A 72,089-nucleotide genomic window follows, 5' to 3' on the forward strand; every position below is an offset into this window, starting at 1 on the left:
CGACCCGACAATGGCCGAATGCAGCGACGTGGACAGGCGGATCGGAGAAATAAACGGGATTCTGTTCATAGCGGGGAGTAGCATACTCCACATCATACTCGTGGGCATGTACGTCTACCCTCTCATACGACATGTGATCAACATAAAACTACCTAAGTAGAGGCAGCAAGTAAGCGACCAAGGTCGTAAGCCCCCGCGGTCCAGCAAAGGACAGAGCGGTCTCCTACAAGTAGTTGTGAAATGCGTTATCCTGTCCTTCCTGTGCGTGATAACTGACGGGATTTCGATTCATCTCATTCATTACGTCACCGACGCAACGAAAGTGCGCGATTTTAGTTACAATATGAATGCGATATTCAACACCGTAGCGATCGTGTTGAGTCTCAAGGATTGGCGGGACATGTTATGTCCGTGTGGGGCCGTTTTCGTCAGAGAAGCAAAACAAGATGGGGTTCGTATCGCCAGTGTACCGAAATCAGCAACTACAAGTATGTAAATCGATGTGATGTAGTGACGCGGCGTCTTATCAAAAATGTCCCAAAAAAAGCCCGGCGAAAGACCTTGTTACGTCTGGGGTTGATATTATATACCAGGCTTTGGATTGATGCGCAACATATTGTCGTCTCGATAACATCCTCTTCCTCATTGTACTACATTGTGTTCTGTGTATATCGCATTGTACATTGTGTTGTATTCAATTATCGTATTGTAAGTTAACCCGCACGTAGTTTTCCAGCCGAAAAAAATTATATCATGCCCAGCAAATTCTACCTGGAAACACTATCAACAGGCCGAACAATTTTTTATTTGATTTTGATTTGATTCTGACATGAGAACGGAAAAAGTAGTGTATAGTATAGTATAAGCCCACAATCTGCTCGCAATTAATCATTTCCTACAGCATCTTTCGTACTTATTCTTGACATGTATTATTGTTGTGGCATTGCTCGATTGCGAACTTTGAATAGATATGACTGATATTACAGGGCGGGCACGATTAATTTGTACAGCGCTACGTATTCTGCAGATATGCAAATTTATTGTGTATTCATTGTATCTTATTCAATACAACGGCTTAGCACCGTGTAACACCACTTATAGTGGATATTTGGAGGCGATTCCAAGGTGTGTCTGTGATTCTGCTTCACGCGAGAGCAGGTACTATAATAGAGAAATTATTGCCGTGTCGTGCATACATGTTATGCTGGGCTATACGACGTCAACTGTACACATGTTGAATCGTAAATGTAAGTACTAGATGTAGATCAATATCATGACAAATGGAATCTCACAGCTGAGACAGAACTGATATTTTCAGGCCACCTAAAGAGGGGATGTTTTACATGCAAGTAAAACGAAAGTAGAATCCATGTTGGTTTCAACGAGAGAACAGATCATCGATAACTATAGCCTCTGGATAATGAGAGAATGTGGAGGAGAAGGACTTAACTGCGAGCTCTTACTTGACTACTTCACGATTTCTGCGTATCTCAATGGTATGTGTAGCGGTCGCTGCAACGACTTGTTGCAAGACACGCTGGTATAATGCTTGATTGGAGTCGACGCTACAGCTACAGTTCCCGTTGTACGCACTAGTCACTGACTATTGACCGCTCTGAGTATACTCTTGCAATCCTGATCACACACGCAGATCCAAGGAGCTTTCTTTACTAGCACAGAACAGCCAAATAGTAGTAATTAGTGGTCAGAAACTTGTAGATTTACCAGGTTCAATGATACTGCGGTTCAATAAGAAATAGAAATAATAAATGAAGCGAAATGGAGCCAATTGTCTATCTTACGACTGAAGCGCGAGCGTGCCGACTTCAATATGCGGGCTCTGAGAACACGTGCGTCGCAGACTGCTTGTGGCGACACGCTTGAGACTACTTCGAGAGTGACCTATTTACGCTTTCGCGCACAACGGAATTGGGGCAGCCATTTACAGTATGAACACTGCCACCAAATCGACTTTGACCCGCGGTATCAACTATAATTGTTCCGAACATCGACTTTAACTGGACCACGCTTTCTTTCTTCCCTAAACAATCGCCCATCCTCACTGGAATGCAGACGGAACAGTGTAGACTGAACCCCCATTTGTACAGCATGTGACTCCACGAAAAGGGATCGTCTGAAAGATGTTACCTACCAGATCCGATCGAGCATTCTGTTTCATCATGCAGACGATCCACACGACCAAAGCACATTTAGCTCAATCCGTGTATAGATACCAGGTTCTCTTATTTTCCAACACGCTACCATACAAAGTCTCTGCAGTCTACTCTACATGGTTCAATTACTCATTGACGTACCTCTGTTGTCCAATAGGTTCATATAGTTCAGGGATATGTAGAACTAGTTCTAGATATCCCTGATATAGTTTCAGCAATGTACAGTGTACAGTACACACATAAATGGGCTTCAGTTACCGTAAAGTATCCATCCATTCATCTATATATGAACACATACAACGTAGATATCAAGTCCAGAGTGTGCCTCGGCACGTTTCCCATTCAGATGTAATATACAGGATATGTCTGACTCCATTTAGACTGCGCCGATATCAGATCTGCGACATATTTGGGCCTATTAAGTCAGTGGATAACAGTTCCGGAGCATGATTGGTTACACAAAGTGCTGCGGTACCAGCTCCGGATCATTCCGACATTCGTTGCTAATGTTAATGTTTGCTGTATGTATGAGTAGTATTTCAATGTCAATGTCATGATATAGTTTTCACATGTCTCGTGTTCTAATTTTTCTTAAGCCTGGTATTCCCTTGCTTGTATATTTGAGCAGTATTTGACACAGACAGTCACGACGCATCGTTACATCTGTGAGTATGCAATACTGACATGGATCACGGATTCAGTGACCAATGCTCAAATAGTTCATATCTCATTTCGAAATGCTGCTTCATATGAGAGCAGGTAAATGGTCCCTTGCAGCTCGAAAATACCTCATTTATGTTTAAAAATTACTAGAAAGCCTTTATAGCTTGCAAAACAGTGAATTTACCAATCGCGAAGCTGAACAAATACATGCATTGTGCGTTACTTAAAGGAAGTTCCATCGTCGCGCTATATTAGAAACTTCATTTATGTCAGACCGGAAGCATGTGTAAGATGTTTCTAAACAACTACAAAATCCTTTATAGCTTGACAAACGCAAAATTTGCCAATCGCAGAGCTGATCCAACACATTCATTGATCGTAGCTTAGTTAAGTTGGCTATATCAGCATTTGCATTTATGTCAGTCGGAAGACGGTTTAAAATGCGCACATCTATTTGCATAATTGCACATTCAGTCACATTTAAAGGGATATCTTCTCTGTCCTCCAGCACTTGCCAATGGAAACGTTCACGACGCATATGAGAATCAGGAAGTCTAGGATAACTCAAAAGCAGTACAGAAGGGTTCCCAACCTGCGATCGTTCGCCTTTTCTCTTGGGTCACAGTTACGACAATTAAATACAAATGACTTTTACGAGTATACCAATTTAACGGATACTATACAGGGCCCATTTCAGAACAATTTTAGTTCCTTTTTCAAAATATAGGAAAACTAATTTCAAGGATTGCGAAGCCGGCAAACAAGGTATCAGTCGAAGCTTGATTTCAAAGCACTACGTAGCGTGTGAATGGTGTCTAGAAACTACACTGAAGATTGAGCGAGAAAGAACTGAAGCGAAATAACTAAAATACAACTAATAGTAGAGCCAGATTTAAGGAGTGCTCCGGCAACTGACAGCGACAAACAAACCAAATTTTCGCCAATATGCAACAGCAACCACCACACTGATGCTGCCTTGTGCATGTGCATGAATTGAATAAATGAGCATTTGAATCAACAGCGTGCTAACATGATTGCTATCACCACGAAATAGTCGCGAGCTTCCCACATAGGTCATGAGTAGGTATGGACGAAGATGTTTACCTTTTTTAGTAACCATCATCCCACATTTAGAGGAGGGTCGCGGAACATTTTCAAATAGAAATTTGTGTTGGAGCAATAAGAAGGTTGGTAACCCTTGCAGGAGAGTGAGTCATGTTTATGCCTTTTTTATGAGATACTAGGCCTATAACATTTTACGTGGAATTTTATGTTACATTCGTAACTGGAAGATCAACAAGCTGACCGAATATGGAGAATGCTACCGCAAACGCAAGTGACCACTCTTCGTCGCGGACAAATACGACAATGCCTAGCGCGACTTTCTACGACCATTTCAACCCCGGAACACCTTCCGATCGCGCTATGGACGCATTGCTGATCGTCGCAGTAGTCCTGTCATTCTACCTCTTCGTGAGTTTGTTGTGTTACGAATGGTCCTTCCGGCGTTCCGAAAAGGCCACGGCTCGAAAATCAAGAATAGGAGAATGGTTGAGAATTCTGTGCATTCTCAGTGCGTGGTTCTGTTTGATGCGGTCAACTAATGACATAGCCTACTACAAAGCGCAAAAAATGAGCAGTGTTCCGTGTACTTTCTTGAAGAATTTGGGAGGTGAGTGTTGGGATATTGTATTACTATTCTCATACAGTGTAGAAAATTGGCAAGGCGCGTGTCATCGGCACATTGCCGCTACCTCTCTTTTCGTTTGCGTTGTCTTAGTTCAGGTATCGGTACATCACGTTGCTATTTCCGTTCCGATTTCAAATTAATTTGCCTTGCCTTGTTTAACTTACAAAATCCATAGCGAAGTTTTTGGTGCTTGGTCATTGGGATGGCATCATGGACTCTCCCTCTCAATTCACATTGTGCAGTTGCGCAATGTCGATGTGTTAGGCCTACCTAGGTTTGCATTAAAAACAAATTTCAATTTAAAACTAACATGTTTAAAACATGGCGCTTGTTTAAAGCATGTTTTTATTGTTTTTGTTTTGTTTTTTAAGCCACGACATCACGAATATTCAGTTGTGAAATCTCGGTGTTTTGACATTGACCATTGAAAATATAGGGTAAATATGACTCCTTCGGTGAAAAGGCCTTCCGACCACTGCCCTATATAGACCAAAACTATCTTTAACCAGGACTACATCGTTATGCAGCAATTTTACGGTCGGCGTTCTTCATCATCAGAACACCCATTCCGCACCGATGATATATATCTACATGCTTTGACTGTTGAACCGACGACGAGTTCGAGGGTTCCTGCTACCCCACATCGGATACATCGAATATATTGGGTGTAAATCGTCCGTAGGCTCATGCTACATGTTTTTCGGAAGTATTTACACAATTATGGCATAATTAGACAATGTCTGAAAAAAAACACAAATTGTTTTTTAAAAAAGGCATTTGTTTAAAACACTGTTTAAAACATGTTTTAAAACAAATTGTTTCAAAACACCGTTCGTTCTAACCTGAGGCTTACCATGTATCCTCTTTTGGGTGGATTTATCCGAGGACGCTAAATTGCCGAAATATACTCTTTTTTCGAGTTAGTTGCATTTACGCTTAACAAGACTTTGATGCCATACGTTGTATTAATTTCTAAAATCTTACACCAGCCATCTGAAACATGCTGAATTGCTGCTTTAAGAATGTTTTTTCCAGAATTTTCCCTACGAACTCCACCTTTTTGATTGGTATTGGAAACGTTGCTCGACATTCTTTATCATATCTTGATATTTTTACATGTGAGGTCTGGCGCTAGTTCAAACTCTACATACCTATTGGTCGGATCAGTTTCGATTATCCTAACGGTTGTTTATAATTTGATGATATTTCCTGCTCACAAATTCATCGATCATTTCCTAACGAACCATTATTGCTGCCTTTGCAAAGCGCACAATACAGTGTAGTCGTAAGTAGGAGACACTAAGATGAAGGAAAACTTTCAGTGGCATCAATTGTACCGAATCAATTACTTTATTTTGAAATCATTCGATTTTCACACAACCGTAGATTATAATTGGTATTAAATGATTTTGTCCGACTACAACTGTTTGGCACAAGCTAGCAATCACTGCGATAATAGTATGTGGGAGACTTTGGGCTCAACACTATACCCCCAAACTTTAAGCACGCGTCTGGTAGCCAACATAAAATGATGCCTGCGTGAGCACTTTATAGTTGAAGTATTGCCTATCTGGAATGCGAAACGACATTTTTTCTTATTAATTATTTCTATACTCGAATCTATCTAGGTAGATATGTTCTGTGATGCCTAGTATGCCTACAGCATGTACTGTAATTTTGCAGCTTGCTGGTTGATTGGAAAGGATACGGCTGTGTATCTATTTCTGTGGCTTCGCCATCGAGCACTGTATCAAAATCCAAGACTGCGACTTCCGGTTAATAAGTTTATAAAGATAGTGAGCTGGTTCGCTGTGGGTCTTATTGCCGTGCTCTGCGTGTCGATGAATGGTAGGTGTTCGGGGAATTTTAGACACAACGTATCATCTTTCGGGATTAATGATCACACGATCATCCTCGTTGACTCAATGTGGGTTATAAGAAAGGTTGGCGCCAACATACATCGTAAATATCAACCAGTAGGCTTACTGGAGGATCGTCCCGCTTCGTCTGAAATTACTACGCGATATTCCTTTCTTTCAATCTAATAGCACTAAATTAGTAACTGAAATTTATGATGGTTACATATGACTCATCATGTACCTATAGCCGCCTAGCCCTAGCGGAAATGGATTTTCGGCACTCGTTCATATCAAATCGAAGACGCGGATTTTCGAGACACAATCACGTATTTAAGAAATGCCGCTACACTGCTAGAGAAATCGCTTTCAAATAAAGTCTACCCAATTTCTAAATAAATAGTATGATGTTATTTTGAAGAAAAGACATTTTGCTGCTGTTTATCATTAGCCTACACGATAATTGAGCTAGATTTGCTCTAACATTTTGGGGGTCCGCGGGGGTCCGTGACTTTTCAAAAGGGGTCCGCGAAGATAAAAAGGTTGAGAACCACCGCTTTAGCCATAGCCAGCTGTCTGCACATGCACAATTACACATACACAGACATTGTACCCACTGTTGTACAGTTTGTGATTCTTTTGACTTCACATTTCGAATTTAATCCACCGTATTATTGATGTTAAGGCTACCGACGTAACTCTGTCGAAAAGCTTTGACTGGATAAATTAACAATGAGAAGTTGTTGTTATGCCAACGCGAAAGTCGCGTAACACTTCGAGATCACCCGCACACCATTTTGTCCACAGCCCACATACTGACCTTAAGCATTTGGCACGGGGCATCTAATAACTAGGGCTCAGTTGATCGTAGTACTCTAAACTAAAGCGAGTATTAATCGTAATGATTTGTATCGAGTATAGTGAGAGTTGTTCTTTGAGTACTGGAATTGTAACCGAAAATTATAGTTTCGATACTATTGTCCCATCGGCTCTGATGCTGATACACTGGAACTTTCCACATTGATGCTATAGTGACGGCATAATGAGTAATGCTTGATCCTAATTCTCGATTCATAATTGAATCATTCGGGTACTAGAATTTTCCCTGCCCAGCTTATAGATAGCGCCAGGCAATTGCTGATATCTGCAGTTTCCGCCTTCAAATGTGGTTAATTATCCGCACCAAATCATCGCATACATCTTGAAATGAGCATTATATTTTGGAATTTGAGTTGAAACTGTCTTTGTGACACTTTAATTGTTATGAATGGATTAATATCCTGTTTTATCTCATCCCTCGTGTGCAGTAATCATTCTGGGATGGCGGCGCTACATATACAACCCGACCAAGGCTAAATGCAGCTCCGTGAACAAGCTGGCCGGCAAAGTAAACGGGAATCTGTTCGTGGCGGGAAGCACCACACTCCACATCATACTAGTGGGCCTGTACGTCTACCCTCTCATACGACACGTGATCAAGACAAAACTACCTCAACAGAAACAGGAAGCAAGCAATCAAGATGGTAAGCCTCCGCAGTTCAGCAAAACACAGGACAGTCTCATACAAGTGGTCGTGAAATGCGTTGTTCTGTCCTTCCTGTGCGTGCTAACTGACGGGATTTCGATTCATCTCACTTCTCACATCATCGACGCAACGAAAGCGCGCCATTTTAGCTACAACATCAACGCGATATTTAACACCGTAGCGATCGTGTTGAGTCTCAAGGATTGGCGGGATATGTTGTGTCCGTGCCGGACCGTTTTCACCAAAGACGCAAAACAAGATGGGGATCCTATGGCCAGTGTACCGAAATCAGCAACTACAAGTATGTAAATCGATGTGATGTAGTGACGCGGCGTCTTATCAAAAAAGGATCCTAAAAACCTCAGCGAAAGACGCGTACCAATATCAGAATACCAGTAACGCTGTAACGCTGGGGTTGATACTATATACCAAGCTTTGGATCGATGCATAATTTCGTCTCGATATCTTCCTCTTTCAGCTAATTACATCATATTGTGTTATGTGTATCGCATTGTACATTGTGCTGTATTATTGGATGCAGTGTTGCCATGACTCAAGTCACTTTGTAAAATTGACTTGACTTGACTCGACACTTCAGAAATGTGGATTAACTTGTGACTCGGAGCAAACTTTACGAGTCAATTTCAATTCATTAGGTATAAATGGTGTCGATTAAATCACCTTATCTTATGTATTGTATATAGCGGTTGTTCGCGATACGCCGGTGTCACTTGTGAGAGCAACTAGTCATTCACTGATTGTACGTTTCACTGATCCTCCAATGATACATCACAAGTAAATGACCGCAAACGAAACGATCGCATGCAGCTTACGTTGTCATAGTAGCAATAGATTATTCTAGCAGAAACGCACCTTTGTTTCTTAGACGGCTCAGTGGCTACATTGCGCAGTGCTAACCTTTACCAACGCTCTGTATGATTTAAATCGAACGAATATATAGTTCATGCGCTTATATACTCATGGATGTGTAGCAGGGTATAGTATTGTTCCACAGCGCCGCGCCTTCTTCTTGTCACATTTTATTGTTGTGATACTGCTCGATTGACCACTGTGATTCTAATAGAATTCTCGGGAATTATATATGTTCAGGTGAAACACAAAAAACAGCAAGGGCATCATGATATTTTTCAGTTTAGAATTTTTACCAGAATCCCGAAAACCACTTGCCAGATTTTACAATAGTTTTTTTGTGACAGGTTATAGGGATATCTGATCAAGAATGCGACTGAATCAGTAGACAGAGGTACCAAACTATAAAACAAATTTACAATAAAAATGGTTTGAAATATCTCAGGAATACGAACAGACCGGAATCACAACCAATACGATGAAATATCACGTTGTTAAATACATAGATATACTTGTATTTTCGACAAAATCGACACATATATAATTAAAGAATTACCCATGTTGGGACCCTGAAGGAAGATATTCAACCCCATCAGTAGACGTAAGTACCCCTAATAAAGAATAATTGACGATCATTAAGCTTCGGAATCACGAAGGAACAAAACAGAATCCAATCGAATTCGGTGGAATATCGCGTCGTTCAATCCATAGATACACTTGAATTTCTGACAAAATCGGCACACATATAATTGAAGAATTACCCATGTTGGGACCCTAAAGGAAGATATTCACCCCCATGAGTGGACGTCAGTACCCCTAATAAAAAATTATTTACGATCATCAAGCTTCGGAATGACGAAGGAACAGAACAGAATCCGAATGAATTCGGTGGAACATCGTCTCGTTCAATACATAAACACACTTGAAATCCCTACGAAATCGATACATATATAATTGAAGAATTACCCATGCTGGGACCCTAAAGGAAGATATTCACCCCCATGAGTGGACGTAAGTACCCCTAATAAAGTATTATTCACGAGTATTCTGGTTCGTAATAACTCAGGAACAGAACAGAATACGAATGAATTCGATTGAATAACACATCCTTCAATGCATAGATACCCTTGAATTTCCGACAAACTCGATACATATATAATTGAAGAATTACCCACGTTGGGACCCTAAAGGAAGATATTCACCCCCTTGAGTGGACGTAAGTACCCCTAATAAAGAATTATTCACGAGTATTCGGGTTCGGAATAACTCAGGAACAGAACAGAATCCGAATGAATTCGGTGGAATAACGCGTCCTTCAATACATAGACACATTTGAATTTCCGACGAAGTCGATACATATATAATTGAAGAATTACCCATGTTGGGACCCTGAAGGAAGATATTCAACCCCATCAGTAGACGTAAGTACCCCTAATAAAGAATACTTGACGATCATTAAGCTTCGGAATCACGAAGTAACAAAACAGAATCCAATCGAATTCGGTGGAATATCGCGTCGTTCAATCCATAGATACACTTGAATTTCTGACAAAATCGGCACACATATAATTGAAGAATTACCCATGTTGGGACCCTAAAGGAAGATATTCACCCCCATGAGTGGACGTCAGTACCCCTAATAAAGAATTATTCACGAGTATTCGGGTTCGGAATAACTCAGGAACAGAACAGAATCCGAATGAATTCGGTGGAATAACGCGTCCTTCAATACATAGACACATTTGAATTTCCGACGAAGTCGATACATATATAATTGAAGAATTACCCATGCTGGGACCCTAAAGGAAGATATTCAACCCAATCAGTGGACGTAAGTACCCCTAATAAAAAATTATTCACGAGTATTCGGGTTCGGAATAACTCAGGAACAGAACAGAATCCGAATGAATTCGGTGGAATAACGCGTCCTTCAATACATAGACACATTTGAATTTCCGACGAAGTCGATACATATATAATTGAAGAATTACCCATGCTGGGACCCTAAAGGAAGATATTCAACCCCATCAGTGGACGTAAGTACCCCTAATAAAAAATTATTTACGATCATCAAGCTTCGGAATGACGAAGGAACAGAACAGAATCCGAATGAATTCGGTGGAACATCGTCTCGTTCAATACATAAACACACTTGAAATCCCTACGAAATCGATACATATATAATTGAAGAATTACCCATGCTGGGACCCTAAAGGAAGATATTCACCCCCATGAGTGGACGTAAGTACCCCTAATAAAAAATTATTTACGATCATCAAGCTTCGGAATGACGAAGGAACAGAACAGAATCCGAATGAATTCGGTGGAACATCGTCTCGTTCAATACATAAACACACTTGAAATCCCTACGAAATCGATACATATATAATTGAAGAATTACCCATGCTGGGACCCTAAAGGAAGATATTCACCCCCATGAGTGGACGTAAGTACCCCTAATAAAGTATTATTCACGAGTATTCTGGTTCGTAATAACTCAGGAACAGAACAGAATACGAATGAATTCGATTGAATAACACATCCTTCAATGCATAGATACCCTTGAATTTCCGACAAACTCGATACATATATAATTGAAGAATTACCCATGCTGGGACCCTAAAGGAAGATATTCACCCCCTTGAGTGGACGTAAGTACCCCTAATAAAGAATTATTCACGAGTATTCGGGTTCGGAATAACTCAGGAACAGAACAGAATCCGAATGAATTCGGTGGAATAACGCGTCCTTCAATACATAGACAAATTTGAATTTCCGACGAAGTCGATACATATATAATTGAAGAATTACCCATGCTGGGACCCTAAAGGAAGATATTCAACCCCATCAGTGGACGTAAGTACCCCTAATAAAGAATTATTGACGATCAATAAGCTTCGGAATGCCGAAAGAACAGAACAGAATCCGAATGAATTCGGTGGAATATCACCTCGTTCAATACATAAACACACTTGAAATCCCTACGAAATCGATACATATATAATTGAAGAATTACCCATGCTGGGACCCTAAAGGAAGATATTCACCCCCATGAGTGGACGTAAGTACCCCTAATAAAGTATTATTCACGAGTATTCTGGTTCGTAATAACTCAGGAACAGAACAGAATATGAATGAATTCGATTGAATAACACATCCTTCAATGCATAGATACCCTTGAATTTCCGACAAACTCGATTCATATATAATTGAAGAATTACCCACGTTGGGACCCTAAAGGAAGATATTCACCCCCTTGAGTGGACGTAAGTACCCCTAATAAAGAATTATTCACGAGTATTCGGGTTCGGAATAACTCAGGAACAGAACAGAATCCAAATGAATTCGGTGGAATATCGCCTCGTTCAATGCATAGACACATTTGAATTTCCGACGAAGTCGGTACATATATTATTGAAATATTACCCATACTGGGACCCTAAAGGAAGATGTTCAACCACATCAGTGGACGTAAGTACCCCTAATAAAGAATTATTGACGATCAATAAGCTTCGGAATAACGAAGGAACAGAACAGAATCCGAATGAATTCGGTGGAATATCGCCTCGTTCAATACATAGACACATTTGAATTTCCGACGAAGTCGATACAGATATAATCGAAATATTACCCATACTGGGACCCTAAAGGAAGATGTTCAACCCCATCAGTGGACGTAAGTACCTCTAATAAAGAATTATTCACGAGTATTTGGGTTCGGAATAACTCAGGAACAGAACAGAATCCGAATGAATTCGGTGGAATAACGCGTCCTTCAATACATAGACACATTTGAATTTCCGACGAAGTCGATACATATATAATTGAAGAATTACCCATGCTGGGACCCTAAAGGAAGATATTCAACCCCATCAGTGGACGTAAGTACCCCCAATAAAAAATTATTTACGATCATCAAGCTTCGGAATGACGAAGGAACAGAACAGAATCCGAATGAATTCGGTGGAATATCGCCTCGTTCAATACATAGACACATTTGAATTTCCGACGAAGTCGATACAGATATAATCGAAATATTACCCATACTGGGACCCTAAAGGAAGATGTTCAACCCCATCAGTGGCAGAGGTGGTCAGTAACGAAGTACTTCTACTTTTTCGAAGTACTCAAGTAGTTTTCCTCTACTTCTGGTACTTACTCAAGTAGATCCGAATTCTGCTACTTCTACTTCTACTTCGTAATATTGTGTGATCTACTTACTTACTTCTCGCTATTTTCAGTATGTCAAGTAGAAGTAGTTTAATCCTCCAAACGGGAAGATAGCTTGAGGAATTTCGGGGCTGTTTTCACGGAGCATCAACATTTAATTTTCATCAAATTTGAGTAAAGCCCAGAATTTTCGTCGCGCTTCGCGCGCAGTGGTTACGGAGGGTCCAGTATGATTTCACTATAGTATCGGTGAATATAATTTAGCTAACGGGTTGGCGTGGTTCCGTTCACACCGCATTGTCGCTCTTCGCCATATCAAATATTTCATCACAGTATGTAATATTATGGCTCAATATAACGGTTTAAACTGATGTTTCGCAATCTAGCATCTACTTATCATATCGTAATCTAGCAGGCCATGGCGTGTCCTAATCTGGAAAAGTGGACTCTGACTTTTTTTAGTTTTAGAGCTGTTTTAGCATACCAAACTTCGAAACGTTATGGATTAAAGACATAAAATACATGCTCCACTTTTAGAAGTAGTATTTATATTTCACTTTCAATTCCCAGTATCATATACTTTGAGTGTGGTAATGCCTTTAATTTCCGGAAATAAAGATACACAGTATGGCATTTTCACGATCCACCATATTTTTTATTAATGTTTACTGATCGCGCAAAGTGTTTACACCAGTGATTCCCAACCGCGGCCCCCAAAACATATTAAGAAATCGAGTTATGACAAAAAATAAAATTTATAAAATGCACTTGCTTGGCTTGGAGTCTGGAGTTTTTAATTAGGATTTAGGATTGCAGGACAGTCGTGAGTAGACTGCTAACGTTACGTCATTGCTGTTTCAATGCAATGTACCCTAACTTTCCAGTTGAACGAGCAGTAGCTATAGATATAGGTATAGACAGGACCATAACTGTGGCACGACAAACCCCCCAATGATGGGGGAGGGGGCGAGCTCGAAGCGGGGCCAAAATTATTTCGTGAATTAGCATAAATTATATAGTATTTTTTGAAAATTTATGCATCTTTTCCAAGATTTTTTCGCTCTAGGCGTGATTTCATGCTGCCAAATATCTTGATTTTGGGGTACTCATCCCCCAAGAAAAAATAGATTTATCGAAATGGGCATATTGGCGTTGGCCATTACCGCGCCACGACGCACCAAGACATAGCAAGTTTTAGGCGATGTAACATGCGACTCCAAGAACTGTATCAGAACGATCGGCAGCGAGAAAACCCTTATGCTGACCGAAACTTCGTTATATATACAAAATACTAGGCTTACCATATTTTGGAAATCAAAAAAGAGGACAATTTTTCAGAAATTTGCAACTTGCAAAACCGGAGTGAAATTCTCAAAAACCGGTTAATTTCTCCCACTTTGTGATCGGATGACTAAAAAAAAAAGGTCATCACTTCTACTCAGAGCTCAAAATAACGTTTTTTACTCCACATTGCCAGGTGGATGACTAAAAAAAAAGGTCATCTTTTCGCTCAGAGCTAAAATCACCGTTTTTCACTCCGAAATACCCGCCGGAGCTTCACTTCTGTGCTAATATGCGGCATATCACTCGCAATTTGCTCTAAATCTGCCTAAATTTTCAAAAAAGAAGACAAAATCTCAAAAAAGAGGACAAAAGGGCGTCCTCCGAGGACACTTTCAAAAAAGTCAAAAAAGAGGACAAATCCTCTTAAAAGAAGACGTATGGTAAGCCTACAAAATACCGTCTTGGCAATCTGAACCTCACAAGACAAATATCATCCCGCAGGAAAAAATTATATTCCAGTGAAGAAATACCAATCTGAAATCGTGTGCGTCTTTTAATTTAGTAGCCTACGTTTGGGCAATTCTATATTTTTTGATATAGCCGGCAGGAGGTCCCGAAATAATATCATATTACGGAGTCATACCAATACGGAGCCCTACAGTTTCCAAGAAACCTCACTCAGCTCTATTGGTAAATATGATTACGTGACCAGCGACGACAAGAAATTAATGACAATATGTACGCAATTCTCGATCATATTGACCGATTTCATCATGAATAATCATAAATTTTCGCGCTTCGCACTGGCTCACTTAACAATACAACTCATTTCGTGGCAAAAGCGAACAAGGTGATAGGGGTAGGTTTATCACCCTATGGGAGCCCAAGATCCAAGATTTTTTGTGGGGGGCTGGGGCTGACGAAATGCTGTTTCGTTCCTGCCAATGGGTATACGCCCGAAGATGTTTAATTATTATTGAGGATCCTACCTTTTCAAATACACCTCCCTCGGCTCTACCTGTAAAACTGATTACGTGAGCAGAGAGAGGATAAAAATTGATAGCAGCATATATGCAATTCCCGATCATATTGACCAATTCAATCATGAATTACAGAAAATTTTCGTGCTTCGCGCGTTTAGGCGATAAAAGCTGACTCACTATAAACTGCCCCGAAAGCAGCATATTTGGTAGTCCTATACCTCACGACCGAAGCGTCCGAATGATTTGATTGGTCCGGTCTTTACCGAAAGCTAGTGTCGCACTGATTCCAAAAATACGAATTGAAATCTCGCCAGGACAATAAAACCACTCCGAAATAGCCACCAAAGGTCGATTGTCTGAACAATGGGAGCGCAACAACACGATGACCATAACAATGGCCAATGTCGTCGAGCAATTGATCGGAACAATGCCAATTTTCATATTTTGATGACTATTTTGGGTCCTTTTCATTGCCCTGGTATTCGTGCGGCCCCGACACCGAAAAAGGTTGGGAACCACTGGTTTACACCGTATCCTATGCAACTTCTCCGTATTGATCTTCGACTAAACTACTGGTTTTATAATATGGGGGCGGGCACCATACCATGGTATTTTCTAAAACGTGCTGTTCGCATTTCCATATCAATACTACCATTTTACATCCCATGATGCGGACAAATGCTTCTATTGTCGAAAATTGGATACCTCCTGGTATGCATCAATATGCATCAAACTCTGCACCTTTCGGTTAGCTCAATTTGCACCTTTTAACAATCCATGTGAGCGAATTACGATCGTTTTCACAACTACTTACTTACTTGAGTAGATTTAAAGTCAGTCAATTCTACTTCTACTTCAAGTAGTTTTAGGTTGCTTATGAAAAAAGTACTTCTACTCGTACTTGAGTAGATTTTTTCGTCGCTACTTCTACTTCTACTTGAGTAGCTTTCTTGACTACTTTGACCACCTCTGATCAGTGGACGTAAGTACCCCTAATGAAGAATTATTGATGATCAATAAGCTTCGGAATAACTCAGGAACAGAACAGAATCCGAATGAATTCGGTGGAATAAAGTAAATGTTTCGCGTTTTGTTTAGGTACAATATCCAGTTTTCTGCAGTGATTGTTTAAATTTTCTGCCCTATATATACGGTAGCGAGGAGCATTTTCTCATTTTTTGCCGGAGCCGGATCAGTACTTTTTCTGACACTGCCGGAGTTGGATCCGAGATTGTTCAGTACTCTTTACTAAGAATATGACAGCCTTACCCTCTTCCGACCTCGAATCTATAGTTCAAGTGAAACGTTCACGCAAATAAACCATATGCTTAGTTCAAGTTGACATAATTACTTCAGATAAGGGTTGGGTTTGATCTTTGAGTTTAACTTTTCCTGTTTGCATTGTCTCAATCAATATTCAATGCCATCATGTGAGTAGATAATTGTTATCGGAGTTTTTCGAACCGGATCGTGGTCATTTCTAAAATCTGGCCTAGAAGTCGGACCATATCTTTGAATTACACGCTCGGAGTAGGAGCATGCAATTTGTCGATTCGCTCCGCACTAATATACGGCCTCTTCTGCAGGACGATAGAACTCCGTGTCGTAGATATGAGAGAGCATGTTGGCTACTTTGTTTCTCATATTTTACGAATTTGCGATATATTTATTGTGATAATAAAGTAATAGATTGACTGAATTATTTAAATTGAACTGTTTCAACTACATATATTATAAATATATATGTTTATTCACTCAGATATCAGATTGTTGTGGTTATCACCCATCAGCAACCGAGTGGAAGCTGTTGTCGGTAAAGTATATGTAACAAGACGGAGCTTGTGCTTGCTGTCGGGTCAAGGGTGCCTAGATGATCAGGTTCGTCAGACAATACAACTTATGACTTGCTCAGTTTAATATTCAATGGATATTGTTTACGCAGATTATGGATGCTGCGATGGAGGGATTGTGCATAAAGGTAATTTCGTTGATTTTATTACATATATATTTCTTATAAATATGCTATAACTTGTAACATTCTGTTAATGGTAGGCCGGAAAAAGCGACAGCTGTGTTTCGTGTCACTACTCGACGGAATGGTGGTACAACGGTTCCTACTGTAACTTAAATTTCAGAATGCTGGTACGAAACTAATAAATTATTTACTTGTGGTCAGCATCTGTAGTAACCAACTAATCTTAAACTTTCAGGTGGAAAGGTCATCCACACAATCCATAGTGACGTCACTGAATGTCGGCAATCACTGGATTTTCATGGTCAGTCTCATGTATAATGAAACTTAAACCGATTGTCCTCCTCAAACCCGTTGCACGCGGCTTAACGGTTGGTTCACTTTCCCTCAATCGTCCCGATTTATTTCAGGCTAGTGACATTAACTCTCGAACCCTCCTACTTTACGACCCACTCGGAAATGAGGAGCGCTACGCTCAGCAATTGGAATTACATTGGAAGTGAGATTTTGCAATTATACTCTACAAGTAGCAGAGTCAACGACATAAAGTATCAACCCGGTCTCATAAATTTAGTGGTTTTTGGAGTCATCACAAAGAGGAGTTCGCAACCCCCAGATGGACTACAAAGTCTTGCTCTCATGATACGCAAGAAGATGGCTTCAACTGTGGTGTTCTCGTGCTGGAGGTAGGCCTTGCAATCATATATATTCGAAATTTATCATTCATACTATTTATCGGATCAAACGTGAATTGCATATTGCTTATTATATTGCAACAAAAATTTTACTTCATGCTGGCTTATCAAATCGTATCCCCGAATACTAAACCAACTGCAATCAGGAAATGAGCTAGCCCAAGATCGATCTCAGAGTATGGAGAGAAATGCTCCAGCCACGTCATCTGCCTTCTATAAGTCACACCGAGCAATGGGTATATTAGCGGTATTTCATACACTATGGTCTGAAAGTGAAATCTCCTATTATATTTATACATCATCGTCAAATAGAAAAATCTTTAATCGAGACGATGGTTCCCATAACACTATACGTGGTTAGGCTATGTGCTTGATTGTATATATTATTTTATTGAACAGTTTGCAAAGAATGTATTGGGCAATGGCGGCTTCAATTTTTCGGCAAAAACTGAAGATTGCAGAAGATATCGAGAAGAAATCGGAAACATGTTGCTCGAGCTAACTGGTATGCTGAAACCTCGTATTAAAATTTGTTTCATCAGAAATATGACCAAATGTTTATTTTTCAACCATACAGATGAGACAAACCTTCTCAGAAATCGATGAAGGTAGGTACTACTATTACCACATGGTTTTCTGTGGCTCAGGGATTCCTGATCTGGAATCTATATGGACCCTTAGGATGTCCGCGAAGCTGTATTACGGATTTATCGATACGACGAGTCCGCTTCCGAATGAGCTGTGGAGGCAACATACACCTTCAATAAATAGACACATATCCGTGATCCAGATGGTGTCAAGGCGTTACAGGTTTATTGTGATACCGCTTCCCCCTAATATCTTACGTAAAAATATTACACTACTTGACTTACTCCATGACACGATCTTCTAACAACAGGTATGGCCGTATCGGGAAATTCGGAATTAAACTCTACCTGCCATCTACGCATCACCACCGATTGCAAACGCTACCATGTCATGTATATGCAAGACGATCCTTTGCTTGTGCGAATGCTATGAATTTATCATTATTGTTATTGCTTTTACAGTGTGTTTACTACTTTGAACATTTCTTTGATAAAACGTGATTATAATCCATTTTCATTTGTTTTATTCGATTCTGTTCTGTTCCTGAGTTATTCCGAACCCGAATACTCGTGAATAATTCTTTATTAGGGGTATTACGTCCACTGATGGGGTTGAACATCTTCCTTTAGGGTCCCAGCATGGGTAATTCTTCAATTATTTATGTATCGACTTCATCGGAAATTCAAATGTGTCTATGTATTGAACGAGGCGATATTCCACCGAATTCATTTGGATTCTGTTCTGTTCCTAAGTTATTCCGAACCCGAATACTCGTGAATAATTCATTATTAGGGGTACTTACGTCCACTGATGGGGTTGAATATCTTCCTTTAGGGTCCCAGTATGGGTAATATTTCGATTATATCTGTATCGACTTCGTCGGAAATTCAAATGTGTCTATGTATTGAACGAGGCGATATTCCACCGAATTCATTCGGATTCTGTTCTGTTCCTTCGTCATTCCAAAGCTTATTGATCGTCAATAATTCTTTATTAGGAGTACTTACGTCCACTGATGGGGTTGAACATCTTCCTTTAGGGTCCCAGTATGGGTAATATTTCAATAATATATGTACCGACTTCGTCGGAAATTCAAATGTGTCTATGCATTGAACGAGGCGATATTCCACCGAATTCATTTGGATTCTGTTCTGTTCCTGAGTTATTCCGAACCCGAATACTCGTGAATAATTCTTTATTAGGGGTACTTACGTCCACTCAAGGGGGTGAATATCTTCCTTTAGGGTCCCAGCATGGGTAATTCTTCAATTATATCTGTATCGACTTCGTCGGAAATTCAAATGTGTCTATGTTTTGAACGAGGCAATATTCCACCGAATTCATTCGGATTCTGTTCTGTTCCTTCGTCATTCCGAAGCTTATTGATCGTCAATAATTCTTCATTAGGGGTACTTACGTCCACTGATGGGGTTGAACATCTTCCTTTAGGGTCCCAGTATGGGTAATATTTCAATTATATATGTATCGACTTCGTCGGAAATTCAAATGTGTTTATGTATTGAACGAGGTGATATTCCACCGAATTCATTCGGATTCTGTTCTGTTCCTTCGTCATTCCGAAGCTTGATGATCGCAAATAATTTTTTATTAGGGGTACTTACGTCCACTAATGGGGGTGAATATCTTCCTTTACGGTCCCAACATGGGTAATTCTTCAATTATATGTGTGCCGATTTTGTCAGAAATTCAAGTGTATCTATGGATTGAACGACGCGATATTCCACCGAATTCGATTGGATTCTGTTTTGTTACTTCGTGATTCCGAAGCTTAATGATCGTCAATTATTCTTTATTAGGGGTACTTACGTCTACTGATGGGGTTGAACATCTTCCTTTAGGGTCCCAGTATGGGTAATATTTCAATAATATATGTACCGACTTCGTCGGAAATTCAAATGTGTCTATGCATTGAACGAGGCGATATTCCACCGAATTCATTTGGATTCTGTTCTGTTCCTGAGTTATTCCGAACCCGAATACTCGTGAATAATTCTTTATTAGGGGTACTTACGTCCACTCAAGGGGGTGAATATCTTCCTTTAGGGTCCCAGCATGGGTAATTCTTCAATTATATCTGTATCGACTTCGTCGGAAATTCAAATGTGTCTATGTTTTGAACGAGGCAATATTCCACCGAATTCATTCGGATTCTGTTCTGTTCCTTCGTCATTCCGAAGCTTATTGATCGTCAATAATTCTTCATTAGGGGTACTTACGTCCACTGATGGGGTTGAACATCTTCCTTTAGGGTCCCAGTATGGGTAATATTTCAATTATATATGTATCGACTTCGTCGGAAATTCAAATGTGTTTATGTATTGAACGAGGTGATATTCCACCGAATTCATTCGGATTCTGTTCTGTTCCTTCGTCATTCCGAAGCTTGATGATCGCAAATAATTTTTTATTAGGGGTACTTACGTCCACTAATGGGGGTGAATATCTTCCTTTACGGTCCCAACATGGGTAATTCTTCAATTATATGTGTGCCGATTTTGTCAGAAATTCAAGTGTATCTATGGATTGAACGACGCGATATTCCACCGAATTCGATTGGATTCTGTTTTGTTACTTCGTGATTCCGAAGCTTAATGATCGTCAATTATTCTTTATTAGGGGTACTTACGTCTACTGATGGGGTTGAATATCTTCCTTTAGGGTCCCAGCATGGGTAATTCTTCAATTATATATGTATCGACTTCGTCGGAAATTCAAATGTGTCTATGTATTGAAGGACGCGTTATTCCACCGAATTCATTCGGATTCTGTTCTGTTCCTGAGTTATTCCGAACCCGAATACTCGTGAATAATTTTTTATTAGAGGTACTTACGTCCACTGATGGGGTTGAATATCTTCCTTTAGAGTCCCAGCATGGGTAATTCTTCAATTATATATGTATCGACTTCGTCGGAAATTCAAATGTGTCTATGTATTGAAGGACGCGTTATTCCACCGAATTCATTCGGATTCTGTTCTGTTCCTGAGTTATTCCGAACCCGAATACTCGTGAATAATTTTTTATTAGAGGTACTTACGTCCACTGATGGGGTTGAATATCTTCCTTTAGGGTCCCAGCATGGGTAATTCTTCAATTATATATGTATCGACTTCGTCGGAAATTCAAATGTGTCTATGTATTGAAGGACGCGTTATTCCACCGAATTCATTCGGATTCTGTTCTGTTCCTGAGTTATTCCGAACCCGAATACTCGTGAATAATTTTTTATTAGGGGTACTTACGTCCACTGATGGGGTTGAATATCTTCCTTTAGGGTCCCAGCATGGGTAATTCTTCAATTATATATGTATCGACTTCGTCGGAAATTCAAATGTGTCTATGTATTGAAGGACGCGTTATTCCACCGAATTCATTCGGATTCTGTTCTGTTCCTGAGTTATTCCGAACCCGAATACTCGTGAATAATTCTTTATTAGGGGTACTTACGTCCACTCATGGGGGTGAATATCTTCCTTTAGGGTCCCAACATGGGTAATTCTTCAATTATATATGTATCGACTTCGTCGGAAATTCAAATGTGTCTATGTATTGAAGGACGCGTTATTCCACCGAATTCATTCGGATTCTGTTCTGTTCCTGAGTTATTCCGAACCCGAATACTCGTGAATAATTCTTTATTAGGGGTACTTACGTCCACTCATGGGGGTGAATATCTTCCTTTAGGGTCCCAACATGGGTAATATTTCAATTATATATGTATCGACTTCGTCGGAAATTCAAATGTGTTTATGTATTGAACGAGGTGATATTCCACCGAATTCATTCGGATTCTGTTCTGTTCCTTCGTCATTCCGAAGCTTGATGATCGCAAATAATTTTTTATTAGGGGTACTTACGTCCACTAATGGGGGTGAATATCTTCCTTTACGGTCCCAACATGGGTAATTCTTCAATTATATGTGTGCCGATTTTGTCAGAAATTCAAGTGTATCTATGGATTGAACGACGCGATATTCCACCGAATTCGATTGGATTCTGTTTTGTTACTTCGTGATTCCGAAGCTTAATGATCGTCAATTATTCTTTATTAGGGGTACTTACGTCTACTGATGGGGTTGAATATCTTCCTTTAGGGTCCCAGCATGGGTAATTCTTCAATTATATATGTATCGACTTCGTCGGAAATTCAAATGTGTCTATGTATTGAAGGACGCGGTATTCCACCGAATTCATTCGGATTCTGTTCTGTTCCTGAGTTATTCCGAACCCGAATACTCATGAATAATTTTTTATTAGGGGTACTTACGTCCACTGATGGGGTTGAATATCTTCCTTTAGGGTCCCAGCATGGGTAATTCTTCAATTATATATGTATCGACTTCGTCGGAAATTCAAATGTGTCTATGTATTGAAGGACGCGTTATTCCACCGAATTCATTCGGATTCTGTTCTGTTCCTGAGTTATTCCGAACCCGAATACTCGTGAATAATTTTTTATTAGAGGTACTTACGTCCACTGATGGGGTTGAATATCTTCCTTTAGGGTCCCAGCATGGGTAATTCTTCAATTATATATGTATCGACTTCGTCGGAAATTCAAATGTGTCTATGTATTGAAGGACGCGTTATTCCACCGAATTCATTCGGATTCTGTTCTGTTCCTGAGTTATTCCGAACCCGAATACTCGTGAATAATTTTCTATTAGGGGTACTTACGTCCACTGATGGGGTTGAATATCTTCCTTTAGGGTCCCAGCATGGGTAATTCTTCAATTATATATGTATCGACTTCGTCGGAAATTCAAATGTCTCTATGTATTGAAGGACGCGTTATTCCACCGAATTCATTCGGATTCTGTTCTGTTCCTGAGTTATTCCGAACCCGAATACTCGTGAATAATTCTTTATTAGGGGTACTTACGTCCACTCATGGGGGTGAATATCTTCCTTTGGGGTCCCAACATGGGTAATTCTTCAATTATATGTGTGCCGATTTTGTCAGAAATTCAAGTGTATCTATGGATTGAACGACGCGATATTCCACCGAATTCGATTGGATTCTGTTTTGTTACTTCGTGATTCCGAAGCTTAATGATCGTCAATTATTCTTTATTAGGGGTACTTACGTCTACTGATGGGGTTGAATATCTTCCTTTAGGGTCCCAGCATGGGTAATTCTTCAATTATATATGTATCGACTTCGTCGGAAATTCAAATGTGTCTATGTATTGAAGGACGCGTTATTCCACCGAATTCGTTCGGATTCTGTTCTGTTCCTGAGTTATTCCGAACCCGAATACTCGTGAATAATTTTTTATTAGGGGTACTTACGTCCACTGATGGGGTTGAATATCTTCCTTTAGGGTCCCAGCATGGGTAATTCTTCAATTATATATGTATCGACTTCGTCGGAAATTCAAATGTGTCTATGTATTGAAGGACGCGTTATTCCACCGAATTCATTCGGATTCTGTTCTGTTCCTGAGTTATTCCGAACCCGAATACTCGTGAATAATTTTTTATTAGAGGTACTTACGTCCACTGATGGGGTTGAATATCTTCCTTTAGGGTCCCAGCATGGGTAATTCTTCAATTATATATGTATCGACTTCGTCGGAAATTCAAATGTGTCTATGTATTGAAGGACGCGTTATTCCACCGAATTCATTCGGATTCTGTTCTGTTCCTGAGTTATTCCGAACCCGAATACTCGTGAATAATTTTTTATTAGAGGTACTTACGTCCACTGATGGGGTTGAATATCTTCCTTTAGGGTCCCAGCATGGGTAATTCTTCAATTATATATGTATCGACTTCGTCGGAAATTCAAATGTGTCTATGTATTGAAGGACGCGTTATTCCACCGAATTCATTCGGATTCTGTTCTGTTCCTGAGTTATTCCGAACCCGAATACTCGTGAATAATTCTTTATTAGGGGTACTTACGTCCACTCATGGGGGTGAATATCTTCCTTTGGGGTCCCAACATGGGTAATTCTTCAATTATATGTGTGCCGATTTTGTCAGAAATTCAAGTGTATCTATGGATTGAACGACGCGATATTCCACCGAATTCGATTGGATTCTGTTTTGTTACTTCGTGATTCCGAAGCTTAATGATCGTCAATTATTCTTTATTAGAGGTACTTACGTCTACTGATGGGGTTGAATATCTTCCTTTAGGGTCCCAGCATGGGTAATTCTTCAATTATATATGTATCGACTTCGTCGGAAATTCAAATGTGTCTATGTATTGAAGGACGCGTTATTCCACCGAATTCATTCGGATTCTGTTCTGTTCCTGAGTTATTCCGAACCCGAATACTCGTGAATAATTTTTTATTAGGGGTACTTACGTCCACTGATGGGGTTGAATATCTTCCTTTAGAGTCCCAGCATGGGTAATTCTTCAATTATATATGTATCGACTTCGTCGGAAATTCAAATGTGTCTATGTATTGAAGGACGCGTTATTCCACCGAATTCATTCGGATTCTGTTCTGTTCCTGAGTTATTCCGAACCCGAATACTCGTGAATAATTTTTTATTAGAGGTACTTACGTCCACTGATGGGGTTGAATATCTTCCTTTAGGGTCCCAGCATGGGTAATTCTTCAATTATATATGTATCGACTTCGTCGGAAATTCAAATGTGTCTATGTATTGAAGGACGCGTTATTCCACCGAATTCATTCGGATTCTGTTCTGTTCCTGAGTTATTCCGAACCCGAATACTCGTGAATAATTTTTTATTAGAGGTACTTACGTCCACTGATGGGGTTGAATATCTTCCTTTAGGGTCCCAGCATGGGTAATTCTTCAATTATATATGTATCGACTTCGTCGGAAATTCAAATGTGTCTATGAATTGAAGGACGCGTTATTCCACCGAATTCATTCGGATTCTGTTCTGTTCCTGAGTTATTCCGAACCCGAATACTCGTGAATAATTCTTTATTAGGGGTACTTACGTCCACTCATGGGGGTGAATATCTTCCTTTGGGGTCCCAACATGGGTAATTCTTCAATTATATGTGTGCCGATTTTGTCAGAAATTCAAGTGTATCTATGGATTGAACGACGCGATATTCCACCGAATTCGATTGGATTCTGTTTTGTTACTTCGTGATTCCGAAGCTTAATGATCGTCAATTATTCTTTATTAGAGGTACTTACGTCTACTGATGGGGTTGAATATCTTCCTTTAGGGTCCCAGCATGGGTAATTCTTCAATTATATATGTATCGACTTCGTCGGAAATTCAAATGTGTCTATGTATTGAAGGACGCGTTATTCCACCGAATTCATTCGGATTCTGTTCTGTTCCTGAGTTATTCCGAACCCGAATACTCGTGAATAATTTTTTATTAGGGGTACTTACGTCCACTGATGGGGTTGAATATCTTCCTTTAGAGTCCCAGCACGGGTAATTCTTCAATTATATATGTATCGACTTCGTCGGAAATTCAAATGTGTCTATGTATTGAAGGACGCGTTATTCCACCGAATTCATTCGGATTCTGTTCTGTTCCTGAGTTATTCCGAACCCGAATACTCGTGAATAATTTTTTATTAGAGGTACTTACGTCCACTGATGGGGTTGAATATCTTCCTTTAGGGTCCCAGCATGGGTAATTCTTCAATTATATATGTATCGACTTCGTCGGAAATTCAAATGTGTCTATGTATTGAAGGACGCGTTATTCCACCGAATTCATTCGGATTCTGTTCTGTTCCTGAGTTATTCCGAACCCGAATACTCGTGAATAATTTTTTATTAGAGGTACTTACGTCCACTGATGGGGTTGAATATCTTCCTTTAGGGTCCCAGCATGGGTAATTCTTCAATTATATATGTATCGACTTCGTCGGAAATTCAAATGTGTCTATGTATTGAAGGACGCGTTATTCCACCGAATTCATTCGGATTCTGTTCTGTTCCTGAGTTATTCCGAACCCGAATACTCGTGAATAATTTTTTATTAGGGGTACTTACGTCCACTGATGGGGTTGAATATCTTCCTTTAGGGTCCCAGCATGGGTAATTCTTCAATTATATATGTATCGACTTCGTCGGAAATTCAAATGTGTCTATGTATTGAAGGACGCGTTATTCCACCGAATTCATTCGGATTCTGTTCTGTTCCTGAGTTATTCCGAACCCGAATACTCGTGAATAATTCTTTATTAGGGGTACTTACGTCCACTCATGGGGGTGAATATCTTCCTTTGGGGTCCCAACATGGGTAATTCTTCAATTATATGTGTGCCGATTTTGTCAGAAATTCAAGTGTATCTATGGATTGAACGACGCGATATTCCACCGAATTCGATTGGATTCTGTTTTGTTACTTCGTGATTCCGAAGCTTAATGATCGTCAATTATTCTTTATTAGGGGTACTTACGTCTACTGATGGGGTTGAATATCTTCCTTTAGGGTCCCAGCATGGGTAATTCTTCAATTATTTATGTATCGACTTCGTCGGAAATTCAAATGTGTCTATGTATTGAAGGACGCGTTATTCCACCGAATTCGTTCGGATTCTGTTCTGTTCCTGAGTTATTCCGAACCCGAATACTCGTGAATAATTTTTTATTAGGGGTACTTACGTCCACTGATGGGGTTGAATATCTTCCTTTAGGGTCCCAGCATGGGTAATTCTTCAATTATATATGTATCGACTTCGTCGGAAATTCAAATGTGTCTATGTATTGAAGGACGCGTTATTCCACCGAATTCATTCGGATTCTGTTCTGTTCCTGAGTTATTCCGAACCCGAATACTCGTGAATAATTTTTTATTAGAGGTACTTACGTCCACTGATGGGGTTGAATATCTTCCTTTAGGGTCCCAGCATGGGTAATTCTTCAATTATATATGTATCGACTTCGTCGGAAATTCAAATGTGTCTATGTATTGAAGGACGCGTTATTCCACCGAATTCATTCGGATTCTGTTCTGTTCCTGAGTTATTCCGAACCCGAATACTCGTGAATAATTTTTTATTAGGGGTACTTACGTCCACTGATGGGGTTGAATATCTTCCTTTAGGGTCCCAGCATGGGTAATTCTTCAATTATATATGTATCGACTTCGTCGGAAATTCAAATGTGTCTATGTATTGAAGGACGCGTTATTCCACCGAATTCATTCGGATTCTGTTCTGTTCCTGAGTTATTCCGAACCCGAATACTCGTGAATAATTCTTTATTAGGGGTACTTACGTCCACTCATGGGGGTGAATATCTTCCTTTGGGGTCCCAACATGGGTAATTCTTCAATTATATGTGTGCCGATTTTGTCAGAAATTCAAGTGTATCTATGGATTGAACGACGCGATATTCCACCGAATTCGATTGGATTCTGTTTTGTTACTTCGTGATTCCGAAGCTTAATGATCGTCAATTATTCTTTATTAGGGGTACTTACGTCTACTGATGGGGTTGAATATCTTCCTTTAGGGTCCCAGAATGGGTAATTCTTCAATTATATATGTATCGACTTCGTCGGAAATTCAAATGTGTCTATGTATTGAAGGACGCGTTATTCCACCGAATTCGTTCGGATTATGTTCTGTTCCTGAGTTATTCCGAACCCGAATACTCGTGAATAATTTTTTATTAGGGGTACTTACGTCCACTGATGGGGTTGAATATCTTCCTTTAGGGTCCCAGCATGGGTAATTCTTCAATTATATATGTATCGACTTCGTCGGAAATTCAAATGTGTCTATGTATTGAAGGACGCGTTATTCCACCGAATTCATTCGGATTCTGTTCTGTTCCTGAGTTATTCCGAACCCGAATACTCGTGAATAATTTTTTATTAGAGGTACTTACGTCCACTGATGGGGTTGAATATCTTCCTTTAGGGTCCCAGCATGGGTAATTCTTCAATTATATACGTATCGACTTCGTCGGAAATTCAAATGTGTCTATGTATTGAAGGACGCGTTATTCCACCGAATTCATTCGGATTCTGTTCTGTTCCTGAGTTATTCCGAACCCGAATACTAGTGAATAATTTTTTATTAGGGGTACTTACGTCCACTGATGGGGTTGAATATCTTCCTTTAGGGTCCCAGCATGGGTAATTCTTCAATTATATATGTATCGACTTCGTCGGAAATTCAAATGTGTCTATGTATTGAAGGACGCGTTATTCCACCGAATTCATTCGGATTCTGTTCTGTTCCTGAGTTATTCCGAACCCGAATACTCGTGAATAATTCTTTATTAGGGGTACTTACGTCCACTCATGGGGGTGAATATCTTCCTTTAGGGTCCCAACATGGGTAATTCTTCAATTATATGTGTGCCGATTTTGTCAGAAATTCAAGTGTATCTATGGATTGAACGACGCGATATTCCACCGAATTCGATTGGATTCTGTTTTGTTACTTCGTGATTCCGAAGCTTAATGATCGTCAATTATTCTTTATTAGGGGTACTTACGTCTACTGATGGGGTTGAATATCTTCCTTTAGGGTCCCAACATGGGTAATTCTTTAATTATATATGTGTCGATTTTGTCGAAAATACAAGTATATCTATGTATTTAACAACGTGATATTTCATCGTATTGGTTGTGATTCCGGTCTGTTCGTATTCCTGAGATATTTCAAATCATTTTTATTGTAAATTTGTTTTATAATTTGGTACCTCTGTCTACTGATTCAGTCGCATTCTTGATCAGATATCCCTATATCCTGTCACAAAAAACTATTGTAAAATCTGGCAAGTGGTTTTCGGGATTCTGATAAAAATTCTAAACTGAAAAATATCATGATGCCCTTGCTGTTTTTTTTGGTTCACCTGAACATATATAATTCCCGAGAATTCTATTAGAATCACAGTGGTCTCGATTGCGAGCTTTGATTTGGTATGACTGATAAATATACGGTGGACACGATTTATTTGTATAGAGATACGTATTCTGCAGATATGCACGTTTATTGCGTCATTCATGGCATCTTATTCAGTACAACGGCTTAGCATCGTTAAAGCATAGATAACTAACCAACCGATAGAAGCGCAAAACGTGATTAACGGTTGAGTGCCCAGATGGAGCTAGCGTATGCTGGCCGCCTCGTAAATAAATATAGTATGCCAGCGGCCGGACAGGATTATGTCTGTGGTTGATTTTGACTGCATTGCCACTGGAACACCACATCTTGGGCATACTCGGGCTTTGTCTGGGATATGTTCGCACCGTGTTCCACCATTAGGGCATGGAACAAACACTGCCACCGAATTCACTTTGAGTCGCAATATCGACGAATTGTTCCGACCATCGACCTTCGCTGGACCATGCCTTCGCTCTCCCCTAAATAATCGCCCATCGTCACAGGAATGCAGACGGGACAAGGTAGGCCGAACCCCCATTTGTACAGAATGTGACTTCACGAAAAGGGATCGTCCGAATGATGTTATCAACCAGAGACGATCAAGCATTCTGTTACATCATCAAGTCGATACGCACGACCCAGGGGGCATTTTGCTCAATCCGTGTGTAGATACCAGATTCTAATATTCTTTAACCCGTCACCACACAAAGTCTCTACAGCTTACGGTTCAATTACTGATCGACGTGGCTGTGATGTCCAATAGAGAGATAAAGTTTCAGCAATGAGCAGGCACGGTGCAACTGGGCATCAGTTACCGAGAACCATCCCTCTCTCTATACACGGACAATGGACACTTACACAGCTACCACACCTTGCTCACAATTTGCTGACGAAGTACAGGAATAAAGTGTTTGTTCCGCAAAACATATATGCATGGCAATGTTGAGCAATGAGTTTGAGTACTCTGAGGTTGGTTACACCATGCGATGAAGTCGTTGACCGCATAATGTCATTACATTTGTGATGTGATATAATAACGTAGTATACGCACTCGTCTGGCACAGGCAAATTGGCATCGATCTCATGTTCTCTTGTGGCTCTGCGCAATAATCAAATACCTTACCATTTAGACATTGTTTTCTCGGTACGTGTAATCCCCGTTGGGTATTGCGAAACTATGCTATACAGATCGGTCATGTAGGATTACTTCAAAGAAGATTCTGGTTCCAAACCTACACCACCAGAGTTGGTAGCGTGTTCCAAACCAGTGACTGTCTTCCAGCAATGCATAGTACATTGTATTCCGCCAATCGACCAATATTACTTGCACTGCCGTCCGTGGCGCGGTGAATAGGGCAAGGCAAGTCATATATTTACGCAGCCGAATCTGGCAAATGGCACAAAATTCAGCGCAAAATCGCCAACACACTTGCACGAATATCGTCAGTAGATTACTTGAAGATTTTGCATTGAAAAATCGATTTGACTGAGACTTATACAGGTTCTTGCGGCTTCAAATATAAACTACACGCATCGACGTACAGCTCTTTGTAGTTCGAGATTAGCCTAAGCATTTAGCGGATTGGAAAGCACGCAAGGGAATGCGAGGCGTCATGGCAGGGATTTCTTGCGGACATCATGGTAACTTTTAATATGCGTGGAAGGCTATGTCATATCTGTCACAAGTTTGCTTTTGGGTATGCGTACTGTAGTCCAGAGGATTGGTATTGCAGAGATTAGGTAACTTCTGATTTTACGCAGAGTTTATATTGCTTGTATTTGTAGGAACCGAGTACTAACATTTGACAAGGTCTATATCTAAATTGTTCAGGTTGCGGGTCTTGTATTCGATAGGAGAATTCATTCTGTGTTGTAAGAAATTACAAATTTCTACAGTCCAGCTATACTTGTACGGTGTGCACCGAATTGGATCACCGTCGCATTTCGATTACTTATTTAGCCTATACGACCGCATTCCACATCATAGTCGTAATGAACTAACTGGACACAAAATACCCATGTTGAACTGTCGATTTCCTGTGAATTCCGGACTGATCTAAGTTTTCATATCGTCTTACTATACTCATCGAAATCGTTTGTGGTCATCTAATGAATAGAAACCTAGAGTTGTCATGGTCGCGCCTAGCGCGAAAAATTTTCAGATTCTTGAATGAATTTCGTCATTCATATTAGTAGTTTCACAGATTACTATCAAATATTTATCCTTTCTCAGCCCATGTGATCAGATTCACCGGTAGAGTTGATGGAGGGAGTGTTTTCGAAAATTTATGGCAAGTTATAAATGATGACGCATATTCGGGTGGGCCAATTGATATTAGTCACTTTGTTGCATGCTGTTATGTCTTGACCTCCCATCAGGATTGTCAGTATAGTTATCAGATATTGCAATCTCCCAAACGTACCAGAAACAAATTTCTTTCTTGAGGAGCACACGATTCCATGTTGGTATTTCTACATGGCGGGCATCATTTCCCCCCCCCCGCTGTAAGCATCTGTACTCTGGGGCTCAAATTGCAAAGGGCGTTCCTATATTAAAGTCGAAAAATGAAGTCGCAGTGAATCGCGCATAGCGTGAAGAAAATTTCAGGATCAATGAAATCTAGCAAAGATTAATTAATCTCTCGAAAATTCGGTTGCCAATTCGTAAATTCAATTTTCATGTCGACGGCCGCCAACACATACTACTTGAACTACGTGTCGTGTTTGTGGCATTCATGGCGTTTGTCTACTGCCATGGTCATGGCCGATATTCCTTATTTTCCATTCCGTTGCTGCCGACTTGTAGCACGGCCGACTTCTAGACTTTTTTAAGACACCGCTTACGCTTACCTCCAACACCTGGGTATAACAAATCTGGAGTCGACCTCGGTCGAACTCAAACTCGCAACCCAATGATTGGTAATTGATGCACTAACCGACACAATGACAGGCCGTCATTGTGACATGTTTTGTAAGATCGAGCATCGTGATGATTCAAAAGTATAGTGTTACAACATTCATAGATTCGATAGTATACAACAATGATACAATTAATTTTTGGTACTTGTCAATCTATATAGAGCCTATACAGTGATTCCAGCCAGATTATAACCATATGGAAGCTTGTATAATGGATCCCAAGATCAGCGTAAGTTTTATAACAGCATTATACAAGATATAGTACCTTATATGAAGCTGCGTGACGGCACAATGCTATTTCACACATATATCCCATTTGGCCTTTTTGTCCATGCCCATTGCCCAATGTCTATGTATAAGATATCGTCGGAGTATTCATTTAATCAATTTAATCATGAAGACGTGACGGGAGCAATAGATCTTACAACAACTTGTTGGAAAGTATCCGAATAGATCGTGGCTTAGTTGTTAGCTTGTATGAGTCCCTTCTTCGCTCACTGTAACATTGGACTGTGTCCAAACTTGTCGGATCCAGGAATAGTTTCGTACCACCGGCTGGGCCCATATATTAGTTGCGGTTGCATCACGTCAGTGCCGTGCGGTGAGGTTTATGGTAGGTGATTCACTGTCCCTTTAGAGTCAGATATATAAATATATATATTTGCTCGTCTTCACTACATGTTTGCCGTCACAATTACACGATTCATACCGTCGGTTTGCGAAGTCGATAGTGAATTGTACAACTGCGCTGGGATTGTCCGATTGTTAGCTAACAATACGTGAGGCGTATCCATATGTGCCTCACCTGGCGGTTGTTTCTATGCGCTGTCATTATACGGAACAATGCTGAATTTCACTTTCCTTGGCAATTTGGAGGGGATCATGGTGTTTTGACGTTATTCATATAGGGATTTTCGAAATCAGAGCCACAATAGTATTCAATTATTACCAGTTATTATAAATTAGAAGCTGTTTACGCTGAATGGCAGTATCACAGGTGAGGCTTGGCCAATCTGTGCCTCACCTCTCGTTTCGCGCTATATTATTGAATAATATATCATAAAAAGGAATGATTCATAGACTTCGATGGCAAATACACATAATTAGAGGTGCTATGATCATTGAATATGTCATAATTTTATTTTACTCATCCTGACGCCGCGTGATACACTGCCTCACTTGCCTTCCCTGAACGCACGTGGCGGTGACGCAGGTAAACAAATTCACTCAATTTTTGTCCGTGAAGTGATAGCGTGGTATTACAAGTAGAATTCTGTAAGTAGAATTACAAGTAGAATTACAAGTATTACAAGTAGAATTTTTTGCTGATGCAACCAGTGATAATAAAAAAGATAAATGAAAGAATCTTGATCACATATTTTGATTTTATTGGAACATTATTTTATTCTACAAAAATGTTCGCTTTCTATAGAAGAACATATTGCATGGTTCGTTTGAGAACTCGAGCATCCGAATCACCAAGGTTCGAATACCAAACACGAATGTGAACCGAACGTTTTTCGCACCATCCCTATTTTCAACCATATGCTAGTAATTTTCTCGAATGAGTTGCTAATTTTATCGTACCATCCTATATCCTACAATAGTTCACAATCAATGAATATCGGATTTGTAGTGACTGAAGAGGAAAATTTTTGTTGGTAGACGCTATGGTTTTATCTCATTCGGTATCTTACTTCATATACAGCTCGTACATTGTTAACTATATACCCGACGCGGTTCTGAAGATCAGCTGCGGTACGAAATGACTTCGACAAGGGTCACACTGGAACGTGTAAGCACCGTGCCATTTCAGAACACAACGGAAGTATCAGATTATTTCAACCCCGGAACACCATTAGATATCTTTATGGACTCGTTGCTGATTCTCGCCACAGTTGTCTCGCTGTATCTTCTGGTTGGCTTGATATGGTTCGAATACGAATTGAGTGCGCGATGCAAAGCGTCGCAACCACCCGGTCGGAAGTCGGGAGCTAAATACGGACTGAGTTTAAGGGTCCTCTGCATATCAAGTGCGTTCTTTTGTTTGCTGAGGAGCGTGAATGATATTGTATATTACAAAGGACAGACGAAGAGCCATATTCCGTGTACTGTTCTGAAGAATATCGGAGGTATGTGCAATGACGTACTTCGGCATAGAGCCTTCCAATTTAGCGCTTGCTGTGCTTTAGGATTTTGTCAAAAAAATTAATTCTGACGTAAAAATAGACGATGTGCATTGAATTGGGAGTGATTTCGTTCAATATGAATGAAGTGATTTTAATCAGAAAATATGTTCTTATACAAATACAAATGATTACAGTACAAAATTAATTTCTTATTCTAGAACAGAGCTCTTTTGCGATCACACATGGACGACGAAAGGAATATTTCTAAGGCTTTTCATTACTTTATAATAGGAGGTTATTGTTCTCGTAAAGTAAATTGTACTTAATGAGATATGGAACTGTTATTTCGTGTAAATACGCAAACTACAAGAAAAAATTAGCTATATTTCATATTTACACACAATTCACCTCAATATGGTAATAATCCTTAATCAAAGACTGTTGAACAGGGTATAACTTTGAATCGCGACAGTGCTAGAGCGATCTTTTAAGATGTATGTAATATTTGTTGAATTTATTGCAACAACAAAAATTTCTTCGCGCTTTGCCGGGACACGGGTGTTTCGAGGTCAACCTGGTTCACGCATGAATACACATGAATACATGAAGTTTTTGACAACATACGGCTGGGCAAAGTGCGAAGCCAAACAGATCGGCGACGATATCGATATGTGTGGTCGTCGAATTGGTCGGCACCGAATAGTCCAGTACTTGCAATCTGAGTAGACCAATGGTTCCCCTAGTGGGCGATTTTGAGAAGCAAGGGGGTGAAAATATGAATGGAGTCGACTGGGGGACGATCGGGGCACAAATGTCAGAACATCCAAAGAGATATATTTAATTAACGCGGTCACAAAATGCACGTGAAGACGGTTTATTCTGCATATGACGCGAAAAAAAGTCAACTTAACGGATTATAGACGCGGAAACCGGTTTTCCGAGCACCTAAGACCTCGAAAAATGGCCTTTTTTAAGTAAATTAACCAGCGATCAGAGTTAGGTGAATAAATTTCCCGATTAATGATCCTCCCTTTCGGATCCGTAAATATGAGGGGGAGGGGCGAAAATTTGTGTCGGGCTTCATACGGGAGCGATAAGTATAAAAAGGTTGGGAACCACTGCAGTAGACAGTAGTACAAATGGTGTAAATAATGTACCAGCATTTGAAATTGAGTCCGTCAGACATGTAAAGTAGAGGTACATTGCATACAACTGTGCTCTGCGTGTTCCCTATGTCATACATTCCGCCAAACTCCCAGCATACTGATATTATAAACGCATTATTTTTGGTGTGTGAGGCTCTGGTTGCGAGATGCCACTAAAACTCAGATTTTGGGTCGCGGTCTAAAAAGTTTAAGGACCACTGCTATAGAATATAGATAAGTGCCAGTGCTTCGACACTTTTCCGTTATGGTGCTTCAAAATATTGCCTACTAATTGTTTCTCATCAAGATCCTTATTTTCAGCTACATGGTTGGCCGATGTGAACGCAACTGTGTACTTGTTCCTGTGGCTTCGTCATAGAGTGCTGCATGAGAATCGATCTCTGATGCCGTTGAATATGGCGCTGAAGGTGATAAGTTGGCTGACGCTCATTCTCATCATTGTACTAGTTCTTGCCCAGAACGGTAAGCACTATACTAATATCGATCGAGCTCGTGAGACTTATTTTTACTGTGGACCCCGTGAGCACACTGGCCGGCTTCAATCGGTCAGATGCGTTCACTGTAACTTGGGTTAAGTTGAAGTTAAAGTTAGCTTATACCCAATATAATACTAATGATCTGATTAAAACTACAAATCGTGGCGCATAAGTTGGAGAAAATTTCGCAAGAGGATTATAATCCCATATGTCCCAATAGTCTGGTGAAACTTTGCCACGATTAACAGTTCTTAATACAAGTTCAATAATGTAGTGTGTTATGTGACGTGACGTTACAATCTATATGCGATATCTCTGATAAAATATTTTCTCAGCCCCGCTGTGTTCCAGTCCAGAATTTATATTGGCTTGGTTTATGAGCTTTCGTATGGAAGCGATTTGGTGATCCCATTGAAAATATGTAGTTCATTTCAAATTTCGATTAAAATATTATGTCCCACACACCACTAAAGGGCACCATATAGGGGTCTACCACGAAGAGAGTATCGGTAAACTTGCGACATTACAAAGGTGAATGGTAAATAACGCTTTCCCATCACCCATTCTATCTTTTACTTGGAATATTTGGAAATGCACTTCTAGACTGGCTGTCAGCAATTACCGTCTGGATCGGAGTAAACTGAATATTGACAAAACATGTTCAGATAGTTTCGTAAGTAATGTATGTTGAATTAATCATTCATTCAAAAGTAGCTCACGTGCGGAAAACATGAGAGCACCTCTGGCTTGGTGAGTTTGTTTTGATCTGTTGTGTTTATGGTCATATATATTAACATATTTCAATCCCACCGCTCCGAAACTTCCTTGTTCTGGCCTTGATATTTACGTGGTGATGAAATGCTATTTTAAAATATTATGTCTGCTATCCATTACGCACGCCATCATTAATTTCAATTCAATTCTATTTATTGCTAAAAACTCACTGTTTCAATACACCAAAAGACTGCGATACAATAAAAGATAGGAAGAAGTTGAGACGACTTGGAGTAGTCTTCGAAATCAGACACCCACCTGGCCCAGGCGATGTAAAAGGAAGGCTGCACTCTGAATGAAAAGTAAAAGAAGATAATATAAAAGGACAGGTGACAAAAAGGATGGCAAGTGTCGGGAGGCGAGATCGATATGTTAGGTCGTGGTCCGGTAAACTATAGTAGGCTAACTAGTATTGATTCAGTAGAAATTGTTTGTATGTCAAGTTTAATGTGGTCATGTTCGATGACTGTCGGATAGCCGTCGAGATACTGTTCCACAATTCAGGTCTGACATATTTGATAGAGCGATGATCTTTTCTGTCTACCATGTGGCAGTTGGACGACGTGACAGGGTTGTAACCAAGTCACAAGGCTCCGAGTCACAAGTCAATCGAAATTTTACAGTTTTGACTCGAGTCAAGTCGAGCCATTTTCAATTCACCACCGAGTCAAATCCGAGTCCAAGTCAGCGATCAGAGGATCGAGCCCGAGTCATGGTATTATGACTCGAGTCCGAGTACAAGTCTTTGTGTTGACTGCTCAGTTTCCAGTTAAAGTCTTGTTAACCCACTTTATATAGCTCTGTTTGGTGATATCTTATTATCATTATGTATAAAAACATTTAGTGGTGCTTTTCGCATCGGAGGCTTTTTACACCACGGCGATTTAGGCATTTTGATCAATATGATGAAAATAAATTTCATGAAAACACAAAATGAGTAAGTAGCTAACTGCGACGCTTTGATTCTCGTATAAAGTTCAGTACATCGTTGATAATGTTGCTGTCCGTCAAAACGTTATATATCTGGAAAGGTACGCTCTTTGTCTGCGCGATGCGTTGACGATTTCTTCTTATCTCAGTCAGATGTGAGCAGGTCATAATATAGTGTTCGACCGTTTCTAATTCGCCGCAATGCTCGCACAATGGTGAGTCCGAGCAGCCAATGCGGTGGAGATGTTCATTGGAGCCGCAGTGACCGGTGCGTAGTCGAAACAACGTAGCTTCGTTGGGTCGTGGTGGGACTGATTGTAATTGTTTGATGATATCAAATGGTTCTTATTTATATTATAATAATATTCCTCACTTTTAGCTGTTTCTTGCCGCATTTTCAAGTACCAGTACCAATAGACAAAATCCCAATAGTGTGGTAGCTTTACTATTCTTCGAAATTACAATGAAATGTCGGTCTTGGCCGTTTGAGTCTCGAGTCATGCGCAATGACTCGATTCCAAGTCGAGTCTATACACAGACAGACTCGAGTCGAGTCGAGTCGAGTCATTTCTGAATTTTGCGAAAATGACTCGAGTCAAGTCGAGTCATCAGAAAATCGTAACTCGAGTCGGAGTCGAGTCATTACAACCCTGCGACGTGGACGCACATGTGTCATACTTATGCACTTGGTTTCTTTTCATTTCTTTTTACGCAATTATTGACCGTGGTGCAAAAGTCCAACAGGTGATAAGCGCCAATTTTTTTCTTTTAATAAACAACAACAACAACAACAACAACAACAACCATATTTCAATGGAAACCGAATTCAGTGTCGCCTTCTTTTTTAATTTAACATACGCACAATCAACCGCCTCATTAGTATAATCTACGGTCACGGTCACTTATCTGTCTCTGTGTGTACAGTGATCGTACTGGGATGGAGACATTATGAATACGAGACTGCAACAGCCAAGTGCATCTTAATCGGCAAAAATGCACACCAAATCAACAAGAATCTGTTCCTCGTTGGCAGCCACACTCTCCACATCATATTATTGCTGCTCTTCGCGTATCCTCTCCTACGGCATGTGTTCATATTTCGCAAAAAGAGTCATCCGGAAAGTTCACCGGCAGAATGCCACGATAAGCAGAAAGGATTGTTGCGAATGGTTTGGAAATGCACATTGCTGTCCATTCTGTGCGTGTCTACCGACGTGGTGGGTGTTGTGATAGCGACTTATGTGATCAAAAACTCCAAGGCTCGCCATTTCAGTTACAATATCAATGTAGTATTAAACACTGTCGCCTGTATCGCGAGCTTTACGGACTGGAATCATATGCTGTTCCCATTCTGCGGAGTCGGGAGAAAAAATGACTGCTACAGAAACGGCCGGGTTGAAACGCTCGCAGCTGAGCACCTACCAACACGCGGGATACGACCGGCATCCGAGTTCGTCCCAAAAGGGTATCACTTGTCACAAATCGCGGAGTCGACTAAGATGTCCGGAGCCGGGCTTTCTGATCACAACATCTAGTTGAATTCTTGTTGAAGTGACATTCACACCTGTGATTCCCAATCCGCGTGCCGCCACATATTCTCCGGTTTATAAACTTGGAAAATAACATTATAAATATGTACAAATGGCACGCAGAAAGCATATGTAACTTTCCTACTCCTGCTGAATCAACTCATAAACAAGAAATCATCCCGCAGATGATGAACACAATGTCGGGACTTCACCTTGCAGTGCAACATGGCTTTTGATGGGTAGTTGATGCATTTCGAAAGATTGAATTAGACAATCCTTCTACAGGAGAAGAAGAACCGCTAATTGCTTTACGTTTTCAGAACGCTGTATCCACAAAAAGAATTGCTTTCGAACCCTATTCCATGGTCGATGCAAAAGTAATCAAAACTGTTACCATTTGCCATACTTAGTCACGTTTGCCATTATGTGTGCAGGACGATTTGGCGGTTTAGGGGGCGAAAATAATGAAGGGGCGATAGGAGCGATAACGGACGAAGGGGGCGATAAGGGGGCGACAAAACGGCTATCTAGGAGTCAACTTGAAGAAATGACCTTTATTTAGTCAACTCACGAAAATGTAGCTGTGAAAGTGTAATTTTGAGGTCGAGCCGTAAAGTTGACCTTTTTTTAGTCAACTCGCCGGTGATTGCAGCTTGTAGGCCGGTTTTTCGGTTCCCAACATTTGGGTGGGAGGGGGGGGGGGCGATGATCGGTGTGGAGCTTGAAAAGGGGGCGATGAGTCGAAAAAGGTTGGGAACCACTGGAATACATGCTAAATCGGCAGAGCATATTAATATACTAATATTCCTTTCTCATTGCGAGACGCGTACCTGTTTATTCGGAAACAAAAATGCTTGTCCTTCCGTAATGGATCACATAGTATGTCTATAGTTCTACAGGTAAACAGCATTCAAGTTGAAATACTAGCAATTTCTTCTAAATGGATATTAATCAGCCTCCAGGATCACCGAACCACGACCTAACATATTGATCTCGCCTTCAGCCACATGCCACCCCATTTTGTCGCTTTCCTTTCATATTATCTGCTTTACTTTTCATTCAGTGTGCATGTGCATGCCTCTTCTCTACTTCGTCTAGGGCTCTAGTCCAAGGTAGGTGTCTGATTTCAAAGACTACTCCAAGTCGTTCGGCACCTTCCTATCTTTTCATTGTATCGCAGTTTTGTGGTGTTTTGAAATGGTGAAAATATTAATAAACTGATGCTGAATACTAATCAATGCTTTGTATGAGGTAGTCGAGACGGATCGACAAATTCTCTTGTCCGAGTCCGATACGACTCCTACGCCGGATTCTTAAATGGCCGAGATCCGATCCGAAGAAACTCCGAAAATCATCATCCACGGGTATAGGCCCTATCTATTTCTAGTAAAATACAAACACAGCTGATCATACGGTACGGGTTCAGGTTATATATTAAATATTGACACAAAAGAAACATGACAATATGAATATACTATTAAATTGGAAACTTGACAACAAAAAATCACCGGTTTGTATTTAGCACAGGTTTGTCTTGGTGGCTACTGCGGTTGCCGTTGGCAGTTACGCTCAGTTACAGTTACGCTCATTGATAGCCTCAATAGAGATTCGGACCGTATCAAAAAGTACGAATCCGGCTCCGATCCAACTCTGACCGTATCAGAAATATTTTGAATTCGGCTCCGGTTAAGAATGAAGCAAATCCGACTAGATATCCAATCCGGCTTCGGTCCATGTCCCGCTTTAGTTTGAGGTGGTGCGTTACTGCGCCGTAATACCTTTAATGATTTCCTCAACTTCTTTTGAGGTCTACCGTCTTGGGTTAGCATAAACAAAAAGTGGAGCGAGCATATTGTGACGTGTAAATGTGCGTTTTGGCCAAGAAATCCGAGATTCGAAACACAAGTTAACTCCCACCCGCCACAGTAGCTATAAGAAAAACTTATTCGACAGAAGAGGTCGCTGTGGCGTTATACCATCTCGTGTTTAACAGCAAGGAAGTATTGGCAAATGCAAAACTTGAAACGCATGAGTACGAAGGAATAGAAACTTGCAATGATATCCTTCTTATCGAATTCCGCACGATTAACGTATATAAATTTTGCTTTCTTTAACTTACGGCGTCTATTACGTTGGGTTGGTCTCAGGTATTCGGAGAAGTCGAAGGCGGGCCTATTTAAATAGTTGATAGATAATCCGTATTTTGCCATCGATATGTGAAACGAACGTTAAACCAGATAATATAAACTGTAGAGTGGCTGGTTATCCTCTTAAGATTTTCCTACTGTGATCCCATATACGTTGAGATTCTCCTATGATACTTGATCGAGGCGGGTGGTCGGTATCAATACGAGAGTATTGAGAAACTTATTTGTGAACCGATAATTCTCTTGAATGCGATGTGTGATAGGCTACGGCCACTATCTATGATGGGACGATGTGACTTCGCGGATTCGGATGGATTTTCGTCAATTCTTCATTCTATCATCTTCTCTAATCCCTTTAGCAGTGTATCTAAAATCATTTGTAACACATTCGGTCTTGACGAAGAATATTATTGCGGTTTCAGGGGTCTCAAGCTTTTTCGAATAATTTGTATTTAACAATTATCCTCATCTCGAGATGTTTCCAACCATTCCCGGTGCCAATGAAATTTAGGCGTATTCACACAAAACAGAGGTTTCCTATTTGATGGGGGCCGTATAAAATGACATAAGATATGAGAAAAGGCTCGAGCCACATGCCACTTGTGACATATCGCACGGACGCGTAGATATTATATTGGAGTAGCTAAAATGAAAATATGGGAGGTTCACTATATTATATGGGGCTCAAATCAATTTGAACAGATCCGTTACGCAACCTATCCCCTCCTTAGATAATAATTGCTGTAGACTATGATTGCCATTATAGAATCTAACGTTTGAGGCAGCACGTAGCAGTCATCTTTTCGTGATAACTAAATCGACGATATCGGCAAACGCGACATAGGACAGGTTCGTTGTCCGATAGCCTGTAATACAGATCAGTGAGCAGTGTTACATTTTTAGATCGACCATATCGGTATCGGCTCTAAGTAATGATATCACTCGGGCCCTGTTACAACTTCATGCATGTGGTGAAAACTGGTCAGTATATCAATTTTGTTTCAGCCATTGGCAAATTGCCAAGCGCGGGGGTTGGACAATTTTAGAGATTTTTTTCGTTTTGAGTAATGTCGCAGGCGACCTGAACCTTCAAAGAGTCCACGAGGCGTCCAAAAGTGAGATAATTGAGCGCTATTAGTGCCAAATCATAGGGTATGTGCAGACTTTGTTTTAATTTGAAATACGATAGGAGATTTAGTAGATCCATTAAAGTCGAATTGACATCTCGAAAATCTGATTCTTCTGAGAAAGGTGTCGAAATATGTCTGAATATATGGAGGGAATGGTAAGGTGCTATATATCTGCTTTCACTTTATAACTTAGAACCGATCGTATATGACATGCAATCAGATATACTGTATCGCTCCATGCTGATTTGTCTGGTAACATTTATGAAGATCAAATAATACACAAATCCCATGACCATACTGAATGAAACAATCTAACCGCTTTCACGAAATAATATTATGCGAATAGCCACGGCACCACCCAGCGTGGCAATAAAATAGTCAGAGAAAACTGCGAAGGGTGTGTAAAAACGGCTACTAGGAAAGTTGCTTAGTTACCTTTTTGGTATAGCAATGGTTCACACTCCGTGCACGTTTATCTATTTTACAGGAATCATGGCATATTAGATATGACGAATCTTCAGTCACATAAATATGGTGCAAGTTATATACTAAGACGAATTGCCATCTTAGATCTCTGAGAACAGTGTGCAGTTCGACCGGCGTAGATTCAATTCCAACCAGTTAAGAACTGGTCACTGGTGCGTCCCAGGCTCCATGATAAGTCTTCCAATCACCATTCATCATATGTGTATGTAGGCCTATATAGTGAGTGTATTCAACATTCGACATTCAACTTCTGCGCAACCTTGCAAGTATATTTGCATTAACAGATTCAGTGTTAGGTGTGCACTGTGCAGAGTATAAAGGCGTTTGTGATTAAATGTTCACAGAGCGAATTTACTTTCAAAATGCCACAAAAATGTCAACCTTCGTTAATTGTATTGGAGAAATGTCGGTCAAATTTGATGAATGAATAATTAAATGGAAAAGCCCTGTAACTTTGCATTAAAGATGATGTTGTGTTTAGTATACATGGTGTGTCCACTATACACTGCTCAGTTGACGCAAGCCAGATACTCTTTATTATGATCTCTTAAACTGGCGACTTTTGACACGACCAACTTTTGTTCTAGGGTAGGGTTTTGTAAGACACAGCTAACGTGGATCACGTGGCAAGGAGGGACCTATAGATAAGGCTCCATAGCTTAGATACAAATTGGGTCGCAACCTTTTCGTGTTGCAGACTGGAACTTACCACTATCAGCTATTGCGACATGTTCACAGTTTACCCGGAAACAATGAAAATTCTCTTCTCAAAAACACTTATGTCGATTAGAGATATGCAGGCTGAAACTTTTCTGCGAATTGTGAATACAGTTAAATTATTAAATTGATATTGAAAATATATTTTGCAATGTTCAACCAACCCGCCCTTCTTTCTCATTAGTATTTTGTAGCCGAATATAGATGGGGGGATCATTAATTGGTTGAATAAGCATTATTCGCTGACTAAGTACATGTAACGTATTTCGCTCTTGATGTTGTGTGATTGCGGGTCAAGCTCACGGCTGAGAGTCACTAAATATTCAAAAACAGAAAGCTGGATATTTCGAGCAAACGTTTGTAACAAAGCAGGTAAAATTTCTGAGGTTGTCAAGGTGCATGCTCGTTAGGTGTTGAATTTTTTATGCCGCCAGCGCCATGTATAGAGTGGGTCGCAGTTGAAATGCAATAAATCCCAACCAAAGATGTTATAATGACGTGAAAATTGTAATATATGAAATAGGTTCACAGTGCATAATCTACCAAGGTTCGTTTGTGAAAGTGAACCTCTAGATTTCTGAGGTTCACACACAGAACGCGAACGTGAACCTCACGTTCACACCATCCCTAGCAACTACATTTATGTCCTTTACCATCAGAATATTACTTATCATACATATAATGATGGGTAGCGGCTTGATCACTGTTGCGTAAACTCAACCGGAAAACTTGACCAGACACGTTGATGTCATGACCACGATCCTAAGCATAGGATCAGTATTTCATTAAAAAAATTCGTGTCCGGACTGCTGATCTGCATTTTAGCACCAAATTCCTGTAGTAATTTCCAAATATAGCAGAATTCTGCCGGGCTTCAGGCCCAATTGGATATTTTTGGGCAGGGCAGGACAGATTCGGACTTCTTAACATGTAATTCCGCCCATCTCTGACAAAACCGCAGAATTTTCAGCTGACAGTTATTGTTTTGTTGCTCACTGCAAATTTGTACTGCATGCCTGCTGCAGAAAAATGTCGAATCTTATGTAACCCGTAATGCTGGTGTTACCAAAAATAAGTGAATTCCGAGACAATGACCAAGTCAAGGGTGCTTTCATCTGCTGCCAGCAATAAACACATTCTCTGGTCGATTTGTAATGTATTTCAGCTCATGTGTTAAAATCAAATTGATTTTAACCGCTGGCATTCTTTGATTTATAAACACCACTCGATATCCCGTAACGTGCAATTAGACGTTTCGGTTGCCAACAAATGCCGAGTTGATTGCGCGTAACTTTGAAGCGTAGGTGGTCATTACCAAAACGGTCGATGAGCCGAATTGCGGGGCGGCGTTTCTGTGGATGGGGGCGTGTCGCCGCTGATTGCTCGCAGCAGTCGTAGTTGGCTGGACGCTGCGAGGTTTTCATGCAGTCGTAAGTACGATATCTCCCCGTTAATGCAATCCGGATTAATAGTGAATCACTCCTATTGGTATACGACGCATGCCTGATCACATCGTTGGACGACAACTATAGACATTGATGTAGAACGTGAGCTGGGTATTCATTTGCATGGCGATACACGAGTTTGAGGTCTCTAGCTAGATTGACTTACATCGGTCATTTACATTATGTTCTAATTCAGCTTTCCCCGGAATGTTGGTAATGAACGACTGTGGATCAGTACAATATTTGGTCAATGACTAGCGTACGGCAACCTGTAAAATGGTGATCATAATTGGCTAAACGAGTTGTCATAATCAAGCTACGCCGGAATCCCATCGTCAATTCGGTATCATACTATATATTCTTCTGAATTAATCTATGATAGTAAACAAGAGTTTCGTTATCCATTCTGCGTCTCAAACACATATTATACAGAATATTCATCATCTTCATAAACTGCGGCTGTTTAATTAATTATTTTGGTTTTTTGGTTGGAACACCTACACAAGATTTGATTTGATAATTATAGACAAATGTACAAATTACTTTTTTATTCGTCTTTCATGTTATCTATTTCTGCGAAGAAATATTAATATATCAACTGCTGTCGGCTTCCTTCATCATCCTTGATTCGTTGTATAAATATTCATCAATTTGTCGATATTTCGACTTCGCAGAACCAATTCGCCATTAATTATCGGCTCGTATCTGCGATAAAAGACTTTCAGGGGAGAAGTGACCGCATAAGTATCGCAAAATTGCCGTTAATTTCCACTCAAAATGCACAGTTCGGCGAAGGCCGAATTTGTGGCGACCCTAGGATATGAAGTGTAGCTTTGCTATACGTAGCATACCACATCGAAACATTCGTCGTTGCTGCACGGCCGCAAATCCTTAATCGCATCCGCAAATTTATCCGCGCTGCCAACTTCATGCTAACTGATTTTGAATTATTAATTACCACTCGAATTGCTGAAGGTCTCATGGGGCATGATTATAATATTTCTTTATTCACTTGCAAAACTGGTAAATGCTGCACACATAATCAGTGAAGCAACGGTGGAACGAAGTAAGGCATTAAAACCTCGTTGAAGCTAAATTGGCGTTCCTATGCAATACACAAACAATCGCGGTAAATAAAGAATTGAAAATATTTAGGCGCAGAGATAGTTTTTCGTTCAACTCCATTATGACAGTAAGTAACAGTTTACATATAACCAAACCAATAACCATATTTGTGAACTAATAACCCTCGATTGCCTACGCCTGGAGTTGAATTTTATCAATTGCAAATGTCATGATCCTTTCAACTGGAAGATTAGCAAATGTGCAAATTGTTTATGAAATTAAATCCTGTTCTTTGGATAAAAGAAAAATATGTTTGGCAGGTGTACTCAAAAAGAGTTGTTAAGCCAATATTTTTTTGGTAGAAATATGTCTTTCAAACCTTTCCTGAACCGAGTAATTTTTCTCTAAGTGAACCACATCACAGAATCAGTTGCGTAACCAAACAAGCCATATATCGCATAACCAAGGTTTAGATTTATTAATTGTTTCAGGTTTCATTTATATCTCGTCATAACAACATTACGTTTGTTTTTTGTTAGACTTTTGTAATGCATAAAGCGTCTCGCGAAGAAAAACGGCTGAAAATCACTGATATAGTGGTCATATCACGCATCCTCGTTTTTTTATGACATCACTGATTTTCCCGAAGAGAGTTGCTATAGCACGTGAAGATAACGTACTATATGTTTTAGCGAATGTCTAAATGCTGTATTATATGTTGGTCTATCCTGGGTAACTGACACAACTGTTCTGGTCATTATTAAAGTTTGGTAATGCAAAAGCATCCTCGACCTGATAAAAACGTTCATTGTCCGGTGTACATCCGGCTTATTGTGAAGTTTCACTGGCAGTCTGGCATTTTACCGATTCGCAACATGCGTTTAACAAATATATATAGCGATGGCATTAAAGCAAAGATTTAATGATTGAGCGGCACAGAAACTGCTCATTCCGGTAGTTAATTCGGCCTGCTGTAATTAAATCGACCGCTCTCCATAGATTGAAACTAGGAACGCAGCAATTTTCGTCAATCTCCTCCCGCGGTAGACTGGCATCTTGATAAATTCTCTCACAAGCGCCCGCTTCCTTTGCCCAGCGCTATATAAGAGAGCGAATTCGAGGCGACATGTCATACCAAAACGGACATCGAGAGGACTGCGCCTATTCGACTGCCGCCGAGTTAAAAGATTACTTGTTCGAAATGGATCGTATTGTGCCAGCGAGTCGCAAAAGAAACTCTCAAGATAACCAGTGCGTAAGATGCAACACTGTCAACACATCGCCTGCAAAGACTCTTTGGAGTAGCAAAAGAAATATTGGAAGTACCACGCGCTCAAAACGGACCAGAACCTGCTTGAAACAGTCTATGAATTCGTTAGACTCAATCACGGAAGCTTCCGACGCTGACGAGCAGAAAAATGAAGTCTCGCCTGTGACTTTGTCGAACAAACCAAGCCACGTCGTCAATCGCAAATACAACAAACTCGTCAAGAAAAGCCGACGGTCGGTCTTGACGAGGATGATGATTTCGTCGCTGCCTGTAATCGAAGAATCAGAAGAGAGATGCTTGTGAATACGGGAATTCTGAAGAACACGCGCTGGTCGCTACTGTCATCTATTTATGTTTTCTAGTTTTGTAATGTGCAATTTTGTTTTCGTTACAAGTGCAATATATTTTTATACGAAAAATGTTTTCGAATGAGTCTATGCAATAGTAAAAGCGATGGAGGGTATAGGACGATGAAGATAGAGTCGAATTATTAGACGGTACCATGTTGCGGGCGGCGCATTAACACATAACGTGTAAGGAGAGTCTGGCGAGGTCTTGCTATTGCTTGGACCGTTGTCAAGGATTGCTGTGCTAGACCGAATAATTAGGCTGTCCCCATTCAGATGGAAGATGCATCGTTGTAGGCTGTATTAAATGGTTCATAACGGCATATAGCACGATAGCATCGTTGCCGCCACTCAGTTTCAGTGCTGTATACGATGGTCAATCAATATAGATATGGCACATGATGAATGAAATAGATACAGACATTATTAGAAAATTTAGCACCAACTGTTCAATTGACAACTTAACTCATTGATTCACTAAATAACTATTTTGCTGTTAAGCAATCTTATATTGTCGTTATCAAAGTCATGGGGGGTGAACGCCGGAGTTTAATGCAGTAGAAGACGTAATTTGCAGAAATTATTCAATATCGTTATGGGGAGCTGATTTTCGCTATTGTGAGTTTATAATAATTTTTGTAACGTCATAAGGGCTCATTAAGCACTCGATATCAAGCGATTTAAATTCTCTTGGTTGCTGACACCAAATATAGAATCAACCCTCCAATGCGTTCTTACGGAAATATGTCATCAAAAGATTGCTCAAAATTAATTTTCAATTAAACTCGGTAATATAGAAGAGGAGTTTGGTAATATTTTTAGAAATCTGAATTCGTAACGGTTTAATTAAACGTCCAAAGAATCGATAAGAAATTGCTGTTCGTCTGCTAGAGATTTGTAATGGAGGTTGCCAAATATATGCATCATTGAAGTTGATACCACATTTTAGATGGTGTGCATTGGTACAAGCGGGACCTACGCTATAGAATATCGTAGGCCCCGTACAAGGTAACCGAAATTCAACAGTCCGGAGGATATGTTGACCATTGTGGTTCATGTCGGAATATAGCCATGGTGTTAGTATATAAAAATAGATTCAAATGTATTCTTAAAGGCCACAGTGATCACCGAAATCCCCAAGAGGTACGTGTTTCATATAATATGGAAATTTCCTTGTTGATGGGTGGATCGTGATAATCGCAAGTGCATATATCTATGTGCACAGGAAGGTGATATTGAAACCATAGTCATATATGAAGGATTGGTAAGCGAGGTATTGAAGCTCACGCATTATTATTAATATTGTTACTATTATTAGCGGCCCACGCGTGCCACAACGCAGCATATAGATGCAATGGGCATTGGTTTATCTCAGTGGGCCGTAACGAGTTTAGCTGCATCCGGTATCGATGTTTCATTTTCAATTCCCGTTAACGTGCAGGCAATAGCATGCGTCACCCCGGTTTGCTGCACTGTAGCATTATCTCGCCTTTCCGCAGGATCAGTAGTACAGAACGATGTATGATACCAGCCTATGCAAATGCAAATAGTGAGGCTCGTAGCCTATAGTGTTGGAGTATCAAAACTCCCCACGGAAGTCACGAATGGAAACAACCGGTATATTAACTCGTTGGAAATTTGAACTCCGTCGGTTATCAAACTCGCAATATGTGCAATTGTGCAATGAACATGTGCATTGTGTACGACTTTGAAGTTTTCGTTTGTCCATTCACGATGTCACAGTGTTGCAGCTCATGTAAACTGTGAGCTGTGAGCGTTAGAGGTGCATTTGCAACATCTACGAGTGGCTCGAACGTTCAGTTCACGCCCTTGCTCTGTATGCAGACCTTGGCAGTTCAAAGGTTTACGTTCGCAAACGTACGTTCGTATGTTTTAAAGAAATATCAGAGTTTTAGGTTATCTTAGCGTTTATGACAAAAATAATCAAATTTCAACTTCCTAACCATAAACCTGATGTCCTCGAATATGTGACTTATTCTCCATCATTTCGGCTGTGAATAATAATTTTGCCCGTTCCCGCCACTGCCATGTGCTTATTCAAAAAAAAGATACACACGAGAGCAGTGGTTCCCAAACTGTGTGCCATGGCACACTATAGGCAGCCGCTACGCACACCTGTATTAAATTTCGAAAAAAATCTTTAAATATTTGATCTCGCGTTTGACCACACTCGAAGAAAGTTCAAAATAGGTCGGAAATTACAGCAATACACACACTCACGACTTGAAGCATGACCAGTTACTTTAAGTCGATTTGTGTAAGGTAATATAGCACTATACAGCACCAAGGACAGGTAAAAGTAAGCAGACAATAGTCGATGGTCATGAAGGATCTGGAGTAAAAACACTGGAGTCGTCATTAACCTCAAGTAACGTTCATATTGACAAAAGTCTGCTGCTCTGCAGGAAATATATTGCTCGTGACTGTTGCGGTTTCAATACAGAATCCCAGGCACAAAATCAAGAAACTTGAGTACGCCACGAACATGACACGCAGTGATTGCTGGCGCTAATGCAAATAACGTCCCTATCAATGTAACATTGCGCCATACGCTTCGGAATCTGGTGGTATTAGCTCATGCAGAAGAATACTGCTACCGAGAAAGTGTTTTGAAATGACACCACATTTGGGACGCAAAAAAATAAGTCATGTATCTTAGAAATGCAGGTCTAGGAGATGGGTCGTTTATATTTCTGGGAATTATTCCGAGCACAGGTACATCTGGGATTGCAGTTAGACACCACTTTTTGACATATTATATGTTTTACCATTATATCCAGTTACGGTCAATCGCATATTGTTGCAACACTCCCACATTGCAGCCACACACACGGTATCTATATATACAGAGTTATGGATTTCATATCAGTTGGAGCATATACCTGTGTTCGCAAATAACTCCAAGGCGAACTAAACCGACATGTTAAAGTCATTGGCTTGGTACACGACCCGCATGTAAGTAATGAATACATTGCTGCACGAAAACTCTCCGATTCCTATAGCGCTAAAAAAATTGCCCGGTCGGTGAGACCAAACAGGTAGCAGTAATGAAGTCAATGTCGTTGAAAGCGAGCTTCTTGATGAAAATGAACTGGATTACATTCGTTTCTCGCTGAAGCAGTGTAAAGTACAGGGTTGTGTGGCGTAATGTGGTACCGATTTGCGGCTTGTGACACACTTTTACGGCCGCAGACTTTCGGACGGCTTTCCCACGGGTAAGGTTTGCAGAAGTTGGTGTAAGTACGCATCAGACATTAGCTGTGCACTGTTCAAAAATTATTACTACGTTATATTTTGCCTTTCCGTAGGTCTTTAAGACTACAATATCAACATGATACCGACAGGGGAAGTTTAAAATGAGACCGATAAACCATCAAGTGTCATAACTTATGCTGCATGTTTACGACATTATTCTGTTGCTACATTTGCTCCGGAATGCGACAACGCATGGATCAATGTGTTAAATATTAATATAAAATGTGCCTGTATCATGACCTTTCTATCGCCTATATGGAGCTACTGTATATATTTATGGGTCATGACATTGCTACAAAGTTCTTTCCAGGACATAGAATATATATGTGGGGTACTGGGCATGTACTCCCAATATGCCAAATATCTAGGCTGTATCAACCTCTGATCTCCCAACTATAGGAGTTGCGTGCGAATCTGTGACAAAAACATTATACCTGTGATAGCAGAAAACCACCAAAACTCGTTTGGCTGTCCTATGAAAGTCGTCTCAATGTCTGCTAGCATAACATACCCGGTGATTAGTATAATGCGCATCTATCTGCTACAAAACGACAACAATTTGTCGCCACACAACCGCGATGAAGTGGAAACCATTCAAATTACCAATTCAGTAACAATCGCTTTGAAACTTGTCGGTTGCCGTTAGCGAATCGCTTCCTTTCGATCCCATGTTTCATCACGATGGTTATCTTGCGATTTGAATTCAAATTATCGCCAATCGGTGGGTTGTCTGGTTAAATGTGGAGTCTATTAGTGCTAAACATAGGTTATTGATGACGCACATGAAAATATTAGCGAAGGTGTTGGCTGTACGACCTTGATGCTATCGTAATATAAATCGGCTAAAGTACGTAGTAATAATAGGCGAAAGGAATGCTCTCAATAACCGAGAGAGAGAGAGAGATGATTTATTTGGGTAATAGCACAACAATATATAAATGGAATATATAGGTTTAACGGCACTTTAGTAAATCTGTGTTAATCGGTATCGAGGCTGGACTATAGCTTTATTTAAGATATGTCCAAATCAGTAGCAAATCGAAGGGAGAAGAAATATGAGTATAAAGCAAACCACACATATTTCAATATTGCTCCACTATACTGAAATAGCGGTAATGCTTATAGATATATATAAAATGAATTTCGCGCGTTAACATTGGCATTCCCAGCTATTGAATTAATGGACGCGATGTTTACAGACATTCGATTACTTGATGTATATATTGATTAAAATATCACCAACCGAGCATCGTCCCCTCCAAGTTACCAATATAAAATTCCATTTGAAACTGTACAACACGCATATCGCCGTGGTATATGACATGAGTGACCGCCAAGACTGTCAATCAATGTAAATCTATCCAAAGACTTAGTTTCAAATAAGCAAAGTTCGAGTATCGTTGCATTCGCTGGATTCGAGAATTTTATCGCCTGCTGCGCTATCCTCGGACACACAACGACGAAACAGCTGCCACAAACGCAGGCCGCCATAGGTGGCGCTATAGAGTCGCTATGAAAGGAGTTATCCACACAGCGTTAATTCATTCATTGGAATATTTGCGATTAATTTGGTATTTAGGCATGATTATTCAGCCTTTTCAAGCGCATAATAGGGATTGACTAGGCCACGAACGCTTGTAAGTTACGTGCCTCACACAACAATTTATAATTTGGATTGTCCACCTATGTCTATACTGTCAGATCAGATGAGTATTTCGCAATTTGGAACGGTAGCGTGTTTCAAGCATTTAAATCGAAGATCGATCAGTATGATACTAAATTATACAATTTGGTTAACGTGTTACAATAATTATCACTGTAGGATGCAAACCGTTCTTCCATATATGCAAGTCAACATCCACAAAGAAATTACAATGCACATTCAACTTTAGGGCACGAAAAAAACAAATTTTTTAATCTGCATGATATTGCGCCATATGTTTGTTATTTCTAAGATGTAATACGTGAGATAGCCTACGTGTTCAAACGATTTCTAGAGCCACCCTGTGTTTGTGTATGAAGCTTTCGCCCCGATTGTCTGCTCGCAATACAGTTACACTCTAAATTTCATTGGCGTTTATGAGACGGAAAACAAAACGCCAAAAGTGAGTCGATTTTTACCGCCTGATTGCGTTTCGTATTGCGTGTCACGCTTTTTTGCGTTTTATGTAACGCTGTCGTGTTGAATATTGCCACAGAGCTCGAAATGAAAACGACTAACCCTGACGTGTTCCAAAATGACGCAAAACTTGAGATGAAAACGAATTTTATTGCAAAAAGCACCAACTCATTTGAAACATGGGTGCAACGTGCAATGCCATTACAAACGTTACGCGGACATATGATGAGCAAGCGACATAATAGGAAACGACACCTGACATGAGGGATTCAAACACTTGAGCATGTAGGTTAAGGCTTGTGTTTGGTAAGTGTTAGATTTAGGATAATTTTCGAATCATTAGGACACCTGCTCAAGTGCTGCTTGCTAGGCTGTCATTCTACAATGCATCTATGCTCGAATGTTAGGCAACATTGCCATTATTACAAACCCTACAGCCAGAGTCGGACAACTAGAAAATTTTCAACTTTTTGAGATTAGTTTCGAATTATGCATACACAGCTTTTTTCAATACTAGACAACAATTAAAATTAGAACTAGTTTTTTTCAAACAGTTGGAATTATAGCTAGTATTTCTGAATAGGACTAGAATTAAAATTATATCTACTACTGTTTTTCGAAATGTTGGATTTGAATTGGCATTATTTATAAAGACTTTTTTTCTTCAAATTAGATTATAATTATAATTACTTAATTAGTGTAAAACTTTAAAACTCAGTCAAGATCAGTACACATCAAGTCAGATTTCATTCTCCTAAGCATTAGAATGGAAAATGTCTGTCTCAGAAAGCTGGTTTCGAACTATACAGCTCTTCTCCTACAGCAATTCCAGGTAAACCAGAAAATAGTTCAAATATAATTATAATTAGAGCTGAGAAGCATTTCCAAAATTGGATTAGAATTGAAATTGGAGCAGAGAAAGATTTCACTCCATTTAGTATAATTTCTAGAATTATATAGTTGTCCAAGTCTGTCTATACCATTGGATAATCTGAATTCTCACAAACAGGCCTCACGGTATTTTTTTTCCAATTTGACGTACGTTGCCGATTTGAAAAAGTCGTTTTTTTCGTCTCCGATAAGTGTCTTTTGAATAAATCCGAGGATCATAAATGATTTTGGATATTTAAGGTCCCAGGCATAGTAACAAGACATCAGGTCAATGACCATGCCTGGGATTCCTTGATCTTTTGTGCAGGGTATCATCCACCAACACCCATCCCTGATGAACTCCCGACTCATGGATGGCGATAAGTAGGTGCGATGGGTCCAGTTTTAGGCATTCAACTTTAACATCACGTGCCTGAAACAATAAGAATGTATGAGTCATTCAATATTGCGTTTAATATTATCTGTTGTCAAAATATCAAATCATGACCACCATTACCAAACTAGATTGCTGAGAGACTGGCTAATAAGAATAGAACTTGGAGATCTGACTTATTTACACACATTTAACACTAATTGATGGCACGCTAAGAGTAACATCAGTAACGAAATACTTTCACTTTTTCTGTATACTCAAGGTTCTGCCTTGGGCATTAGTCACAAAGATGCACCTTGCAATTGAAAAGGTGGGTGAAATTTACGGCATTTCCTCCATTCTACTGTTGTAGCATGGCTGACTACTTGGACCACCTCTGGACAGCCCTCTCACCAACAATACTCAGCAAGATGTCATGGCTCAAAATTTTTAACCTATAATTACCTGCTGTACTGCAATAGCGAGCAACTTTGATGTTGATTTTAAGCGCTTATCCGTCAATTCTTTTTGGAGAAATAGGAGACCTTTCACCTCTTTACTTTCATCTTCTTCCTGGAAAATATCATTTTAATAATATTATGATTAGGTCACGTGCATATCTCCATGTATCTTAATGGATAACTTGGTTGATACAATTGTAATAAGTGGAAATATTAGCTACGGTTTTCTTGACTTGATCTAAATCAGAGGATCACAAACTTTTTAGACCAGCGATTCCCAACTGCGACTCTCAGAGCCGTATGCAGCTCACATTAACTTTACTTCTACTGCTGATAGACTTCTTCAGATATTTGTCGGCGACGAGCTCTTGCACATATTACTAGCGTCGAGATAAAAGCTAATGGCGAAGCGTAAATGGCAGTAAGTTTGATACTACTCCGCGTATATTACCTGGCAAACTTTTTCATGTGTAATTATGAAGAGCTACAATGTAATTCCATGGGTGGAAAAGAGGCAAATTATACCGATTCCATCCATATAGCTGGGTTTAAATCAGGTTAGTTTAACAGAGGGTTGTAATGACTCTAGTCCGATTCGAGTTACAATTTTCTGATGACTCGAGTCATTTTCTCAAAATACGGAAATGACCCGACTTGAGTCAATCTGTGTATCTTGACTTGGACTCGAGTCATTGCACATGACTCGAACCAGGTCACATGACTCGAGACTTAACCGGTCAAGACTTCATTGTAATTTCGAAGAATAGTAAAGTAACTACACTATTCGGGTTTTGTCTATTGGTACTGGTACTTGAAAATGTGACTAGAAAGTGCTAAAAGTGGGGAAAATTAGTATGTTATAAATGCGAACCATTCGATATCAACGAACAGGTATAAAAATTGGGTTTAACAAGACCTCAACTGGAAACTCAGCAGTCAAAACAATGACTTGGACTCAGACTAGAGTCATAATACCATGACTCGGACTCGACCCTCTGCTTGATGACTTGAACTTGACTCGGTGGTGAATTGAAAATGACTCGACAGTAGGTAGGTGAATGATAATTGATCTAGTATACGGTACTGACCGTTTCTCCAGACATTGCACCGATCATTGTATCCACGGTGGAAAGCATAGTGCGGTAGCGCTGTATGATTTCTGCTGTCGAGCACGATGTCAAAAGCTCGAATTCTTCTCGGATCTGAACATTGAAAAAGGGCATTACTATGTTATCATCAGTTATCACTCGGCAAGTTTTTGCAACTTTTGCAACTTTTTTACAGCTTCTGACAGCTTCGCAGATACTCATAATCTACGTACCATGGTATTTTAAGCTGTTTGGAGAGATTTTATAGTGCAACTTTTCTCTATTTTTATAGCCAATTTTTACTGAACTTTTATCAAATATTGCGTAAAAATGTAAAGGAGTGATTTAGTAACCATGCTATAAACTATTTTTAGTATTGTTCTACTCCCTTGGGTTTGCATAACGAAGAGCCATATGATAGGTTAGCTGCATCTCAGTGTTATCTATGACACAATGGAGAGAAGTTCAACTCCCCCTGCCAAGCACAACGTTGCCCAAATAATATGTAAATAGATTGCTTTATTTATTCTGTCGTTTAAATTTGAAATAGTTTTCCAATTTCACGAACGCCCAGGCGAGACCGCTGAAAATTACATTTCCACTGGGTCCACTTCTTCTGGTATTCCCGCATTGCATAATTTTCTTGCTGTGTGCTGGGATAAAATGTAATTTTGGGCGGTTTCGTCAGACCGCCAAATGGCGAAATAACAAATTTGACAGCTGAGCAGGAACTAGGTTTTACAACTGAGCCTTTCGAGTATCTCGTACCTTAATAATCCAACAAAAATTTTATATGCAACTTTTTACTGCAACTTTTGTCAAAATTAAATGCAACTTTCTCGCGATTTTAGTGCAACAAAAACTTGCCCTAGTTAACACGTAATCACTGAAAATGAGAGTAAATTGAGCACATTTTTTCCAAGAGTTAACATACTCACTAGTTTCACATTGAAAAGATATGGAAATTTCCTTAGTATTTCTCGTACACTTTGTGTTGTCATTTCTGCCAATACATCGCGGCGCGAGTCATGCAATTTTCGAAACAGAACGCTAATCTTTGCCCAGTCCGGAGTATGTTTTGTATACTCTTTCATCAGACTTGCTTCGTTCCCAAACTCTGTTTGGTCAACGCCTTGAGGAAATATGACCCAAGGGTTACGAAAACAAGGAACTGATTGAGACCATGATAAATGCTACCTTCGATTGTGTATAATGGTATCTTGATCGTTTTCTTTTTCCTGTGACGAATGTTTCGTATCTTTTGTGAGAGTTTTTTCGAGAAATGTGTCTGTAATTGAGAAACTCGTTAAATGACTATAGGTCGAGAAACTTGTAATATACACTTACCCAGTGATTAGGCCCAATAAATTGCAGGCATGTATACTTTTGACAAAGCAGTCTCGAGAATTCGGAATATTCTCCTTTGGATGTCATATCACCTTGTGATAAGACATGGTATGCACACTCCTCCACAACAGCATTTATACAATGGACAACTCTTTCATGTTGCAATGCGCATGCAACATGGGCACTGAATTTGGGTAATGTCATTTTCTTGCTGGTAGTTGCGATTCCGGGTTCACTACTTTCTGGATTTGTTTGAACTTCTTCCGCCTAAAATGTGATAGTACTCAATTTATGCGAGCATTCTATGGAATATAGTTCTGCAAATGTTCGCACCGAAACGCAAGTACTTGATGTAGGCAAGACAGGCGAGTCCTCCGTACTAACTTCTCTTTCCATCTGAGTGAGTTTACTTTTCTGTAAAATATACTTCCATGTAAAGGTGAATGCAATAATTACTTCAATAAGTTCTACACACATCAATAGCTTGTGATCGAGAAGTCATTGGATGTTCAAAATCACTATTTGGAGCATGAACATGAGATACTACATTGATCTCGCTGTGTTCGATAGACGTCAACCACTTCTGCAAGACAAGATTAGACGATAAATATCACTCACTTGAGTAATTCCCTCTCAACATGCAAATATTTTTTAAATCCGTCTCCACACCCTCTCAGATTTTTCTCTAAATTTATATACAACTAAAGTATCTAGTTCTGAGTACAACGAAATTTATTTCGGACAATTTCGTTGAACGGCTCTCGAGTTATTGCAGTTTGAAAAATGATGATTTTGTGGTTACTCAACCATGAAATTTGGCAACACAAAACCTGTGTATGATTGTAAATGATATAGCTCAGAGGTTACGTAGAGTAAAGGTTTGAATGTTATTTAGCAATAATTGTTGGTACATGTTCTTCACTTACCACGAATTTCCCCGCTCCACAGTATTGGGTCAAGGTTCAAAACGCGATTTCAAAATTGGCACATGTTAAAATCGGCGATGCATAACGCTATTTTTCAACTCATCTGGTGCAATTCTATTTAAACCAAAATTCACAAGCAAGGTGTCATTTGAAAGCTGTTTCCAACTAGAATGCACGAAACTTAGTTTTATTATTGATATTTGACAGCAACATGGTTAAAAATATAATATGGTGCATAATGCAAAATAGGTTATTTTTTAATTAATTTTAATTATATTAATTCAGTGATCATCTGATTTTGCCATTATTCTACTCCTTAAATGATAATGTGTTACAGTAGATAATTATTGCCATGCTCAGAGAGTACTTTTATTTATTGCATGTGCATTATGCTTGCAAGGGTGCTTCTGGGTTTACCGACTATCAGTAATTCGAGTCAACATCCAAATGATATTTCAATTCGTCTTCACACCCTCTTAGATTTCTCTGCAATATCATGTACAACTAAAGTACCCAATTCTGAGTAGAATAGAATTTAATTAATATAACTTAATTGATCGGTTCTTGAGCAATTGCAGTATGAAGAATGAGGATTTCGTGCTTACTCAACCATGAAATTTGCGTATAATTATAACTGCTAAAATCATTACTTATACAGGCTGCAGGTAGTAATGCTGGTAAGCAATGATTGCTGGTACATGTTCTTCACTCACTAGGAATTCCCCTCCGCATTACAGAATCAAGGTTCAAATCTTGATTTGAAAATTGACATACCAGTATGTTAAAATCAGTGATGCGTGACGATATTTCTGAACTCTCTGGCACGACTCTATCTAACTCAAAATTCACAAGTAAGGTGTCATATGAAAGCTGTTACCAATTAGAATCCATCAGAATTGGTTATGAATTGAATATAAGACAGGAACACGGTTAAAAATATACTTTGACACTTTATGCAGAACAGGTCATGCACTATTTAGAGCGCATCTTTTAAATGAAGTTTTAGACAAGTGGCAGTCAAATATCACATGCAATACCAATTCAGCAACGTTCTACTCTTTCCAAGCTTCCATTTGACACCTTCCTCGAAAAAATCGGTTTAAATAGAATTACGCTAGGCAGAGTTGCATATTTGTTACGCATGGCTGATTTTGAAAACATGATGAATTTGAATTGACATTTGACCCCTAACCCCCATTAGTAAAGTTAAAAATTTAGGTCTATCACAATAAGCATATACCAAAATATCTTACTACAGAAATTTAAGTCTGCCCGGCAGCAATTTGATCACTATAATGTTAATTACAATTAGACACAGGTTCCAAGCGGTATAGCGTCACGGCCGAGTGAGCACAAAATGTCATTTTTCAAATTGCAATTACTCTGTAACGAATTGTCCGATTTTCTTGAAACAAAGTTTGTTATGCACCAAATTTAATGCCTGGTCGATGTGAAAATTTTCAATTTGATCTGAAATGGTGTGGAGACGGGCGTTTGCATGTTGAGAGGGAATTACTCACTTTCTACAATGGAAAACTCGTAGCTATGAATATGGAAACAATATACTCACATATCTCAGGCTCATCAAACGATGCATGACACCCACTTTGAAATTCATTTTAATAAAATCATCATCCACTAGTAATCCAAAAGCCGAGCTACATACTTCATTTTCTGAAAGAAAATATATACTGTTTAGTCCCAAACGTATGAAATAATAATCACATCACTAGCTTTAACAGGACAAGCTTCAAAAGCACCACATCTGATCAACATTCTTGCTAATAATATACTGTGTGTCACCAATTTGGTGACTGATTTGTGGCCATGGATAGGTGAACTCAGAAAATTTGCAGAACTCAACAGCATCACTACTTTCTACGGCAAATGCATTGAATTTGGACTCGAAATGCAATACATTGAAGCGGCGGTATATGCAAAATATACTCCCCGATGTTTGTACAAACGCAATTGAATTCAGAGTAGCTGTTTTGACAAGAACCTAGACCAGTCTTTACAATACATTACATCAGAACAGCACATGACTTCATTTTTATGTCAGAACAAAATAAAAATATAAAGATTTACATGGTGGTAGGAACCTTGAATCACAGGCTGAGAATTCTTGATGGATATATACTTGGATGCAGAACAAGAAATTACACAAATATTTTCGGCATTATCGTTACACTTCTCGTAAAATGTATACATAAGTATGCACGTTGATGCAAGTATCATATGATGCAACGTTACCGGTACAACACAAAATTAAAGAACAGTTGTAGGCTGTACCATCTGTATCTAAAGCGTACAATCCACCAAGAAACATTGCCGCACGTTAGCAAATAATAGTCGAGCTGTTTACATGTAAAATGGCGCTATTTGGCATAACCTTATTAAAGAGAACCTACCATAATAGCTTTCTATGATTTGCGTGATCGATATACTTAACACTTACCTTTCAATAAGTCGATGTGTCTCTGCTCTATACCGTGTCCTAGCAGAAAATCGGCCAATTTTAAATCCATGGCGTCCAACTACGAATAACTCTAGCAGCCCGCTTCACTCAACGGAAAATTCTGTGAACGTTCTCACTCTTCTCGCGATTGTCACACTATAGATAACTAACCTACCGTAGGTTAGTTATCTATAGTCACACCATCGAGCGTGCGATACCACATCGTTTGTGACGTAATATTACGAGAAGAGGAAAATGAGGAATGAGCTCGATTTATCTCACCTTTATGTCACTCACGCGAAAACAGACGTCGCTCTCTCGCTATGCCGGTGTTTACTTCACATTCACGCATCTCGAGAGATGGAAAAAAGTCATATTGTGTTTTAATGTAACGCTTGGAATTTAGAGTGTAGCAACATACCTGTTAATTATATACAATGTATATCCGCTAAGGCTGAGACACGGAGAAACTTATTTGCTTTGAAGTGTAGGAGAAATGGACGGTTTGTTGATTGTTCTCCCACCTAATGACATATTTCGATCGAGTCCTTGAGTAACCTATTCGTCGTGTTACGTTTACACTTTACATGTTTACGATGCAATGCGGTACGTACAGATGCGAGACCTTATACTGCACGGAAATTCTATAAAAATCGCATTGTATGACTTGTCAGTTTAATGCATTAATATATATTTTTCTTAATACTGAAATTACACTATGCGGGAGTCAGTATCTCGTAAACATTCCAGTTTCATATACGGTATCCGACACTTTGTAAAGTACGATTTCGTATGGTCAATTTTCCCGACCTAGCTAGTTTTTGACAATACGAAAGAACGCATATGATTATGACCCGCAATGACCACAGAATTATTCACCCTGATCGGTATCCACTATACAGTCTTGTTATAGCCGAATCCGTCATTTCTCCTGGAGACTGGGACTGAGAAATCAATAAAATATTTTTCTCTAGTCTCTATATAATCAGCTTTATTTGGGACCAATGTTCCGTTCATTCGCATTCCTCCCACCATATCATTGAATATTCGACTGTTGTTTTACTCATTTTAAGCTAGTGATCTGTATACGCCTCTCATAATAAGGAAACAATTCAGAATTCGCATATACGTTTCGTATTACATGTTATATATAGCATATATATATATATATTTATTACGCATGATCGCGTTTTTCAGAATTTTCGATCTTTTCCATCAAATACATGAAAGGGGTCTGGAATTAAAATCTGCCCATTCCGAATAGCGGTCTCATCACTCTTCGACACAGTTCAACCGTTATACGCAAGATTTACCTGTACTGCCGTTAAGAATTGTTGACGAATAATTGATCGCACTAGCCCTACACATGCGGATAGGAGAATGTTCTCAGTCAGATAAATCATTAGTCGTAATTTGCAGTTTTCCTGACGGCAATTTTGACTTTTACTTCCGAATTTAATTAATTGCTTTGTGGAGTAATTAATCCTAATTACTTTTGACTTATCCGCAAATTTGCAACTCCCGTTCTCCACACGTGTTTGTATTGCTTGGGGATTGAAATTAGGTTACTTGTTCCCCATGGTTACAATCGTACAAGTGTGTATGGTCTTTAGTTTACGGAAGTGTAACACGATGTTATTTTATGACATGTTAAGTACGATGAAGATAGTATATAACACGGCGGCTGCTCGGCAGAAGATTTCTGTTGTGAATATAAGTCATTTTATGTCTCGATGGCATCGATTATCAAAACAACTGTTGTTATTATTAGATCGAATCAATCCAATACAAAATTATTTACGTAAATTAATTATAATACCATTTTTGTTTCGATTTAGGTCCCCGATCCATTCACAGTATCTGCAAAATACTTTCTCCCGTAGGTATCGGGATAACTATTAACCTGCGCTCATTCAAAGTACAAAACAACTGGGTGATACTGAGATGAATTATTTTATAACAAAAGACATATATAAATCACATTGCGTTCAAGCGCACGATGTCCAATATGACTATTTTCTTTGTTTACTTGAAACGGTATTCGATTGTGAGAGGACTGTTTCGCACCTGCTTGCAAATTTTCCGTACAGAGTACAAAAATATCTCACGAGCAGATGTATACCGAGACGAAAACTGTATTTATAGCGTAAAACGTTATTAGTACTTATTTCTGTTACTTATTTCAATTTTATACCAACCGTATGGCAGTTTTCGATGTACCAGAAAGCATACAATATTTAGCCATTGTACCATGATGTCTAACGGTAGAATGTTCTCACCAATAGAAACAAATCAAAATGCAAGCTTTCGATATTGGTTTGACGTTCATAAGGAATCATGGAACTTGCTTTTTCATGGTTCAAACTAACCAATTTACGCGGCTGAATCTGAATAGCACACATCATTATGCTCCAAGATTATTTGTGTATAATCCTCATTATCGTACGTGAAAACATTCCCATTCTATTATTTGTGATATCATGATCCGTCCCGCGACGTCATTCGTACCACGTTTTGGTCGGCACGGAAACTAATCAGATAACGTCATCAGTCATCACCCATGGACAATTACTTTATGTTTATTATTATATTAACTGATTATGATGGGTACATGAGATTTCGTTGTCGGCATTCCCATATTCTAAAATGCTGTTTATTCTGTCTGTGCAATGTTGTGATCAGGAAGATGCATATCTTATTCGCAGAGTTGTTTTCTGTGGCACTAAATGCTGCAAGACTCGGCGAAAACTTTAACCGTACGCTCCTGTTCAAGTGCTCAACCTCGTTTGTAATCGCCAAGAATCGAATGTGATAAATTATTGGGAAAGTACTTCTCGCCATTCTCGAGAGCGCATTTACGATATTAATAACTTTTCCGTCGTATACATATCAACGCAATTGTTAAGACTGAAGCCATTCATGGGTATAGGCTACGATCACGTATACGAAAGCAGAAGTCGTTACTTCGCTAATGGGGTAACCACGAAAAGTCATTTCGAGTGCTTTCAACGTCGAAAACAGTGTACTATACTTATTACAATCCTCCTGTTAACTGCTACTCTACCGTTGGTATATATCAGCGGTCGGGATCCTATGGCTCGCGAGCCATATATGGCTCTTTTGGGTATAACATATGGAACTGTGCCAAATATATAATTTTTTACTGAATTACTCAATATTGCAGCAACTTGTTAGTAAATTTTCATCACGACCAGAATAATTCTTCTCGTGACCGTATAAACATGTCTTTGAGAGGTAAAGACAGTACTGTCTTCAGGGTTAGGGGCTCGGGCAGCCCTTTTCAAAATCCCCAAATTTAAGTGACTGTCGCGCCGGAGACCAATATCACTCGCGAATTCGATATACCCGACTCGAAATATTGGATTGCACGATTGATCAAAGATTAAAGCAAACATGGCTATGCCCATGAATGACAACGTAGTTATCAAATATATACGCAACGTCTTCCTGATCTTCGGCGCGAAATGAACTGCCGTGGAAGTGACATTCACAATTACAAACAACGCCATAGCTATCAACGTTCTTGATTGGTAAGTCGCCTTGTAATACCAGCGATAAAATGTAGGCGTGTGGCGCAACATTATATGTTCTCGCTGAAACTTTGAGAATTGAGAAGTCGATCAGTATTTAAATTTTCGGAATCAGTGCAACAGTTGCATTCAGTCACATCAGTTATTATAAATTCTAAGCTATTTTCGATGAATTGCAGTATTAATGGCGACGTTTGACCCGTCCATGCCTTAGCTATCGCATCGGGCTGCATTTTCGAATAATAAATATGCAAGTCACCTGATTTTGGAAGTAAAATGTTCAAAATTCAGTCATTCAGCGACAGAAAATACCAATAGCAATTGAAATTTTCACCATTTTCGTTCACTCATCCTGGCGACAGGTGATGAACTGCCTCGCTTGCCTCCCCTGACCCCATGTCACTGATGGATCACACCTCACATTGGGTAGGCTATATACTGATGTAGTGATCCACTTACGCATGTTATCATGGGTTGTCGCATTTAAAAGGAGCATCACGAAGAAGCTACGTTATCGTTGCTGAAATTTCGCGAATACGTTTACCAGTATGATAAGTACGAGTTTTTGCAGAGAAAGTGAGGCGGACACGACGAATCCCATGTGCTACCATGACGTCACGAATTTTCAATTGTGACGTAACAGTTGATCGACATGTATGGCTCTTTAGGAGTTGAAATGGAAAAAATTGGGCCAATATGTCTCTTCGGACGAAAAAGGTTCCCCACCACTGGTATATTTAAAAGAGAAAATGGAAAACGTCTTGTCATATCAAAGCGGTCATCGAGAGGACTGTACCTATTCGAATACCGGTTAGCTAAGAGATTCGGAAGAAAATGGATTGTATTATGTCTGCAAGTCGTAAAAGAACTTCTCCGGACAAGGGCATAAGATATGGCAACATCAGAACATCACATGTAAATAATCAACGGAGTACCAAAGGGTATGTCAGAAGTACCACGCGCTCAAAACGCACCAGGACCACCTTGAAACAGTATATGAATTCGTTGGTCGCGATCACCGAAGCTTCCGACGCAGACGAGAAGAAAAATGAAGTCTTGCCAGCGACTAACTCGAGCCACATCGTCAAGCGCAAATACAACAATCTGATCGAAAAGAGTAGGCGATCGACAAAGGCGAGAATGATGATTTTGTCGCTGCCGGTTATCGAGGAATCGGAAGAGACTTGCTTGTAGATACCGTGGATTACGAAGAACGAGCGTCGATCGCTTCTTATTTTTATTAATTTATGATACTCTTTTATGTGCAATTTCGCTTTTGGTACTAGTGCAATATATATGTTGATAGTGGAAGATCTGTTTACATCCGAAAGCAGGGATTCTTCATATGTTTGTAATTATTAATATTTAGTTCGTTAGCGAAGCGTTGACCATATATTAAGCAAATTTATTCTAAAAATTTTTGGCGCTCAGCGCGATTCTTCAGCAAGTGCACACTATATTTCACAAAGGTTATTGACACTTGACCTTTTCTGAAAGCAATTCCTTATTACGTCGCTGAATTGATGGTATGGACGGGTAGTCCATGCGTTCGTCAGAGGATAGGAAGAAAATGGTATAGGTTCAGGTCGAATATTTTGGCAGGCGTCAAGGATTTCCAATTTGATCAATAAGACAGATGTGCAATCTTATACCTTAGGTTTGGGATGTTATCCGTAGTGAATATAGCATTATACATCTTTACGCCGTACTACAGAGGTACCCGGATATGTGAAATGCACCGTCCTTGGAATCATTGTGCTTTGCTTTGGTACCGGCACAATAAAACCCTATAAAAGTTACGCTGGACGGAGGGAATCTTTCACAATTTGACTCAAATTGTCCAATAAATCTCTATTTTGGTACTTAACAATAATATTTGAGCCTCTGTTAAATGAATTAGGCGAACAGTGGAACTGAACGCAGGTGGTTGAGATAGCAAATATAATTCCATTATGTACCATATCTCTCCATCACTAGAAAGACACACGCTGTCATAAAGCGATCTGTTGGTCGTCGATTCATAATGTCATCAAGGCTATAGCAGCCGCGTTATATAACATAAATTAACAGTCGTTTTGCTGTAATATATTATTCGCGATATTTGGAAATATACCGGCAACAGTGTCATAAATACCTCTTCGATATCATGGTAGGAAATTAATTGTCAGTATTGCGAACACATGATTGGGGTATAACGTCTCAAGCGCTATTTTACCATTGAACATATTCCCATTCTAGATATGAAGCTTAGTGTCGTGGTGATTATATAATGCGTGCGATCAAGATGAAAAATAGACACCATATATTTAGGACATGTGAAGATTTATGAGTACTGATAACACCGGTCAACAAAATTAAAAAAAACAAAACATTTTTAGGCAGAACATCTGAGAGCCGTTTCTGGGGTTTTTGAGGTTGCTGATAAAGAATATCACATTAGTTTTGTCAGATTGGTTCTTTGTCAGAAGATATTTATACCACTAAAAAAGCCCAAAATTACTGTATTTACCTTTTAATATTTCACTTGGTGGGAAGAAAATCGTAGTTTTTTCTAATTTTATACAGCGCATAAATGGCTAATTGACTATGAAGAACCCTCATGTCATTCTCAGTCATTCTATCAATATTAACATGGCATGATGCGAAATATTTGTTTGTCAAAAAAGCAGTTTGTCAAGCCTAAAAATTGTACTTTTCCAAAACGGAAATTCATATTCTCCTGTATCAATTGGTCATTTTACCAAGATTAAAGAGGAGAATAAAACTAAAAAATTTGTCCTTGAAAGGCTTAACTACAATACTTATTCGTGTCTCATTTCTTTTGACTGGTAAATGGATAATTTGCCACTGAGTCAACGAAGTGGGTATACCTAGTAACCCTATCAAACGAGAAGCTTAAATCTGGTATCTGGTATATTCGGATACCGATGAAAGATTCCAATTTCACATTAGGAGGAGTTCACAGCATGTAATTTCTCCTAAGATGTAGTAAATAAAACTCTTTAGCTGATCTCAAAGCACCCAACTACTAACGGTTGTTCCTAAAATTCGTATCTGCATATCGAAAACTTGAAACAAACATGAGCATAAAAGTTCAGTTCCTGTTCAGTCGTCTTGATATATTCCCATATCATCTTGTTGATTAGCAAGGGAAGAGGTTCTACCAAGATATCAGAACAACAATAAAAAGATGCCAGGGCAGATGAGATGAACCATTGATGATTATATTATGTCAGACCGTTGCCGAACCTTTCGAGAAACTGCACTAAATAACTTACGGGCGAAAATCGTACAAAAAACAAATTCGTTTTGAAATATATCAATAATATTGTATTCCAACTGATTATTTCAAATGTACAATAGGTGGTGGACGTAAAACTGATTGAATTAATGCCACGTTATTTGAGTATCTAGGTAAATACTTCTATAAATGACTGGAGTTTATTTGTGTACATGATATCCGTGAAAGTCTGTAACTATGATAAATCTAATACCCCAAAATATAGTGCTGTTGCTGTATTTTGATTTAGTATAGTCTTCTGTGTGTAAAAATAACAAGTAGATTGAATTTCTAAACTTAATAGTACCACTAAGCCGATTTTATATCTAGTCATTACCGCGAAAATGGGAGATTTTGGTCAAAACAGCCCCATGGGTTATCTCCATGACAAGAGCCAATTTGAAAAAACTAAGTTCATATTCGGAATCAGTGCCCTTCAGAACCCCCGAATACCACTCTTATTTCTCTGCCTGAAAATATGTGTTGACCAGTGTAATTGTCTTTCAATTATACCCGGTGATGATGCTATTAATAAATGGGCTTGGACATAGGCGCCGACTTTTATTTTTTTACGAGGTGGCGAAGTCTTGTGACGTCATAATTGTTCCATATCGATGACGTCATCGTCGCACGAAAACGCACTTTACTGCATGCCGCTGGTGTACGTGCAGAGTTAAACCATTCGCGTGACGTTTTAATATCGGCCCTGCACTCATTAATATCAAACCATGCTGTCGAGTTATTAAATGGAATCTTAAAACGGTACGATAATTTGAAGTGTAACTGCGGCCTGCGCTACCAGTCCGTCCGACGGAATCTGCAGTTGCATCAATGTTATTCACACGCAATGCCCCGTGTGAGTGACAAATACACTACGCACTGGCCTTGCAAGTAACACACAACTCTCGAATACTTCAAGCAGACAATAATGATGATTACAAACGCGAAATCGCGCAACCAATCGGTAATTTTCAATTGCGGTTTCTTGCTTCGCGTTGACCAACTCGCATCGCAGCAATTGTTTGATGATTGAAACATTGGTGTATTTCCCCATTTACGTTCGCGAAGCATTTCGGGAGTACTACATCGGTCAATTCGTAAATTCAATCTGCATGTCGACGGCCGCCAACGCATACTAATTGAATTACGTGTTGACGGCCGCACAAATTTCCTTCTACGGCCGCGGGTTGGCCACCCCTGGGCGAGAATAAATTCCACTTCCGGACGCATGTCGCGATCTTACCAATAGAAATCCACTGTCTATCTAATGCCTAATAGTTTAATATTCGATAGTGTTGTTCTTGATACGAGTACATCCAGCAATCAAGTTTATCGGAATGTATAAGGTTCCCTGTTCAAACGAATCGAATAAAATCAGAATTTGTGCCACCTATAATATTGTGATGCATCAATATTTGACAATGTCATGACATGGATGGCCTACAGCACGTTAATAATGAAATGAACACTGAAAAATGACTTTGTGCGACAATTCGGAGTACGAATGTATCAAGTAGATAACAAGAAATATGGATGATGGCAAATGAGAAAGCGTGTATTCTAATCAGTATCGCCACGAACCGGTTTTGAATGTGACACCATATTGAGTAGCTTTCGTCGCGACAATTGTTTTCTCATTATATCGGTGTTTTCTTATTATAGAGGTGTTTAAGCTGTATGCTGCATTTCCCGATTATTGTCACTCTGGCAAAGCCTTGTTAGAGAAACGAATCTGCGCAGAAATGAATTCCAATTTGCAGGCACACACCAACACACCCTCCAATTTCGCGCTCCGATTATCTATCACGAAACTAGCTAGCTCATGAATGGTTTTGCAAACGAATATGGGCGCACATAATTTAGATTTAAGAAAAGCAGAACGTATATTTGGGCTCCTGGTCGGGAGAAGAGATCTAGGATGGTGCTTCTCAGCACACGCTAGGCGCGTAGCCAAGTGGTTCTCAACCAGTGTGCTGCGGCACACTAGTGTGCCAATTGGACTGCTCAAGTGTGCCGAGAGCAAATGTGGTAAACTAGGTCGAAGTATAACAAAGTTTGAGTGTGTCATTGATGGTTTTTCTATTGAATTCACCCGAACAAGACACGTGATGTACAATCCGATGCAGTGAAAAGATATGAGGATGTCGAGACGACCATAGTTACCTTATTTCAATCTAGTATCTTAATCTGGCATCCCCATTATGTCATGGATTGGGTCTTTCTCTGACTTTTTTTCTAAAGACGCTCTGAGCACAGCGGCGTATAGGGACGGAGAACCTCATAAATCTGCGACGCTTCGTAACTTGCTACTGCACTGCCATGAATTAAAGTGGGGCCTCCACCGTCGATGGGTGTGATACGCTAGTTTGCATTTATAACGGTGATAACTAAACTCGGGCAATTGGACCGTGATGTTGAGGTGTGGCCGACGGTGTTCACCTTTTGCTTGTCACCCCCCATCAGAACCGGAGGCAGAACATGGACATGACGCAGGTTGATGACCTTTTTCTGTTTCTATTTGTAGTCGTATTCTTGCCATGTCTTCGTCATCGATGATCATTTTACACCATACCGATATTACTTATTTTGATTCCTGAGATGCCAACTTATAGCACGGCCCACTTTTTGTAAGACACTGCTTTTGCAGATCGGAGGACGAGTAGGAGCCTCTATAAACCTCCAACACCTAGGAAGGCATTCCCACCATCCAGAAATGAACTTAAATGGAAGTGATCGTGACGTTTACAAATTAGAGTTGCCAACATAGCCATTCACATTGCGATTGTTAGGTATAGCGTGCCAGCACTGCAGGTTCAATGTAGGCTCAGGGCGCAACGTAATGTTGCAGGCGACAAATTTGAGAATTGAGAAGTTAAGTTGATCAAGTTATATCAGTTGACAATTTTCCCCGCCGCTGAGGTTTATTATCCCAGTTTGTTGGAACTACAACCGAACAGCGACGGACTGCCAGTAGCACTATTGAGGTGTTGCTATCCTCACAGGTGCTATTACACGATCCGCATGAAAATCCGTTTGGCATCCTTGTATATGTATACAATATGCATAAATACACCTCTACGCCTCTGTATTTCTTAGCGGCGATCGTTATTGGACTCTTCGATGCGAAGGCTAATTACATCGACAATGAGGTAGTAGGCAGACTTTATTGTCAAGCCAATCTTATAAAATTAAGCTCGAAAAGGTAGAAGTAGCCTACTTCATCATAGACTGTGGTCGCTGCTATAGGCATTCTGGTAGTTTGCCTTTGCCGTAAGTCAAAAGAGTTCAGAACTACTGTGCTAGTGTGCCGCGAACTATTTTTCATTTTCAAAGTGTGCCGCGAGGTCAAAAAGGTTGAGAACCACTGGCGTAACCAGTCGAAAAATTAGGGGGATTTGTATTTTTTTCAAATTTACCAATATAGCATCAATTGAATTCGGGTCAAGTACATGTGTGAATGGCGATCATATAATCTCTTTGTATCGACGATTTTAGGTGTATGATTCTCTTACCAAAGAGTCCCGGAGTGTTGTCAATTAGCGAGTCCCTGATCTCTGGCGAACAATTAAATACGCGCGCGTATTACGCAGTCTCGGCGACAGTTTTCGCAAATCAAAATGTTTGAACTTGATGGCACCTATTTCAAACCTATGTCATCTTTCAGAACTCAAGCCATGATACACATCTTCTGATCGTTACGTTCGAGTATTAGCGGGAATCAATTACGCACGTTAAAGTCTGTTTGCAGCGACTCGATGTTATTCAGTTTCGCGATGTTGCTTTTTGATCAATGACATAAAAGAATCACTAATTAGCGTAAACTCGACCGCATTGCCTCCACACACACTAGCGAGAGATGGAGCCAAAGCATGCTAGGCCCGAGACGCGATAGTTAGCCAGCAATGACATCTTTCGCACCAGGCCTATTGCAGAGGCTATTGTATAGGCCAACGATGATATCGTGCACACCAGGCCGAAGCCGCCAATGCAGATGCGATTGCGCAGTTAAGCGATGATATAGTCTGAACTGGGCCTATTGCAGATGCGATTGTTGAAGCCTGCGGAACCAGGCTTGATCGAGACGCGATAAATCAGGTTAGCGACGATTGCCACGCGCACGGGAATGAATGACCTAATTTCGCGACCATCTCAGCGGGAGATCATCACAGATTCGTCTCGCTAATTGACTTCACGTTTGTCGCAAATCCGCCGCGCGGAACACTGATTACACAATTATTGAATTGCAACTGAATATTAGAGTTAGAATGATCATTTCAAAATGACGGGGTTTCGCGTTTCACGTTCGCGTTCGACCCCCGAAGCCCCCGTGGCTACGCGCCTGGCACACGCGCGTATCGAAATCGAAGACGTCTCTAACGAGGTCGCATCGATTCGCCTGATTACTAATTACAGGTCACAAATCACTTGGGCGTTTGAGCATTTTGTACGAGGTGGCCGCCACCTCGTAAATATGGTCACGAGGTGGCTGTGCCACCTCGTAACCTCGTAAG

The 72,089-nt window shown here is 39.8% G+C and overlaps 3 protein-coding genes and 2 long non-coding RNA genes across 6 annotated transcripts in view; 4 read left to right on the forward strand and 1 right to left on the reverse strand.

Moving 5' to 3' along the window:
- LOC145457329 (uncharacterized) overlaps nt 1-8,412 on the forward strand; it is an 8,639-nt gene extending 227 nt beyond the window's left edge. Inside the window, exons 2-5 of one of the 2 annotated variants that reach the window (XM_080335523.1) lie at nt 1-108; nt 1,319-4,509; nt 6,211-6,375; nt 7,691-8,412. The exon at nt 1-108 is cut by the window's left edge and continues 31 nt beyond it. In XM_080335523.1, the coding sequence (XP_080191649.1) occupies nt 4,149-4,509; nt 6,211-6,375; nt 7,691-8,217 (1,053 nt within the window). In that variant the 5' untranslated portion in view covers nt 1-108; nt 1,319-4,148 and the 3' untranslated portion in view covers nt 8,218-8,412. Of the gene's footprint in view, nt 4,510-6,210; nt 6,376-7,690 lie in introns of both variants that reach the window. The other variant, XM_080335522.1, reaches the window with a different exon arrangement.
- An 8,748-nt stretch (nt 8,413-17,160) lies between these two features.
- Nucleotides 17,161-18,246, forward strand: LOC145456809 (uncharacterized). Its single transcript, XR_013920713.1, has 4 exons — nt 17,161-17,193; nt 17,268-17,357; nt 17,426-17,491; nt 17,598-18,246. It is a non-coding gene; the product is annotated as an uncharacterized LOC145456809 (long non-coding RNA).
- Nucleotides 18,247-18,283: 37 nt separating this feature from the next.
- On the forward strand, nt 18,284-18,866 carry LOC145456810 (uncharacterized). Its single transcript, XR_013920714.1, has 3 exons — nt 18,284-18,387; nt 18,460-18,490; nt 18,781-18,866. It is a non-coding gene; the product is annotated as an uncharacterized LOC145456810 (long non-coding RNA).
- A 14,730-nt stretch (nt 18,867-33,596) lies between these two features.
- On the forward strand, nt 33,597-40,456 carry LOC145457997 (uncharacterized). The gene is made up of 3 exons (XM_080336284.1): nt 33,597-34,350; nt 35,814-35,975; nt 38,618-40,456. Exons 1-3 carry the CDS (start codon nt 33,984-33,986, stop codon nt 39,226-39,228), a joined length of 1,140 nt encoding a protein of 379 aa, XP_080192410.1. The 5' UTR covers nt 33,597-33,983; the 3' UTR covers nt 39,229-40,456.
- Nucleotides 40,457-53,354: 12,898 nt separating this feature from the next.
- Nucleotides 53,355-59,814, reverse strand: LOC145457213 (uncharacterized). The gene is made up of 8 exons (XM_080335394.1): nt 57,839-59,814; nt 57,697-57,777; nt 57,364-57,630; nt 57,214-57,304; nt 56,955-57,148; nt 56,017-56,130; nt 54,933-55,040; nt 53,355-54,527 (listed from the first exon to the last, which is right to left on the reverse strand). The coding sequence occupies exons 1-8, from the start codon at nt 57,863-57,865 to the stop codon at nt 54,384-54,386; spliced, it is 1,026 nt and encodes a 341-aa protein (XP_080191520.1). The 5' UTR covers nt 57,866-59,814; the 3' UTR covers nt 53,355-54,383.
- Nucleotides 59,815-72,089: the final 12,275 nt, after the last annotated feature.

This window comes from Botryllus schlosseri, chromosome 15 (assembly GCF_051294905.1).
Source record: "Botryllus schlosseri isolate E-star chromosome 15, Bs_hap1, whole genome shotgun sequence".
NCBI classification, from domain to species: domain Eukaryota; kingdom Metazoa; phylum Chordata; class Ascidiacea; order Stolidobranchia; family Styelidae; genus Botryllus; species Botryllus schlosseri.

Coding starts and splice junctions, on each gene's coding strand:
- LOC145457997 (XM_080336284.1), top strand. CDS start 33,984: ATGACTTCGACAAGGGTCACACTGGAACGTGTAAGCACCGTGCCATTT. Junction 34,351..35,813: donor TGTTCTGAAGAATATCGGAG/GTATGTGCAATG, acceptor CCTTATTTTCAG/CTACATGGTTGGCCGATGTG. Junction 35,976..38,617: donor ACTAGTTCTTGCCCAGAACG/GTAAGCACTATA, acceptor CTGTGTGTACAG/TGATCGTACTGGGATGGAGA.
- LOC145457213 (XM_080335394.1), bottom strand. CDS start 57,865: ATGACTTCTCGATCACAAGCTATTGAT. Junction 57,631..57,696: donor CATCAAGTACTTGCGTTTCG/GTGCGAACATTT, acceptor ATCACATTTTAG/GCGGAAGAAGTTCAAACAAA. Junction 57,305..57,363: donor TTATTGGGCCTAATCACTGG/GTAAGTGTATAT, acceptor TCTCAATTACAG/ACACATTTCTCGAAAAAACT.